Source organism: Rutidosis leptorrhynchoides, chromosome 3, assembly GCF_046630445.1.
Source record: "Rutidosis leptorrhynchoides isolate AG116_Rl617_1_P2 chromosome 3, CSIRO_AGI_Rlap_v1, whole genome shotgun sequence".
Lineage (NCBI taxonomy): Eukaryota > Viridiplantae > Streptophyta > Magnoliopsida > Asterales > Asteraceae > Rutidosis > Rutidosis leptorrhynchoides.
In genome coordinates, this window is record NC_092335.1 from 99,150,843 (window position 1) to 99,222,931 (window position 72,089).

The following is a 72,089-nucleotide window of genomic DNA, read 5'->3' on the forward strand; positions in this document are numbered from 1 at the left end:
CACAGCTAAAACTTCAAACCGATCAGAAAAAAAGAAGATATTAACATACTTTGGCGAACGTTGATTCAAAACTCCGGCCTGAATGCTCATCAAAAAGATTGTGCAGATGTAGAGGAACACCAAACTCCCCACGTCCCTCATGCTAAACTTTGAAGAGACGGAGTGCACTTCTGGTGCTCTGATAATGCTAAAAACGAACATATATTTCATAGCATTATTCCTCAAGAAAGACAAGCTTTTAGTTGCAATTGTTCTATTTACAAGAGATATTCGTTTAAATAATAAAAGGTGAAGACAAAAGACAGATTCGACGAATTGAAGACGCAAACGACCAAAAAGCTCAAAAGTACAAAAGACAATCAAAAAGGTTCCAATTATTGATAAGAAACGTCTCGAAATCACAAGAGTACAAGATTCAAAACGCAAAGTACAAGATATTAAATTGTACGCGAGGACGTTCGAAAATCCGGAACCGGGACTAGAGTCAACTCTTAACGCTCGACGCAACGGACTAAAAATTACAAGTTAACTATGTATATAAATATAATATAATATATAATTAATTATATTAATTATATATATATTATATATATATAATAAAAACCGTCGGCAGCAAGAAACTCCAAGGGTGTGAGCTGTAAATACCTCTCCGCGACTCGCGGAGTTTTAAGGGCATTTTGCCGCGAGTCGCGGAGCCCCAAAAATCAAGTCTGGCTATAAAGCCAACCGAATTCTGATCAAATTTAATCATCTTTTTTCTTCCTCTTCATACGTAAATATATTTATATTTATAATTTATATTTTAATTTTAATTATAATTCTAATAATAAGGGTATGTTAGCGAATGTTGTAAGAGTTTAAGTCGAAATTCTGTCCGTGTAACGCTACGCTATTTTTAATCATTGTAAGTTATGTTCAACCTTTTTATATTAATGTCTCGTAGCTAAGTTATTATTATGCTTATTTAAAACGAAGTAATCATGATGTTGGGCTAATTACTAAAATTGGGTAATTGGGCTTTGTACCATAATTGGGGTTTGGACAAAAGAACGACACTTGTGGAAATTAGACTATGGGCTAATAATGGGCTTTATATTTGTTTAACTAAATGAAAGTTTGTTAATGTTAATATAAAGATTTACAATTGGGCGTCCCTATAAATTACCATATACACTCGATCGGACACGATGGGCGGGGTATTTATATGTACGAATAATCGTTCATTTAACCGGACACGGGAATGGATTAATAGCCACTAGAATAATTAAAACAGGGGTGAAATTACATTCAAGGGTAATTGGTGTAATTGTTAACAAAGTAGTAAAACCTTGGTTTACACGCAGTCGATAACCTGGTGTATTCATTAAACAAAGTATTAAAACCTTGTTACAATTCGAATCCCCAATTAGTTGGAATATTTAACTTCGGGTATAATAATAATTTGACAAGGACACTTGCAATTTATATTTATGACTGATGGACTGTTATGGACAAAAACCAGACGGACATATTGAATAATCCAGGACAAAGGACAATTAACCCATGGGCATAAAACTAAAATCAACACGTCAAACATCATGATTACGGAAGTTTAAATAAGCATAATTCTTTTATTTCATATTTAATTTCCTTTATTTTATATTTAATTGCACTTTTAATTATCGCAATTTTATTATTCGCAATTTCATTATCATTATTTACTTTACGCTTTAATTTAAGTCTTGTATTTATTTTATATTTTACATTAGGTTTTAACTGCGACTAAAGTTTTAAAATCGACAAACCGGTCATTAAACGGTAAAAACCCCCCTTTATAACAATAATATTACTTATATATATATTTGTATTTTTATAAAAGTAAACTAATATAGCGTTGAGCTTTGTTCAAAGATTTCCCTGTGGAACGAACCGGACTTACTAAAAACTACACTACTGTACGATTAGGTACACTGCCTATAAGTGTTGTAGCAAGGTTTAAGTATATCCATTCTATAAATAAATAAATATCTTGTGTAAAATTGTATCGTATTTAATAGTTTTTCCTAGTAAAATAATAACTATTTTATATACACCTCGTTCGACATCAAGTATATTTTTGGCGCCGCTGCCGGGGAAAACTCTTAAACGCCGGAAGCGCAACGCTAATAAAAAAAAAAAGATTTTTAGTTACTTTTATTAAAAGTCGTTTTTGTAAAAATACGTTTTAAATATTCGAAAATATAAAAAGAAAAAAAAACAAAAATATTAGTATTTTTAAGATTTTGTTAAATATTTAAGTTTTATAAAGTTTCTTTATTTCTATTTTAGTTTATAAAAATATAAGTTTTATTTTAAAATCTTTTAATTATTTAAAAAAAACAGAAAACAGAAAATAAAAAAAATAAAAAAAATAAAAAGAAAAACGCGTAAAAAGATAAATCTGTCAGCTCAAATTCTGATCCCCGCGACTCGCGGGGTTTTCTTCTTTAATTGCCGCGACTCGCGGAGGGTTTCTGACAGGCGACAAGGAAGCCCTAATCGAGCATTAATTACGGGATATTATTAATAATTAATATTATTATTATTATTTTTAGTTTTAGTTTTATTTTTACTTTTTATTTATTTATGTATTTAGTATTAATTAAGTTTTTATTAAATTGTAAAATTAGTAGTTTTATAAAATAATTAATATAAAAATAATATTTTTTATAAAAATTGTACTTTTTACAACTTTTTATATATTTTTATATTTTGTCCCTTTTTAATCGTTGTAACGTAATATTTGTATTTTTTAGCTCATATTTAATTTTAAACTTAGTTTTTGCTATAGTTATTTTTACTCCTAGATTTTTAGGCTTTGCCGTAGAATTCCTTAAGTGCTTTTTCTTTAGACTAAGATTTAGGTGCTTTAGAATTTTGCGACGCCTTTTTAAGTTTTAGTTTCTTTTTAAGTTATTTCCATTTGGGATTTAGTTTTTCCTGTAAGCTTTAATATTTTTAGACCTTTTACTATGTACCAATTATCATTCCAATTAGTAATTTCAATTTGCGATTATAATTTTAAGTTAGTTGTAGTAATAAGGTTAAATTAGTTAAGTATTTTTAAGTTTTGATAAGTTTCTTTTATTTTTCCGTCACCTTTTATTTTTCAACCATTTTTTCTTTTTCGACCTTTTTCGACGAACTCTTTTTCTCTCTTATTTCTCGCCATTCTAGTTTTTAGGACTTAGAATTTTTTCTACTTCTTATCTAAATTTCTTAAAATTACGAAAATTTATTTTGAGTAGTTAAATTGATAGACATCAAAATTTTCTGGTTCGTAGTAATAGTTGGATTTGTACGTGGACCGGGTTATTGGAGCCAAACAGTCCTCAATTATATTGAGACCAAACGAATCCTGCCCCTCTGCTGCATCTTTTGGCTATTCGAAACGTGGGCAAAATCAGAAAAGTCTATTGATTGGATAACTTATTATAATTTTTCTTTCCTTTTAAAAACTAATAGGATATTCTGTGAATGCACCGAGCAAGACGTTCATCACCTTTTGTACGTTCACCACCTGTAACTCGATCAAGACATCGTTTAACAAATATAACCGCCGTTGATTTTTCTTTAGAATCGTCATCCAGTCGACCAAGTACTTCAGTTCAAATTACCGATAATCCATTTTTTGAACCCAACCTCACAATTGAGAATCCAGAAAATATTCAGGAACGGTTCATAGATCCTGAACCATTAAACTTTCCTCCGGAACCACCAATCATTCAAACAGAGATTGTTGAGGAACGAACCATTAAATCTGAAGCATCTAGTGATACCGATTCAACAAATTCAATTATGGAGAATCTGGAACCTTTAAGTATGGAAGACCGAATGAGAGCTAAACGCACTGGCCAAGGTCACGCAATTACTCATCCAGACATTAATGCGCCAGATTATGAAATCAAAGGACAAATTCTACACATGGTGACTAATCAATGCCAGTTTAGTGGTGCGCCGAAGGAAGATCCAAATGAACATCTACGTACCTTTAATAGGATCTGCACACTATTTAAAATACGAGAAGTGGAGGATGAACAGATATATCTCATGTTATTTCCCTGGACTTTGAAGGGAGAAGCCAAAGATTGGTTGGAATCGTTACCTGAAGGGGCGATTGATACATGGGATGTTTTAATTGACAAATTTCTTAAACAATTCTTTCCTGCATCTAAAGCCGTAAGACTTCAAGCAGAAATTGTTACGTTCACACAGAAGCCAAATGAAACTCTATATGAGGCGTGGACAAGATATGGAAAATTGTTAAGAGGATGTCCGCAACATGGTTTAGACACCTGTCAAATAGTACAAATATTCTACCAAGGATGCGACATCACTACAAGAAAAGACATAGATATAGCAGCTGGTGGTTCTATTATGAAGAAAACCGAAACTGATGCTTACAAAATTATTGATAACACTGCTTCCCACTCACATGAGTGGCACCAAGAAAAAGATATCATTAGATCATCTAAAGCAGCTAGAGCCGATTCTAGCCATGACTTAGATTCCATTTCAGCAAAGATAGATGCTTTCGAGAGACGAATGGAAAAGATGACTAAGGATATTCACTCAATACGAATTAGTTGTGAGCAGTGTGGAGGACCACATTTGACAAAAGATTGTCTAAGTATTGAATTAACAATGGAACAAAGAGAGAATATTTCATACATAAACCAAAGGCCTGGAAATAATTATCAGAATAATTATCAACCGCCAAGACCGATTTACAATCAAAACCAGAATTATAACCGAAATATTCCATACAACAACCAACAAGGTCCTAGCAATCAACAAGTATCCAATAATACTTACAATCAGCAAAGACCTAATTTTCAAAACAAACCACCACAATAAACCGATGATAAAAAGCCGAATTTAGAAGATATGATGACGAAGCTAGTTGAAACTCAAACGCAGTTTTTCACATCTCAAAAACAAACCAATGAACAAAATGCTCAAGCATTTAGAAATCAACAAGCTTCTATTCAAAATCTGGAACAAGAAGTAAGTAACCTAGCAAGGTTAATAGGTGAAAGAAAACCGGGAAGTCTACCTAGTGATACAAATGCTAACCCCCGGAATGAAACAGCTAAAGCTATTACCACAAGAAGTGGTACAACACTTAAACCACCTGAAATACCTGTAACTTCTGATAAAACTATTCCTACTCCACAAGAACCACAACCTGATAAAGAAAAGGAAAAAGAACCGGTAGTTGAAAAGGTTAATGAAGATAACACAGTTAAGGATAAACCTTATGTTAAACCATACCAACCACCACTTCCTTATCCGAGTAAAATGAAGAAAGAGAAACTTGAAGCCGAGCAATCCAAATTCTTGGATATGTTTAAACAGATAAATGTAAATCTTCCTTTCATTGATGTGATTTCAGGAATGCCAAGATATGCTAAATTCTTGAAAGATCTAATCACGAATAGAAAGAAAATGGAAGAACTCTCGGCTGTTACTATGAATGCTAATTGTTCAGCAGTGCTGTTGAATAAGATACCAGAAAAACTATCTGATCCAGGAAGTTTCACAATTCCATGTTTTCTGGGTAGTCTTAGTTCAATAGAAGCATTGGCAGACTTAGGTGCTAGTATAAATCTAATGCCGTATTCACTATACGCTAAACTAGACCTTGGAGAATTGAAACCAACCAGAATAAGCATACAACTAGCCGATAGATCAATAAAATATCCTAGAGGGATAATGGAGAACATGCTAGTTAAAGTTGGTACTTTAGTATTTCCAGTAGATTTTGTTGTTTTGGACATGGAAGAAGATTCTCAAGTTCCTCTCATATTAGGAAGACCATTCTTAAACACGGCTAAAGCAATGATAGACGTGTTCGGTAAGAAACTGACCCTAAGTATAGAGGATGAGAGTGTTACCTTTTCAGTTGATAGAGCAATGCAACAACCACAATCTGCAGATGATACATGTTATTATATTCAAACTATAGATGCACATGCAGAATTATTAGAAGAATTTCCAGAATTACAAGGAACAGGAGAATGTTCTTTAGGAGAAGGTAATGAACCAATCGATGAAGCTGAAATGTTAGCTACACTTATAGCTAATGGATATGAACCAACAACAGAAGAAATTAAAATGCTAAAAGAAGAAGACAGATATCGATATAAATCATCGATAGAAGAACCTCCGAAATTAGAGTTAAAGCCACTTCCAAACCATTTGGAATACGCTTATTTACATGGTGAATCTGAATTACCTGTAATAATATCGTCTTCTCTTACTGAAAATGAGAAATCACAACTCATTTCTGTGTTGAAAGCTCATAAACCAGCCATTGCATGGAAGATTCATGATATTAAAGGAATAAGTCCTTCGTATTGCACACATAAAATCCTTATGGAAGAAGGTCATAAAACGTATGTGCAACGCCAACGAAGACTAAATCCTAATATGCAAGATGTAGTTAAGAAAGAGATTATTAAACTGCTAGATGCAGGTTTAATATATCCAATTTCTGATAGTCCATGGGTAAGCCCAGTTCAATGCGTGCCTAAGAAGGGTGGCATGACTGTCATCACAAATGAGAAAAATGAGCTTATTCCTACTAGGACTGTAACAGGATGGCGTGTATGTATTGATTATAGAAAATTAAATGACGCCACCAGAAAAGATCACTTTCCCTTACCTTTCATAGATCAAATGTTGGAAAGATTAGCCGGAAATAGTTACTATTGTTTTCTAGATGGATTTTCCGGATATTTTCAAATTCCAATAGCACCCGAAGATCAAGAGAAAACCACATTCACGTGCCCTTATGGTACTTTTGCTTACAAACGCATGCCATTTGGACTTTGCAACGCCCCTGCAACCTTTCAAAGGTGTATGATGGCGATTTTTCATGACATGATAGAAGAATGCATGGAAGTATTCATGGATGACTTTTCAGTCTTCGGTGATACATTTAAATCATGTCTAGTTAATCTGGAACGAATGCTAATTAGATGCGAAAAATCAAATCTAGTACTTAATTGGGAGAAATGCCATTTCATGGTTAAAGAAGGCATCGTTCTTGGACATAAAATTTCAAAAGAAGGAATTGAAGTGGATAGAGCTAAAGTAGATGTAATTGCTAAACTTCCACATCCCACAAATGTAAGAGGAGTTAGGAGTTTTCTAGGGCATGCCGGTTTTTACCGACGTTTCATAAAAGATTTTTCTAAAATTGCCACTCCTATGAATAAACTCCTAGAAAAGGATGCGCCATTCATCTTTTCAGATGAATGTATCAAATCTTTTAATATTCTTAAAGAAAAACTCACTAATGCGCCGATCATGATAACACCAAATTGGAATCTACCATTTGAACTAATGTGCGATGCAAGTGATTTTGCAATGGGAGCCGTTTTAGGACAAAGGATTGAAAAACGATTTCAACCTATATATTATGCTAGTAAGACATTACAAGGAGCACAAACGAACTATACAACTACTGAAAAAGAACTCCTTGCTATTGTCTTTGCTTTTGACAAATTTCGATCATATCTCGTTCTAGCAAAAACGGTGGTCTATACCGACCATTCTGCTCTTAGATACCTATTTTCAAAACAAGATGCTAAACCAAGATTAATCCGTTGGATCTTACTCTTACAAGAGTTTGATATTAAAATCCGAGATAAAAGAGGAGCAGAAAATCTCGCCGCTGATCATCTTTCTCGTCTTGAAAATCCCGAATTAGAAGTTCTGAATGAATCGGCCATACAAGACAACTTTCCTGATGAATATCTATTGAAGATAGATTATAAAGAAATCCCATGGTTTGCAGACTATGCAAACTACTTAGTTTGTGGATTCCTTGAAAAAGGATTATCGTACCAAAGACGAAAGAAATTCTTCAGTGATATAAAACACTATTTCTGGGAAGATCCACATCTGTTTAAAAGTTGTCCCGATGGAATAATACGCCGATGCGTATTTGGAGATGAAGCTAGTAAAATTTTAAACCATTGTCACACAGGACCAACAGGAGGGCATTATGGGCCTCAACTAACAGCAAGAAAAGTTTATGAAGCTGGATTCTATTGGCCTACAATTTACAAAGACGCACACCTTCTTTGCAAATCCTGTGATGCATGTCAAAGGACCGGAAAAATAAGTCAACGTGATGAAATGCCACAAAATGTCATCCAAGTATGTGAAGTATTTGACATTTGGGGTATTGACTTTATGGGTCCATTTCCAAAATCTCATAATAATCTATATATACTCGTAGCCATTGATTATGTATCTAAATGGGCGGAAGCACAAGCTCTCCCAACTAACGATGCACGAGTTGTAGTCAACTTTTTAAAACGTCTTTTTGCAAGGTTTGGAACACCGAAAGCTTTAATAAGTGATCGGGGTACTCATTTCTGTAATAATCAACTTGAGAAAGTTCTTAAAAGATATGGAGTAACTCATAAAATCTCCACCGCATATCATCCACAAACAAGTGGACAAGTTGAAAATACCAACCGAGCTTTAAAACGTATTCTAGAGAAAATCGTAGGATCAAATCCGAAGGAATGGTCCATTAAATTGGAGGATGCACTCTGGGCTTTTAGAACAGCCTACAAAACTCCAATTGGAACCACACCTTTTAGACTTGTGTATGGAAAAGCATGTCATCTTCCAGTAGAAATTGAACACAAAGCATTTTGGGCTTTGAAAACATGTAATCTTGATTTACATGAAGCCGGACGTCTACGATTAAGTCAACTAAACGAATTAGAAGAATTAAGACATGAAGCATACGAAAATTCGTTAATCTATAAAGAAAGAACGAAGAAATGGCATGATAAAAGAATCAGAAGTTCAAAAGAATTTAAAGAAGGAGACAGAGTTCTTCTTTTCAATTCACGATTCAAGCTATTTCCTGGAAAATTGAAATCAAGATGGTCTGGACCATTCATAGTCAAAAGAGTTTTCCCATACGGAACGATAGAATTAATAAATTCAAATGGGATTGAATTTAAAGTTAATGGTCACAGAGTTAAACATTACATACAGGGTCCGATGGAAGTCGACAACGAAGTTAATCACAATTTCGACACCACAGCTAACTAAGTGTGGGGAGAATCAAGTCTTTAAAGGATAATATGTATTTCTGTTAGAGTTAGATTGTCTGTTTTCGTGTAGTTTTCGAAAATGGAACCCGAATGGTCTTTCCCTAGCAGACCCTAAAGAACTAGTCTTCTCCCCCCATTCTGAATTTTTATTTTTTTAGGTTTTTACGAAATGAAGACTGCCTGTGAATTAAACCATGGTCTAATGCTACACGCTTTGATCACTAAAAGAAATAATGACATACTACCGAGTGAATTAGTATCAGTAATCAGAGAAAGAATGGACGGAGTTAGAAAAGGATCCAGATGCGAAGATAATAAGTTACAATTTGGTAAAGGAAAATCAAAATCCGCAGCGAAAAGAAGAGCACGACACCTAGAAAGATGTCACAAATGCGGAAAATGGTCACATGGAGGTAAATGTTCAAATAATCAAACCTATTCAAATACCGAATTTGTTACTTTATGCAGAGACGGACCGTTCATATGTTTAGAAGAAAAGACAATGAATGCTCGAGGTTACGCCTATGCAGCCATGGAAAACCAATTAAACCGACTATCTTATGAATATAATAGATCATATAACTAAGAAATCTATTTCACAGGTATGTCTGTACAGTTTTTATTTTTATTTTTATTTTTAACCTTTTGATAATAAACGCTAATTTGTTCGCTAAAAAGTATTAAATTGGTATTAAATAAAATTAGGTTTGGCGACCGAAATTATTGATATCATTCAAAAATTTATTACATCACTGCGAAATTTAACGTTTATTCTTAAGGTATAAATATCTTTAATCAATCAACCCAAAATATTTCAAAAATTCGTCATGAGTTAAATTAGGTCTTGGAACCGAAATTACTTTACCGAAAAGAGGGGCGCATATTTTTGATAATATTTGATTGATTAAAGTGGGATAAAAAGACAAAAAGATTTTTAATTTATTTTTTTACCATGTTTTTAAAATTAATATTTAAATCTTAAATTAATATTGTAAACTTTGTAAAAACAATATATTTAAAATTGTAAATATTTGAAAAATTAATATAAGTTTGGTATGAATTTATAAATTTTTAAATTAAGTTTGGTGTGAATTTTTAAAATATTAATTTTTAATTTTATGCATTTTAAATTTTGAGTTTGGTGTGAATTTTTAATATTAATTTTGAATTTTATATTTATGTTGTGTGAATTTAAAAACAAAAATTTACTTTATCTCATTAAGTTAAGAATATGATTTTTAAAATTCGTCGTAAGTTGAAGACTAGGTCTTTGAACCGAAATTGCTTTACCCGAGGAAGGGACGAGAACTTTTATTATCATTATTTTTAATCTTATTGATTTAAAGTATGCCAAAAACATAAAAAAACCCAAAAATCTTAGCTTTTAAAACAATCGCTACAAAAAGACAAATTTTAAAATTTTGTCGAGGGACGGACTAGGACATCGATCCGAAACGACCTCGTCCTAAATAACAAGGGAAACAAAATTTTAAAATTAATTTCTTAATTGTTTTATAAGTTAAAGATTATAAAAAAAAAAAAAAAAAAAAAAAAAAAAGGGTAAACTCCGCGAATCGCGGAGGGACCAAAACCCAGAAAAAAATAAAAACAGCTGAAACGATCAGTACACTCAACAACACAAAAACAACCCAAAAAATACTTCGAAAAACCCACGAAAACCACCGAAAATCACCCCAAAAAATCTCAATTTTTAACCGTTAATCACCAAATTTTTTGCTAAAATCATGTTGAGAAGGATGATATCTAAGAACTACTCAAGAAAAACGGTAAATTTCTACACCTAAACACCATTTAATTCGAATTTTAGTGTTCTTGAGCTATTTTTCCCCAATTTGATTTTGATGCTTTCTAGTGTAATTAGACTTAAATTGTTTATGTATTATGCTTGTATAACCTAGATTGATGCTGTTTAACATGATTAGAAGCCTTAAACTTCAAATTTTGAATAATCTAGGGTTTGTGTTCTTGAGCAATTTGGGGCTTTTTGATATAAACAGGTTATGGCCGATTTTTGTCATGAATTGTTGCTAAATTGAGTAGTATAACATGTCTAGGTAGTTAAATGATCCAAACTTTGAGCCTAAACATGATTTTGAGAATTAAAGTGGACTTTTTCAAGTCCAAAATTCATGAACTTGATTTTTGAAAGATAATGCCATTTGAGACTTGTTTGATTGCTAGTAATGATTATTTTGACATGTTATTTAAGTTGAATGCTTATGAACTTGGCGAAAATTTTCGTATATGCTTATTTGAAAAAGTGTAGATTTGATAAAAATGTGAAAATAAGCTTAAGTTTGATATAAATTGATAATGTCATTGTAATTATTTTGATTGATGATTTTGCTGACACTAATGCATATTTGGATGCACAAAATTTGTGTTTGATGTGTTTTGCAGAATGAAAGGGGTGAATCTTCATCCCAAACCCGCCATGCTCCTGCTGAGAACTTGGAACAACAGGAGGTAGATAACTACTACAAGCAGGATGTACCTCATCCAGTCATGACCTTTTCAGATATGCACTTGGAACAGTTGCACCCGAACCTGAGATTTGACAGACTTTGGATAGATTATCCAAAATATCAACGGGGTTTGCATACTCTTCACTCTAAGGTTGTTGAGGTACCGAGGGTCATAGAATGGGGACCCTTGGAAGCTGTAGAATTGGCCGGGCCAATTAGGGAATTACTGGTACAGAGGTATGGTAATTCTTCTTTTAATGACTGGATATGTTTATTCACCATACGCAGACCTGTATATAAAGTATGGTGTGAAGAGTTGTTATGTAGTATAGAGTTGAATGATCGGGTAGCTAGTTTAACCGATCGTTCTTTTATTAGATTTTTGTTAGGCGGTTCGATGCGCCACATGTCTTTACTGGACATGGCTCAGGCTTTACGTATATATACGCCTGAGGAGTTAGCGTCTGCCGATTGTAGAGGATTGATACTAAACGGTAGAAAGATAGATGAGAATTTTGATACACACGGTGTGTGGAGTCAAATGACAAGCCATCACCGTTTCAAAGGGGGAAACTACTCTTATTTGGATATAGATAGAGCCGAATTAAGAGTAATACATAGGTTTTTAGCTAATTCGATTACACAAAGGGGTAAAAACAAAGAAAAGGTAAATGAACAAGATTTGTTTTACCATATGTGTATTCGAGACCCACACAGCGCTGTAAGTATACCATATTGTGTGGGTTATTATTTATCAGCTATGGTTCGGGGGATGCGTCCACATAGCATAATAGGAGGTGGTATTTTTATTACTTTGATTGGTGAATATCTCGGTGTGGATATAAGTCGGGGGGGATTATTAGTAGAAGAGCCGGAACCCCGCGACACTATAGGTTTAAATGTATACCATGGTGCGAAAGTTTTGAAGCGGCGAAATAACGCCGCAGTACGATACAATGGTAGACATCCACAGGTAGAGAGAAACCAGGAACAAGGTAATGTAGGAGGGGGGAATGAGATGCAAGAAATGCATAGGTTTATAGCTTCTCAGGAATACGAAAATGCTAGACAGAGAGCATTTGAAGATTGGCAAGTTCATCAGAACCAGATCATAGCGCATTGCCAACATATAGGTAGAAACTATATTCCTACACCGAAACCCGTCTTCCCTCCTTGGTCGATAGAGATGCAGCCACCATATCCTACGTATGACCCTGCCGAAGCATTCTATAGCACTTATGGTTATGCGTGGAACCCCTATTGGTACCAATATCATCCTTAGTTTACTTATTTTTTATTTTATTTTGTAATTTGTAATTATTGATATGTTTAATACTTTTGTTAATATTGTAATCATTTTTATAATCATCTAACTTTTATTCTTAGATTTTAATAATTTTTGAATGTGGGGTAATAAACCAAACTTCAAAAATATGTATATATGTTTGCAGTTTATCTTATGTACACAACAGGGTAAAACAACGCATTTTCAAAGACTGGCATTAAGTTCAGCAAAAGCAACTAATTTTGACGACAAGATGCAAAATATATGTGAAATAACAACAAGACGGAATGAACAAATGATGTGCACCATTTATCATTCAGCAAACAAACGCCAATATATTTGGAAACTTTGGTAAAAATTTAATCATTTTCACACAAATCACCCTCAATAATTTAAATTGTTACTGATTTCTTGCAAATGAGGGCATTGCAAGATCTTAAGTGTGGGAAGGGGTTAAATTCTTTCGGATTTTAAAATTTTTTACTTTATACACTTGGTTACCATTAAAAATACTAGTAAAGCAGTAGTTGTATTAGAATCTAGTGCTCTCTGATAAAAAAGAACAGCCCTAGTCTTATATACTGACTACCCAATTCTAGTAAAATTTTTCAAAATTTTCAATTAAATGAATTAAAATCATGTTTATACATATTTATGAACGATAAAACTAGGTTTTAACACCGAAATTATTGTTACCTCGGAAAGGACATAAATTGAGAAACAAACTAAAATGTTAAAATTCATTTAAAATGGAATAGAGGACGATAAAAAGGAAAATAAAAGCCAAGTGTGGGAAAATTTACCAAATTATTTTAAACATATGTCACATATATCTGTAACAAATAACTGAAAATACTTTTGCTTTGGACTAAACTAAACTGTTTTACCCAATGAAAGAAAAGAAGAGATGGATCTACACGATGAATCAATTCCATCATTAAAAGGAAGTAAAGTCTTCCGAAAAAGACACGCGCTTCTTGATTTAGGTCATGAAGTTGTCGTCCAGACCAGCTGTAGGTTGACGAAAAATCTAGAAAAGTCATCACTAAAATTAGCAGGAAATCCACGGACCTCAGCATAAAACAGGGTCGCCAAGTGGTCAGATTTATCCTAACCATGAGAAGGATTTATCTCGTACAATGGGGGGGCACCGTGCAAATTAGCTTGATAAGACTAATGAATCAGATCCCCAGAAAGGATAATCTCCTTAAAGATCAAAAATCAGCTTTTAAGCCTGATATTACTCAATCCTTGAGATTGACCTTAAAGATTGAGAATTACAAACTCATGGAATTCAATGATATCTAAACTCGAGCTTAAACGAGAAAATATTTTGATCAAAATTACAAACCGATTTGTTTTCTGAAAACCCTATTTTCAATGCGTTCATTACCATTGAACGTAAAATCCTAGGAATTCACCTGGAATTCATTAGGTCACCTGAACTAAATCGGGTATCAACCGTAAGAACGGTGGTTGCATAGCATGGTCAAAGACAGGACCTTGTGCCAGACCGAAAAATTATAAGGGTGAGCTTTACTATTGCTCCTACCAAGGATAGTAATTGCGTCCGACACGTTATAGACCATAATCAAAAGCATGTCACGGGACATTGCCTTAACAGTTGCTTGTTCAACGCTTTCCTTTACAACCGGACGGTAGTTTACCGAAAGGTAATATACGGAACAAGTAAACTGGACGTGTTGCTTTCCAAATACAAGGTTAGCAAGTGGGTGACACAAAACCGCAAGTTTTGAGCTAAAATTTTCAAATCTGAAACCCACCAAACCCACAAATATTTTGCAAACACCGGTAAAGGGTTATTCCGGAAAACTTATCTAGGGTAAAAACTAGATTTAATTTTCAAAAGATCAAATGTTTTCATAAAGATCCAATTTCCTTAATGGATCTAAATTTTTATAGTCATGTGGAACTGTAAACCATATCGTTACTACCATTGTTTATACCGCCGTATAGAAATCACTGATGTACAAAGTGTGAAGAATAAAGAAGTGATTCTAGTATTTCAAGACGATATTGCTTGAGGACAAGCAACGCTCAAGTGTGGGAATATTTGATAATGCTAAAAACGAACATATATTTCATAGCATTATTCCTCAAGAAAGACAAGCTTTTAGTTGCAATTGTTCTATTTACAAGAGATATTCGTTTAAATAATAAAAGGTGAAGACAAAAGACAGATTCGACGAATTGAAGACGCAAACGACCAAAAAGCTCAAAAGTACAAAAGACAATCAAAAAGGTTCCAATTATTGATAAGAAACGTCTCGAAATCACAAGAGTACAAGATTCAAAACGCAAAGTACAAGATATTAAATTGTACGCGAGGACGTTCGAAAATCCGGAACCGGGACTAGAGTCAACTCTTAACGCTCGACGCAACGGACTAAAAATTACAAGTTAACTATGTATATAAATATAATATAATATATAATTAATTATATTAATTATATATATATTATATATATATAATAAAAACCGTCGGCAGCAAGAAACTCCAAGGGTGTGAGCTGTAAATACCTCTCCGCGACTCGCGGAGTTTTAAGGGCATTTTGCCGCGAGTCGCGGAGCCCCAAAAATCAAGTCTGGCTATAAAGCCAACCGAATTCTGATCAAATTTAATCATCTTTTTTCTTCCTCTTCATACGTAAATATATTTATATTTATAATTTATATTTTAATTTTAATTATAATTCTAATAATAAGGGTATGTTAGCGAATGTTGTAAGAGTTTAAGTCGAAATTCTGTCCGTGTAACGCTACGCTATTTTTAATCATTGTAAGTTATGTTCAACCTTTTTATATTAATGTCTCGTAGCTAAGTTATTATTATGCTTATTTAAAACGAAGTAATCATGATGTTGGGCTAATTACTAAAATTGGGTAATTGGGCTTTGTACCATAATTGGGGTTTGGACAAAAGAACGACACTTGTGGAAATTAGACTATGGGCTAATAATGGGCTTTATATTTGTTTAACTAAATGAAAGTTTGTTAATGTTAATATAAAGATTTACAATTGGGCGTCCCTATAAATTACCATATACACTCGATCGGACACGATGGGCGAGGTATTTATATGTACGAATAATCGTTCATTTAACCGGACACGGGAATGGATTAATAGCCACTAGAATAATTAAAACAGGGGTGAAATTACATTCAAGGGTAATTGGTGTAATTGTTAACAAAGTAGTAAAACCTTGGTTTACACGCAGTCGATAACCTGGTGTATTCATTAAACAAAGTATTAAAACCTTGTTACAATTCGAATCCCCAATTAGTTGGAATATTTAACTTCGGGTATAATAATAATTTGACAAGGACACTTGCAATTTATATTTATGACTGATGGACTGTTATGGACAAAAACCAGACGGACATATTGAATAATCCAGGACAAAGGACAATTAACCCATGGGCATAAAACTAAAATCAACACGTCAAACATCATGATTACGGAAGTTTAAATAAGCATAATTCTTTTATTTCATATTTAATTTCCTTTATTTTATATTTAATTGCACTTTTAATTATCGCAATTTTATTATTCGCAATTTCATTATCATTATTTACTTTACGCTTTAATTTAAGTCTTGTATTTATTTTATATTTTACATTAGGTTTTAACTGCGACTAAAGTTTTAAAATCGACAAACCGGTCATTAAACGGTAAAAACCCCCCTTTATAACAATAATATTACTTATATATATATTTGTATTTTTATAAAAGTAAACTAATATAGCGTTGAGCTTTGTTCAAAGATTTCCCTGTGGAACGAACCGGACTTACTAAAAATTACACTACTGTACGATTAGGTACACTGCCTATAAGTGTTGTAGCAAGGTTTAAGTATATCCATTCTATAAATAAATAAATATCTTGTGTAAAATTGTATCGTATTTAATAGTTTTTCCTAGTAAAATAATAACTATTTTATATACACCTCGTTCGACATCATGCTCTTACGGAGTAACCTACGAATTGTTAAGTAGTTACTTAATGTAATTCTAAAAGATACCTAAAATTGGTTTGATTTCTATTGAATTAAGCTAGTGTTGGCGCTACTCGAAGAAACTCGATTTGAATTGTGTTAAGTTGAGCTCGTGCTAGAGCTAGTTTCTTAAGACATCCAATTTGATTTGTGTTGAAGGAAACTTAATTTGATTTGTGTTGAGCTTAGCTCACTTTTTCAGGTAGCCTAGATATAAAAAATTTATCCGTTTTTATTATTTTTGTTTTCCCTTGAGTCTATGATTTAGAATCTAACAACCTTATCTATTAGAGCCGATTAAAAAGAAAATAAAAATGATTGTAATTGTAGTATATGTTACTATATTAAATTATTAACTGCTAATTGAAGGGACATTATACGTTAAATCAAGCATAAGTATAGCATGAGGTTGAAAGTTGTAATTATAATACTAAACACAGCACAAATTGTACATAAATAACATGAAGGAAGAGCCATTCTCTATATACCAATCTCATTCCACAATATACCCGTTTCTTCAAAAGAATAGTAATCTATATGTTTTCCACAGGAACAATTACTTATTGGTACAAAACCTTTCTGAAAACAACAGGAAAATACGCTTATACTTCAAGACGATCAAGTATCTCCTATGTAGCCCGTAGGTAGGAGCAAGGTTGTAAAAGACGCGAGACGGGGTGGAGACGGTAGGGACCTTGGAGCGTAGCAACGGTCAGGACGGGGTCGGATATTGACCAACGTTGACTTTTTATATATATTTCAAGCATAAATAAACATGTAAAATTTAAAGCAAAATATCAATCTATGTTTAATTTGAAATATTTGTCTATAATTTTAAATAATGTTTCCGCTTAAAATATATATCAAAAGTCAAAGTTGGTCAAAATCCGTCTCGATCATTTTTAAGGTTTTTGACCGTTGTTGACCGTTATTTAATCGTTGACCCTTTTTTTACCCGTTTTAAAATCCGTCTCAAAGGTACACAAGTAAATTCGTTACGACGACCGTCTCGATCATTTTTTACAACACTAGGTAGGAGGCCATCGAGCAGACTTCTGAAAAAGCTAGTCATAAATTAAAGCTTTAACCTAAACCTTATACATTTACCTAGTAGCAATGTTGGAGAACTCGGATCTCGGAAAGATCTCGTTTGGACATTTTTAAAGAGATTTCGGCATCTCAGAAAAATTTCGGGGAGATCTCGGATATTGACTTACATTGACTTTTTAGTATTTTTAATATAAATTTATATATATATATATATAAATATATGTATATTTATATATATTATTACGAGATATTACATATAAAACCCGAGAAATGAGTGAGAAAATCCGAGAAATTACGAGATTTGACAAGAAAATTAGAGAAATCGTAGCTTTGACCAAGTTTGACCCTGTTGATCGGCAAATCTCGGAAAATCTCGTCTCCGTTATCTTCTGAAAACGAGATCTCGGAGAAAAATAAGGAGATTTACAACACTGTCTGGTGGTAGAGCCATTAACGAATGATTTAATTAAAAATTACACGCTTGCACGAAATGAGAGGCCATTTTTATCATTCGAAATAAAATAATCACATATTCTTTTGAAACTTTATCGAACGATACTAATACACCACCACTCTCAGATTGAAGTGATAATGTCATGTTTATTAACCTCCTAAAAATTTATAGTCTTTATAATTAATTTCTACCAACTCGTTATACTTCCAACGAAGTTCCATGTTCTTCATGATGACACCAAACACTCTTTGGCAACCTAACAAAACTTCTTCACTTTTTAGTGAAAAAAACTGTTAAACTAAAATGGTGGACAGACGAGTTGGATAACTAGAAAAAACATGGTTTTATGGTATGCAGGGTTGATCAAAAACACTTGGCGTGTCTTGTCCGTTTTTAAGATTGAATAAGTTGTATAATTTTTTGAATAGTAATGTAAGAGATTTCGGTGTTCAAATCATTAAAATACAATCGGGTTTGGCCTTTTGAACTCATCGATATGTATCATTTTTTTAAAGTTTGACTTATTGGGAAGTAAATGGGTTGATACCAACTCCAACTTGTTTGGCGAAATGAAGATAATTATTACCTAATACCTATTACTTACGAGAAAAAAAGATGTCATTCTTAAACCTAGCTTTCGAAACATAAATCTTTTCACATCAGTAATTCTGGAGTTGGACGATTAAAGGGATTAAGAAATGCCTCCCCTCCATAGAAGGCTTGTTCATCTTCATTATTTTTATTGGTCAGCCTTAGAGAGATCGACACTGTTATTTATAATGAGAAATTACATTAAAGAAGAGATGTTAACATTTTAAGCCAATGTAACAAAACTTCTAATCTAAAGAGGGGGAATAAATCTTGCGAAACTGCAAAAGAAATGCACACTGCTTAGAGACGGTAACCTGAAACTTGCACCAACTTACATATTCAAGTTGCAATCAAGATGAATACGTTATTCGAGCATGTTATGAGAAATCAAAGCCATAGTAGGATTTTGCAAATTTAATAGTCTCGCTCATGAGGGTCCCTTCATATTTCTCTTTCACGTGGAAAAGCTCGAAAGCAATGCAAATTTTAACCTTCGGGTCCCTCAAGCATAAAGATGTTGCATGCAACTCTTAACAAATAGTTATGCGTATTATGATCCAAACAAAAAATAGCATTGGCACAGATGATTAATCATCATAAAAGTCATAGAGAACAGCTCAAACGCATGAGATATTGCAACTATGTTTGTTGCAACATATATTTAAGCCAAAATCATATGCATCTAGATTCAAACAAAAATGTTAATAAAATATTTAAGTTAGCAACATTTAATCTTTTCAACCTTATAGCAACTTCTTGAATGCAATCAAGATCCCAGCTACACCTAGAGGGCTACAACAACAACCACTGCAATGCAAACGTTCTTGTTTTACAATTGGGACATCAACTTTTAGTTATCCTTTTCTAACTCTTTCAGGCCTTCACACGCCCCTTTTCAATCTTGGTCCAGAGCCATCTAACCGGGATGTACTAATTGAGTTCTTTGTCGGAGTCTTCGATTGCTTCAGCGGAGTCTAATTCCGGGAGCTCTTACATTTATATCCACTTGTTAAAATACCATCAACTCACCATTTATCTCTAGATTTTGTTCTTGAAGTATTGCCACTTGAGGTTCAAATGATTAAACTACTTTTACAAATGTCATCTGATTATCTTTTTATAATTTTTTTTTTTTTTTACTAAATTCAGATTACGTTCTAAAAGTTCATGTAATCAAAATATCAATTTATTTTTATTCCATTTTACTATACAAAAATAAAGGAAAACAAAACAAAAAACTATAAACAACATTGGAATACAAATATTACTAATGATGGTAGTAGTGTTCAAAAAAATAATTATCAATAATAACATAAAATGTCAATAAATATTCTAATCTTACGCTGTGTACTTGTGATTTTCTTGATCGACATTTTGTTCGTTTAATGAGTTCGAAGTTTGTTTTATATGTTATTTGTTATTAAGTTCGTTTTTGTTTTCAGGTCCTTGAGCAAATTTCTTCGAAACACACGGTTTCAATATTTACTAACTCGAAAAAAACGAACATAATAACCGATAACGTATAAAACAAACTTCGAATGCAGTAAACGAAAATAAAATCAATCCAAAAAATCACAACCATACAGCGCAATTAGAAATTAATTGACATTTAAAGTCATTGTTGATAATTATTCTTTTGAATACTACTTATTGGTAATTTTTGAATTTCGATTTTGTTATTTTTTCTTTTGTTTTTCGATACTTTTGTGTAGTTAAATGAAAGAAAATTGATGAGATATCTTGATTATGCAAACTTCGATAATGTGATCTGACTTCGGTAAAACAAAAACAAATGTTAGAAGATGATCAAGCGACACTTGTGAAAGTAGTTCAATCATTATAACCATAAGTAACAACACTTCGGTAGCAAAACCCAGGGGTTAAATGTTGATTTGATGGTAATTCAACAAGTAAAAAGTAAATGTAAGAACTCACGGAATTAGACTCCACGTAAGAAATCAATGACTCTGACAAAGAACTGGATTTGTAAATCCTGGTTCGATGGCTCTGGAACAACATTGAGAAGAGATGTATGAAGGCTCGAAAGAGTTAGAAAAAAGGAACCAAAAGTTGAGATCCCAGTTGAAAATCAAGAACTCTTACATTGAAGTGAGGAGTAACTGGGACCTTAATTGCATTCAAGAATTCGCTATAAAGAGAGAAATACTACAATGTTGTTCGCCAATTTAATACAATAATTAAAGAACATCTAAAATGGAATCGTGTGACCAACGAGTCTTTGGAATACCAACTACCTCCGAACACACTTTTATCATGAAGCTAACTAGCTAAGTGAACGATTTACCTTTGTTATGAGCATGAGTAGGAGTAGAGTTGGTATTAGTAACTTGTGGGGACATCAGAAGCTATAAGTTACGTTGTTATAGTAATTGTCAGGGGCGGAGAATAGTGTAAACTGGGCGGGGCACCCGCCCCAGCTGGATTTAAAAAAAAAAAAATACACTAAAAAAAGGATTACTAAAAATAAGGGTTTATTTAGTGTTTGGCCCATCTTTAAATGAAAATTTTACTAAAATTTTTCATCCGCCCCATCCGTGGTAGGGTTCAAGTTCCGCCATTGTTAATTGTATAATAAGAGACTGGCAAATAACGAATAGAGAGACATGTAGGTGCGCACATGCTCACACACACATGTGTGTGCAAACAGTTTGAGAGAGCAAACCTGATAGCCAATGCACACTGGCAACTCCTTTTCCATTTTGTGTCCATCACCGCTGTGAAATTTTACATCTGAATAAATACAGTAACCAACATAACCATATCTAAAATCGGCGAGGATCCTACCCTTAGCTTCCATATCAGATTTTCCAACATCGTAGCAAGGTACTGCTTATTAAAATTAAAAATAAGGATCCCCTATTTATAATTTTAAAACAGTTATACAGGGATATTCATATATCCATTAACAACTAGATCATCATATCCATTATATGTAATATAGATGTCATTAGAGCAATCAAAACACGTCAAAGTTCAACAAATACCACGAGTAATTACGAATTGCATATGTGATAAAAAAATATTATCATGATATATATAGTTCTTTGTAGTCATTATATCATATCGGGTCATGGGACGCCATTATCATTGTATTGTTTTTTGTTAATTACATCTAAAATCGTATAGGACACCACTAAAATTAACTATCCTCAAGAAAGAATACCTTAATGCCTTACGGCCTTCTCCACCTTCTGCCCTGGGGAAGATTAGAGGTCACAATGGAAAGCCATGAAAGATAAAATGGGCCAAATCGCCTGGCGTCGAACTTCAGCCCCTCCGAGTTGGCAACGGGGCAGAATGCAGCCGCCTCCATCCATCGGCATACCCTGGCCCGTTAGGGTAGACCGGCTGACACAACCGAATTGGTTGAGGAAAAGGAAAGCCCCATACATATATATATATATATATATATATATATATATATATATAAGATTTACGGATTTATAAAGGTAAACATCTAATAATTGTGAATGGTACTTTAAAAAAATAGAAACTCGTTGGTTTCATCATAGATTCGCCACTGTTTGTTATGGAAAGGAAAAAGGAAAACTAAAATCTGCTAACAAGAAACCTTTGAAGAAGGAAACCATAAAAACATAGATCCGCTAACAAGAAACATCAAAGTATCAATATGAATACACCCGCAAATTAGATCACGTCCTATATATAATATTCTATGCAACTATTTACTCTGCAAGCTACCAGTCTTGACTGTCTAGAAATCCATGCCACAAGACCAGAAGGTGTAATCCAATTTATTTTTCTTCTTCATTTCCTCTTTCACTCTTTTCAACATCTTTTGCAATTAAATAGCAATTTTCCGTTTAACGTTTTATGATTTTAGTTGAATTAAAAAGGGATTATTCAGATTAGTAAGCTAAGTGAGCGATGATTGTTAGGTCAGTTTAAAAGTTACTTGGGCACAGAATACTCAAGATATACAGTACTTTTCGCGTCTTATGCTTCAAAGCAAAAAAAAAAAAAAAAAAAAAAAATAGATGATTTCAAGTATGTGACTTAAAATCAGAAAACTTTCTATTTTCCTAAAAGCATATGGATACAAGTATCCAAAGCATATGATCACAAACGACACCGTTATGTAAACAAAAACTTAATGATAATAAGAAATAGAAATTACAGCAGCAGATAATGAAAAATAAAGGAAACATAAGATAGAACAATAATACTAATTCATAGAATAATCACGTAAAATTGATATCTACCAGCCCTAATCAGAGAAGATGCTCCATTGCTATTTTCCTGGCCAAGTTTACACCCGCTCTCAAAAATACGTAATAACTTTGAATCTCCAACCCTAACTGACTAACACTATTATTCTATTGGGCTTGGCCTTACTATTGGGGTTGTTCTTGGTGTATTTTCTATCACATACCAAGTCCAACACAATAATCCTACTCCATATCTTCATTTGACGTCCTAATATTTTTCTGCTCGAATCGACATCAATTAACGTAAAACCTAATCTGTTTGACGTTCTTTTTTTAACGTCAACATTTTATAAACAAACTACCCTCACTGAGAGGGGAGCAAAAAACCATTACAAGACTTTAACAGTCAATAAGTCCAACCAATAATAACTTTGCCTCTATTACTAATTACTAATCCAATTAAAAAGAAAATAAACGATTAACATCAAATACTCATGTTTGTGTTTGACGTCCTATTAGCCAACCGAGTCGTTTTTCTTTACTTTTTCGTGTTCAAAAATAATAATATGTACAATGTATAAAATTAATAATTAAATATTTGCTAGATGTTACATATTGATCATATAGTTTATTTACAAATCTTTGAAGTATTACTAACATTATAATCGTAAGAATATTTATTTTGCATATATTCATTTCCTTTTTCAACTCGAGAATACATATATCTTATTTTATATTACATTTATTTCCAAAAAATTTCTCTCTTTCCCTTTCCATTTCATTCTTTTCCGCTTAAGAAAACTCGAAAACACAGCGTAAATGTAAATTTCAGCTAATAACATAATTTGGCTACTTACAAAATGAATTCTACAAAAACCAATAACAAATATTAAGAATTAACACATAACATGAATTCAAACAATATGTGCAAATATCCATAGAAGTCTCGGGGGAGGATCTATTAAGGGGTAATCGGGGTCAGTTAGCACCCAATTCTGACATAGTCAGGGGATGATCTATTAAGGATCTATGAAAGTTGAATGCTAAATAATTCAACATTCAACGCGTTTGTTTCTGACCCTTGAATAACAGATGGTGTTGAATGGATCAGCATTCAGTGTTGAACCATATAGAATTGGAATTCTCTCTTAACTATTAAGCACCTAATTTTGTTGAATGTTCTCTTTAATTTATATTAGTAACACTTATTAAACAACTATATTGTACGTAATTTTTATTAATGTCAAAGGTTAATAAGGTAATTTTACATTATTCATATTATTCGTTAAAAGTAATTACCAAACAGGTTATTATAATTCAGAAGCAACTTCATTCAGAACCTTTAAATCATTCAGATTATGAACCATTCGGCGTTAAATCATTCAATTTTACCGACACAACCTTAGTGTTGGCATATCTTCTTGTAAATTAATGGAACAATCTTTTTTGTTTTTCATTGTAGTGCCTCAGTCATGGGACATGTGATGTCAGAGACGCTGCATTTCTAGCCTTGTCGGTAATAGCGCTTATAAGGTATACTTTCCATTTTCTTTTGCTTGAAAAGATTATGATTATATTTAACGGTTGTCTTCGAATCACATTAATTATGTCTTTTTGTCCTTTTTCTTTTTGTTTTCAAGTTGGATGGCATGACGAGGCCATTGACGAAATCGTTGGAGAAACTTGACGATGTTAGGCAAAATAGGTTATCGAAAATGATTGGTGTTTTTGTAGGTGGTGCTTTCTTAGAGATGGCCCTTGAAGAGAGTTAAAGTATATTAACTAGGATCTCTGTGTTCGGCATGCTAAAAAATATGTAACGAAGACGTGTGTTACGAAATTTAAAGATGATACTAAACTAGTTTCGTTATACGTTTGCTTTTCTAAGTGTTGGAATTAAAAGAATGTTGATCCAAATATTGAAAATTATAATGTGTTACGTATTTTGATCAAATCTATATAACTAGTCATTCATAAATCGCAAGGCCAATTCGTGAATAGCAGTATTTTTTTATGAGAAATCTAAGCTATTATATGAGCACCTTTTTAAAAAATAATTGTTCGCAGCCAAATTATTACAGTTCGTTTAGAAAAATATCATTTTAGTTAATATTTGGATCAATGTTGGATTGACCAGATTGAAGATAACTCCATGGTTGATGGTTTTTACAATTATTGTCTCTCTTCCAAATTGGTTCCTGATTCAATCCGTGCGGTTCTCCTTGGCGGTCATAGGCTAATTTTTGGATCGGATATGGAGAACGGAGTGGAGGTGGCTGGTGTGGTTAGTGCTCACTTTTCGGATGTATATGCTAAACATATTGATTTTATCCAAGAGACCTTGGTCGCTCATAAAAGTAACATGTTATATCCCGTTGGTGTTTCGAACGAGGACGAGGTTAATGGATGAGTAATCTTGAACCCAATCGTGGGGTATTGATATATTCACCATCTTTTTTACCATACCACCGTAATATTAGATTAAAAGATTGCACAGTATAACATATTACTGCATAATTTATGGTATATGTAGTAAAAAAGATGGTAAATATATCACAATCCCACCTCATTCGTAGGAGCATCAACAATCCCCAAATTCTTCGCCAAAGACTATTTGTTTGCACATTATCCCAAGGCTTGACATAAATATCTTCGCAGGATTTGCCGACACACGAACATATACTATCAATACCCTTTAAATTCAAGAGTGGATTATCCTTACTAACAAACAAAGCAACCTCAATCGGATTCACAACTCCACAATTTGGGGTGGTGATATATTCGCCATATTTTTTTACTACATTCACCATAAATTATGCATTAAAATGTTGTATCGCATAACCCTTTAATGCAAATTTGTGATTTATGATGGATGTAGTAAAAAAGATCGTGGATATATTATGATGATCCTTCCAAATTCCTTTGGACGAACACATCATTCATTGATTTCATAGTGAGGTTTTGACCTCTATATGATACGATTTGTAAACATTGCATTCTTTTGAAAAGGCACACCATAAATGAATATATAAATCCAAGGTTTTCGAAGTCTGATGATTTCTACGTATAGACAATCACCGTATATAATGTTTTACAATACTACATCCGTTGATAATGCAGTCAAAATAAGATACATGGTGATGATTTTGTGAATGCAAAGTTTTCTTGAATAAAGCATGTATGACTCCATGCACATAGCTTGTATAACGTATAAGCAAACAGCGGAAGACTTCTAGGAACCTGAGAATAAACATGCTTAAAAGTGTCAACACAAAGGTTGGTGAGTTCATAGTTTTAATGTTTCACATAATCTGTATATAAGGTGAATCACAAGTTTTCAATTGTTTCATCCAGAAACGTTTATCAAAATATTCTACGAAATTTAGCACCCTGGTAACTAAACTTTAACGTCTATATAATAAGTACCCTTTGTATAATCATCTTAATAATACACGCAAACCAACGTATACGCTTCTCAAATAGCATACGTCTGTTAAAAGGCTAGTGCTCTAGCTCGGACGGAGATATCAAGCCCTATGGATCCATATACTACTACTCGCGCCCACCAGTTCTTATAACCGGCAGTTACTAGTTACCAAAGCTAAGGGATTTTCGGTTCAAACTCGGTGTAGAATTTAGTATGTACTTGTATCCATTGCGTTTAAAATAAAGTGCATGTATTCTCAGCCCAAAAATATAGATTGCAAAAGCAATTAAAAAGGGAGCAAATGAAACTCACCTTAGCAGCACATAAGGTCATTCATCGAAATGTGATCGAAACTCGGAATGCAAAATAACTGTAGATCTCAACCTAGAGAACATATGTTGGTCAATACATGTCTAACAAGCTAGGTCAGGTCATAGTGTATCACAATCCTAATGCTCGAGACCAACATGCAGAAGTTAACAAAAGTCAATTCAAAAGTCAACCTGACCCAATATGATCTTTAAATCTATACATGTTTATTAGCATATTATAAGTCTTGATAATTGAACGAATTTATAGTTTATCAAACTCAAAATATTATTTATTTCAGGAGCTATATTATATTTGAATTATCATGGCAATCGAACATGATTTATTATTTCACATAGTTTTCCAATACTTGTAAAATCAGATTATAGTGTTTATAAAGCTTTAAAACATGATAAGACAGTCAACTTTGACAATTGTTTATCAAAACGAGACGTGCTTTATTTAGAAATTTATTTACTCGTTTAGTAATATTTAAAAATCTAATTTATCAATCTTATAAATAAATTGTTTAAATATCAAATGCAGATTCGAAAGCAACTTCAATTAATATTAATCATAATTCAGTTGACCATATCTTCTAATCCGTTCATCGAAATCACGCGATTTCTAAATGAAAAATTATTAATTTTTCGACAGCTTTCCAACGACATGCATATCATATACCTTTTATCAATAACATATGTATCAAATTCATGATTCATCATAAACTATCTAACGACAAAATTAAAGCATACAAGCATGCATAAACATATATACTCGAGCACTAGACATGGATACACTATTAATATATAAAAGATAAGATATGAATGCTCACGTATCAATATTGTGATTCAATATTGTAGGAAAGTACGTAGACACAACGGAGATGATAAACACTAGGTTGACCTTTGACTCATGATCATAACCCCCAAGCAATACCCATAACCTCCATAGCTATAACCCATAATTTTCTTAGCTCTATCCCGCTCGAAAAGCTTGTTTTGAAAATAACTTGCTCATGACCTCGTCGTAGTATTTTATGTATAATAATACTAATAATAATACTCCTAATTATAAGATTAATAATAATAATAATAATAATAATAATTAATAATAATAATAATAATAATAATAATAATAATAATAATAATAATAATATAAATATATATAAAGTGAGCAGAGAGATGTGAGGATATGTGTGTGTGTGTGCGTCGAGCAAATTGGCCAATTTATAGAATGTTTCTGAATCCTGACTGCCATGCGATCGCATTGGTTTTATGCCTATTTCTCATGCGATCGCATGGCCCCAAAATTCAGCTCACAATTTGTTGTTGTTTTGTTTGTCGACATATTTTTATAATATATATAATTTATATTAATTAATTGTAAATTATATTATATTCACGTGCATAGTTGACTTTTAATTTTTGGTCCGATGACTTGTACGTTTACGCTCGACTAATGTCTCAGTTCCGGTTTCTCGAATGCATTTTCGTATGCTTAGAAAACTTGTACTTTACGTTTCGTGATTCGTACCTTTGTCAAAATATAATCTTAAATTATCAATAAACTATATTACTTAAAGTATAACTTATACATTTTAGTAATTTGGTCATTTGCTTCTATAAATCAACTCCTCGTTGTTTATTAAAATATATTTAATAATATCGAAACATTTTATATCTAATTCAATTCTATGCATTATCACATTGTAAAATACATATTTTCGTTTAGAAAAATATAAATTTGTATATAATATTTATTTATCAAACGGAACAATAAATGGGTGTTACTATTGTTTACAAAAATAATTTCGAACCTTAATATATATATATATATATATATATATATATATATATATATATGTGTGTGTGTGTGTGTGTATATATATATATATACAATATATATATATATATATATATATATATATATATATATATATATATATATATATATATATATATATATATATATATAATACTTTTTATATACACGTTGCAAGTTATTTATATATCAAATACAGTCAAAAAGGAAATATTTCTTAAATCAAGGTGGACCTCTCAACAAAGACTTATCACAATACTTACGGAATTTATAATTGTTGAAATATCTGCTAATCCAATCGTTGGTATTATCTTCTAATTCCGTAGATGAATATATTAAGCATATATTGAGACAAATACGTTTAATCTAAAATATTATACATTTAATACTTTGTTAACGTTTTCAAGTTATAATATATATATACATATATATATTCATATCAATTTATATATTCGTTCGTGAATCGTCGAGCATAGTCAAAAGGGTAATTGAATGTATGAACATAGTTCCAAAATTTTCGAGACTCAACATTACAAACTTTGATTATCGTGTCAGAATCATATAAAGATTAAGTTTAAATTTGGTCAAAAATTTCCGGGTTGTCACATATATCAATACTCATAAAAACAAGAAGACGATTGTGACTGATGAGGATGCGTTTGTGCTACGGGATGAAGACAAAGTTGTTACGATCAAGGATGTGGCCAATGAGGTTCATGGAGATTCGTCGACTGAGAGTTCATTCAGTTCCTCTTTGTAGGGTTTAATGGATTAGAGATAAAGGATGTTTCTTGCTCCAACCCTAAAGTTTTTGTGTATTCCTCTTTTTTGAGAAAATCGATACGTTTCGAGCAAGTGAAAGGAAAATTAACAAGGCTCGGGTCAAAAAGTAAGAAAGTCTCATAAGCGGTAGACGAATTAGTCGTTAGTTGATCTATAGGTGATTGTTTATGTAACACCCGCATTTTGGGCCTAGATGAAATGACCATTGTACCCTGGAGAATGGCGTAATTAGTGATTTTTATAATTATATGTTTATAATTATTTGGTTGTTTAGTTGAGATCAGTTTGTGACAAGGGTCACAGAATAGGTTCGTTTATTTAATTTGGACTCCGTTAGGGCAGTCAAATTAAGTACGAAAGATATCAGATGTCACGACCCGGAAAATTTCGACTAATTTTAAACCAAACTCTCGATACGATATTGTATTCTTGACATGATAAGAGAAATCTGTTAGGTTGAGTCTCAAAAATTTTGAACTGTTTCATATACTCAATTGACCTTTGACTATCCCGACGATTCACGGACAACTATTTGTAAATAGATACATATATATTTTATATGTATGAAGATGTATATATTTGAAATATAATTTAAAATAGTACATGCTTTAATTAATTATGTAAAATAAAATAAAAATATTATATTATGAATATTATTATTTAAAACATATCTATATATATAAATAAAGTATATTAAATTTATATTTTGTGATTTCGAATTTATTTAATAAACGTCAGTAAAACTCGGTTGACATTTCGATAGTGTTCATATAGATCTAAAACGAGTTTATGAAGATTTAAAATAAAAGTTGTACTATAAATCGATCACGAAGATTTTAGGTTTGATAAAAATATTTTTACCTTTTTAATTTAAATTTTAGTACTCCGTACATATTATTCGGAACAGAAAATAAATAATTTTCTAACCTTTTTGATCGGGTTTCAAACAGGTAATGAGTGAAATAATTAAATATGTCTAATCTAAAAATTTGAGGTTTTTCCGAGGACTTTTATTCCGCCACTAATTATCATCGGAGCACGATATAATCTCCTTATTGAGACTGTCGGTATGAGAAGACAAACTGAAAGATGGCTTCACTGTATATTAGATTCCATCCCTTATTAGTATTAGTATATTATTATTAATTATTTTAATATTATATTTGTAAAAGTTATTTATATATATGTATATTACACATACAGAGATATATTGAACTCGGTATTACTTCAATCTCTTTTACCTCATCAGACCACCAGCTGCCACCACCTTCACAACCACCCTCTGCCGCCACTCATCACCACAAGTCACCACCTCTTTCTTCTCTCTCTATTACTCTCTCTCTTAAAGATATTCGAAACCACCAACGCCCTCACACGTCTAGTGTTAACAACCTTTTACGATTAAGCCATCACCACTTGTTTCTCGTGGAAACACCACGAACCACTAGAGTCACCATCACCGGACCACCCCCATCTATCACCACCCAACCCCGGTCACCTTTTATAACCACACCCATTGTAACTGTTTCGGTTTCAGCCCGTACACCTTCCTCTTTCTTTTCTCTCTCTCTACTTTCTTTCTTCCTTCATAAACCCACACACACGTGCACCAATCTTGTTCAACCTACTGCTCAAACGGCTTATGTTTGTTGCTGCAAGTTAGTTTTCAATACAAGTAACCTACGTTTTATATTTTTTTTTCTGTTCTTTGTCAATCGACACCATCACCATCTACCATGGTGATAACCGGCATCACCATCGAGCTTATTTTCCTGAAACTGTGAACATAAGTGATGAATGATGATGAAGAATTATAGATGACGATGAACAGTGGATTGATGATGATAAAATGATAACGATATAGTGAAGAAGCATATTGATGATGGTGAGGACATAAAGATGACAATGATAAAGATTATGATGATGATGTAGGTGAAAGTAATAATGCATTAAAGAGGATATTTATATTGATAATTTCGTTGCTAACCTTCCACTTTTTATACTGTAAAAATCACAACTATATAACCATGATTGGGCTTTAAAAAAATTCGGGCTTATAAAACTACTAGTTGGGCCGTAATTGGTTCTTGGGCCGAAACTTGTTTCCTGGTGGACTAGTATGAATACGAAGAAGGAAGGGAACCCGTTAATTCGGGATATAATTAATTCAGTTGATTTTAAAGTAGAAAAGTAGAGATGGCAGCGTGGTTGGTGGTGTTGTCACTGAGCGGGAGGTCACGAGTTCAAGTCTGGGATGGAGTGTATTTCTTTTTGAGGGTCTATTTCTTTAGGTAGTGAATTATTATTATCATTATTATCATTATTATTATTAATAGATTAGAATAAAAAATTTTATTATTATTATTATAACCATTAATATTATTGTTATTAACATAAGTATTATAATTAATATTATCATTAACATTAATAGTAGCATTATAAGTAAAATTTATCAATTTCATTTTTTGTTATTAGTATTATCATTATTAATAAAGTTATTATTATTATTATTATTATCAGTAAATTAATATTTTCAAGACTATCATTTTAATAAATAAATATTTTGTACATTAATATATTTAATATTACATAAAAATTTATGTTTTAACTAATACAATATTATAAGTTAAATGAATTATATATCAAATAAGTATTATAGCATATTATAAGTATTAATAAAATATATATATAAATATTAATCTTAATACATAACAAATAAATATAAAGTTATTTGATTACAGTTAAATGTGTTAATATACATTAATGATATAGGTTCGTGAATCTGAGGCCATCCTTGCATTGTTCAGTTCAGTCGTATGCATATTTTTACTACAAAATATCGTATTGTGAGTTTTATTTGCTCCCTTTTTAATTGCTTTTGCAATGTATATTTTTGGGCTGAGAATACATGCGCTACTTTTATAAATGTTTACAAAATAGACACAAGTACTTAAAAATATATTCTACGTTGAGTTGTACCACTGGCATATTTTCCCTGTAGCTTGGTAACTACTATTTACATGGGTATTGTAAACGCGAATCCTGTTGATAGATCTATCGGGCCTGACAACCCCAACCGGACTGGACGACCAGTATTCAACGGTTGCACAGTACTTCGTTTCGGTGACTACACTTGGTACGGTGTAGTGAGATTTCATAATAAAGGGAATATGCGACGTTGATTAAATGTTAAGTATGGTTACCAAGTGCTCAACCACTTAGAATATCTTTATTAAAATATTTATGATTATGAAATCTTGTGGTCTATTAACATATTGAAATGATTGTTATGATAAACCTATGAACTCACCAACCTTATGGTTGACACTTTTAAGCATGTTTATTCTCAGGTGCGAATTAAGTCTTCCGCTGTGCATTTGCTCAATTTAAGGACATTACTTGGAGTGGATCATCGCAATGGGACCAAATGTTGATGACTTCGTCCAGGTGGATAAGGACGGGTCATTACATCAGATAACTGGTAAATACCCGTGTTTTATGTGGTATGGTTTTATAACCCAATATAAATAGCTTGAATCTGGATTATTCCATCATTTTCCCCAAATTAGAAATATTACTCCCGTACCTAACTCCTTCACTCTTGAAATCCTAATTGATCTAAACTTGAAATTGGATTAAGAGACTTTAGAAACTGATTTCTAGCATCATTGTGAGCATCATCTCAGGTTTGTCTTGTTGAATCCATGCTTTGATTGTTAGAAATTGGGTTTTTGTGTTCTTGAATAAAAAGTGTGAATATGAGCTTGAATCTTCATGAAATATGTTTATTATGCTTAATTGATGTTAGAAATAGGTTGTATATATGTTTAGTAACTTTCTTGTGCTTAAAATTTGGTTAAAAACACTTAGAAATCGAGTTTTTGGGGAAAAAATCACAAAATCGGCGAAACTGGTTCGAAACCCAGTTTGCTACAGTACCCCGAGTTGCTACAGTGTCACTATTTGTTACAGTGTCACTATTTTCTACAGTGTCACTATTTTCTACAGTGCCGAGTTGCTACAGTGCCGCGTTGCTACAGTGCCCGAGTTGCTACATTGTCACTATTTGCTACAGTGTCGCTATTTGTTACAGTACCTTTTATGAAATTGAAACTGGCGTAACTTTCAAAACGTAACTCCATTTTTGATGAATAAACTATCGTTATAATCATAATAAAGAATACTTTTCAATGGTGAACTTTTAAGAAACTAGATCAAACTGTTTTTGGGTCGGAAAAGGAGTTTTAGTGTGTATGTCGTGTTTTGCACGCACCTGTATGCCATTATTGAATGGAGTCATGATGTAGACTCATAAAATTATGAATATATGGTGTTATGACCTAGTTTATAGTATTATTTGATTATACTATTGATTGAGATATGTATATTGACTTCGTTGTGTTGTTCTCAGGTGATAAGAACAAGGAAGAAGCTCAGAAGTAAGATAACTGAGCTGTAGCTGGTAATCGGTGAGTGGGATTATCTCCGGGTGTAGTATAGAGTAGAAAGTTATGCTACTATGTTATACTGTTATAGTTGCTATGCTTAGTAGATATGTTGTAATAATGATCATCGTAGAGTTGCCATGCTAGTCGTAGGAACAGTTGTTCGTAGTGGTAGTTGCTTAACAGTTATGTGCACAAGTTGTAGTTGCCTGTTGGAACCTATTGTTGTTAGGTTCAGCTCAGAGAGGTCAACCTTGTTGTGGTTGGGTCCAGTTGGCTACTGTTTGTTGAGTATAGTGCTGAATGACGCATCACCTGCGTGTGGATTTACTATACTGGGGATTCAGTAGTAAGGACTTTCGGTAGACGCTAGACTGATCAGCTAGTGGTCGTGTGCTCGTACAAGCTGCCGAGTCTCTAGTTGGAGCATAGTTGCTAGTTGATAGTTGCCAGATGATTAGTTGTTAGTTGACGGTTTCCTGTTATGGATTGTTGTAGTTGCTATAGTTGTACAAGTTGGTACTGTATGCTAGATCTGTTAGATGATTCCATTCACTTAGCCTCGTGCTAACCCCCCTCACCTCCTCCCTTGCAGGTTTTGGATATTAGTACTGGTAGGGACGGGCGTTGGGTTGACGATATCTTTGACAAGACGAACTCTGATGTATTAACTTTTATAAATATGTAACTAGTTATTTAACGTAACACCGGTGGTTTGTAATAAGTAACTAGTTAATGATTTGTGATAATCATGTTTGTAATTAACTAAGGGTATTTATATGAATTAAGACTTCCGCTGTGATCTAAAAAAAAAATCAGGGTGTTACAACTTGGTATCAGAGCATAGGTTTGGCCGTATGTACATTGTGTTGAATGTCATGTTCCCAAACCTTGTGTTGTGTCAAACATATCTGAGGGGACGGGTTAAGTGAATGTAGGGATTACATGCATTAGTTGATAGGTACAAACATGTTTTTCACTAAGCGTTGGTGTGAGTTGTTGTGGTAGTGCAGATATTGCAGATAATGCAGGAAACGCAACTGGTCCATCAGCCCCCGGAACATTCAGAGCCCCAGATGAAGACGGATATGTGTCAGAAGAGGATCCGCAGGAACAAATTTTAGATTTGCAAAGTAAGTTAAAGGAAGCACGTGATCGAATAAGGGAATTAGAACAACGTCAGGTAACCGTGAATCCAAGTGGTAGTGTACCGAATCAGACGATTAGTGGGTATCCGGTGCAGTCAAATAATTATCAGCAAATTGGAAGTGCTTTCCAACAACAGCAATGGTTACCACCTCAATATCAGTTTCCTCAACAGTATCAGATGTCACCTCAGTTTAGTCAACAGTTCCCAAATCAGATGTGGGGTCCGTATCAGACGCCGATGTTTCAACAACTAAAGAAATGTACCTTCAAACAGTTTCTGAATTGTAATCCACCAGAGTACTCAGGAAGTTCTAACCCAACGGTAACACTTAACTGGTTAAGAGAGATAGAAAAGGTTTTTGAGGCATGTCAGTGTGAACCAGAATTGCAGGTTATTTATGTTAGTCGTATGCTGAATAATAGGGCAATGGTTTGATGGGATACGGTTATTTCTAGTATACCAAAGAGCAAGTGAACATGATTACTTGGGAACAATTTTATAGTAAAGTTTGTGAGCAGTATTGTTCGTCCTATGACCTTAATCGAATTAAGACGGAATTTCTGGCAATGAAAATGACACCTCAGATGATGATAGATGAGGTGATTGAGCAGTATATGGATAAATTAAGGTTTGTGCAACAGTGGGTTCCAGATGAGCAGTCCAGAATTCAGCACTTTGTTAACATAATTTTACCAGAGTACAGAACAATGGTTAGGATGGCGACGACGTTATCGCAAGCATTTGTTATGGCCAAGATGGTAGAGGATGACGTCAGAGCAGCAAGGAATAGAATAGTAGGTTATGAGATGTCACAACAAGATCAGGCGCTGAGTCATTCGGACTCTAGGTCAAAGAAGTCTGTTAAGTTGAAACATAAGAGTGGGTCAGAACAGAGTGGGTCAGCATCAAGTCAGAATTCTTGGTGTTATAGTTGCAGATCATCTCATAGTGGTCCTTGTTCAGATTCAACCAAAAGATGTTTGAGATGTGGTATTGTGGGACACGAGATTCGAATGTGTTCGTTCCAAGAGGATGTATGTTGGAGATGTCATCAAGTGGGGCATAGGTCAGCTCAGTGTCTGTATGTAAGAGGATCAAGTTCTGGGGCGGGGCCAGGAGCGCAGTCGGGATCAGTAGGTGGATCTTCTGGTTCTCCAGTTGGGCAGAAAAGAAAGAATCCACCTACGGAAACAGCAAGAGCTTATCAGATGGTTGCAGATGCAGATGTTGAATATGATGTGAATACAGGTATGCTTCAAAATCCTCGTATTATTTAGTTATATATATGTATATGATTGGGTGTATATATATGTGTGGTAGATTGGTAGATCTTGATAGTAGTGTAAGATTTATTTTGTTGCATTATGTTGTTTATGTTTTGGTTGCGACCCTTCTGTGCCATGTGGGGTAAGGGTGACCCTTAGGTTGACTTTTTGGGATTGAGAACCGTGACTTGGATAGAGATGCGTTGAGTATGTTTGTGTAGTGGACTTTTGGACGACATGAAGTTGTTGGATAGTGGCATGAGTATGATTGTTATGACGGTATTTCCTAAGCTTGTTGGATGTATGATCTGGTTGATAGATTATATTTGGATGATTGATAGACAAGGTTTGAGTAACTATGATTGGACAGATGTTGTGATTGATTAGTCATAAAGTAGTTAAATTAATTACCGATGCTTATTGAGGAAATTGATTGGACATAAGTTAGTGAATGAGACAAGTAGAATTTTTCCGTTACGAGCAACTCAGAATGAAGGTATGATTTAGGATAATATGCTTGTGTCTGGCCAACAGAAGTATATTGCGATAAATCATACAGAATTTCTGGGAAGCTGAAGGAAAATTAGGCGGCCTGTGCTATATTGGATTGTGATGTGACTGGATATGAGACGAATAACCTGTGAAGTTCTGTTGACATAAGAGACAATTTCGTGAATATAGGTACAGATTTTAACATGATGACTAATTCTATTGCCTAAGCTTGGGATAATTGGGAAAAAGTGGACTGTATAAAGAGTTGAATTGGATGACAGATCTTGAAATTTGTGATACAGAATGGGGGTAGAAACATGAATTTGACTCTTATTATTTGACTTGATCGTGTAATTTGTGAGTTTAAGTGGATTAACGGACGTTGATCGATGAAGATTGTGACAAATTATTTTGTATCAGGAGTGTATTGACGTCAAGAATCTCATTTCCCTATGCAATTGTGGTGGATAATGTCGGTATCGGGGATAAGATCGATAAAGTTAACCATGTGTTTTGGCGGTTCGAGTAACAATTTTTGGGCTTGTTGACCATAGTTGACCCGATTCCGAGGACGGAATCTCTTTTAAGGAGGGTAGATTTGTAACACCCGCATTTTGGGCCTAGATGAAATGACCATTGTACCCTGGGGAATGGCGTAATTAGTGATTTTTATAATTATATGTTTATAATTATTTGGTTGTTTAGTTGAGACCAGTTTGTGACAAGGGTCACAGAATAGGTTCGTTTGTTTAATTTGGACTCCGTTAGGGCAGTCAAATTAAGTACGAAAGATATCAGATAACTGGTAAATACCCGTGTGTTATGGGGTATGGTTTTATAATCCAATATAAATAGCTTGAATCTGGATTATTCCATCATTTTCCCCAAATTAGAAATATTACTCCCGTACCTAACTCCTTCACTCTTGAAATCCTAATTGATCTAAACTTGAAATTGGATTAAGAGACTTTAGAAACTGATTTCTAGCATCATTGTGAGCATCATCTCAGGTTTTTCTTGTTGAATCCATGCTTTGATTGTTAGAAATTGGGTTTTTGTGTTCTTGAATAAAAAGTGTGATTATGAGCTTGAATCTTCATGAAATATGTTTATTATGCTTAATTGATGTTAGAAATAGGTTGTATATATGTTTAGTAACTTTCTTGTGCTTAAAATTTGGTCAAAAACACTTAGAAATCGAGTTTTTGGGGAAAAAAATCACAAAATCAGCGAAATTGGTTCGAAACCCAGTTTGCTACAGTACCCGAGTTGCTACAGTACCCCGAGTTGCTACAGTACCCGAGTTGCTACAGTGCCGCATTGCTACAGTACCCAGTTTCTACAGTGCTGCGTTGCTACAGTACCCGAATTGCTACAGTGTCACTATTGCTACAATGTCGCTATTTGCTACAGTGCCTTTTATGAAATTAAAACGGGCGTAACTTTCAAAACGTAACTCCGTTTTTTATGAATAAACTATCGTTAGAATTGTAATAAAGAATACTTTTCAATGGTGAACTTTTAAGAAACTAGATCAAACTGTTTTTGGATCGGAAAAGGAGTTTTAGTGTGTATGTCGTGTTCTGCACGCACCTGTATGCCATTATTGAATGGAGTCATGATGTAGACTCATAAAATTATGAATATATGGTGTTATGACCTAGTTTATAGTATGATTTGATTATACTATTGATTGAGATATGTATATTGACTTCGTTGTGTTGTTCTCAGGTGATAAGAACAAGGAAGAAGCTCAGAAGTAAGATAACTGAGCTGTAGCTGGTAATCGGTGAGTGGGATTATCTCCGGGTGTAGTATAGAGTAGCAAGTTGTGCTACTATGTTATACTGTTATAGTTGCTATGCTTAGTAGATATGTTGTAATAATGATCATCGTAGAGTTGCCATGCTAGTCGTAGGAACAGTTGTTCGTAGTGGTAGTTACTTAACAGTTGTGTGCACAAGTTGTAGTTGCCTGTTGGAACCTATTGTTGTTAGGTTCAGCTCAGAGAGGTCAACCTTGTTGTGGTTGGGTCCAGTTGGCTACTGTTTGTTGAGTATAGTGCTGAATGACGCATCACCTGCGTGTGGATTTACTATACTGGGGATTCAGTAGTAAGGACTTTCGGTAGACGCTAGACTGATCAGCTAGTGGTCGTGTGCTCGTACAAGTCGTCGAGTCTCTAGTTGGAGCATAGTTGCTAGTTGATAGTTGCCAGATGATTAGTTGTTAGTTGACGGTTTCCTGTTATGGATTGTTGTAGTTGCTGTAGTTGTACAAGTTGGTACTGTATGCTAGATCTGTTAGATGATTCCATTCACTTAGCCTCGTGCTAACCCCCCTCACCTCCTCCCTTGCAGGTTTTGGATATTAGTACTGGTAGGGACGGGCGTCGGGTTGACGATATCTTTGACAAGACGAACTCTGATGGCTTAACTTTTATAAATATGTAACTAGTTGTTTAACGTAACACCGGTGGTTTGTAATAAGTAACTAGCTAATGATTTGTGATAATCAAGTTTGTAATTAACTAAGGGTATTTATATGAATTAAGACTTCCGCTGTGATCTAAAAAAAAAAATCAGGGTGTTACAGTTTAGGTTTGGACTCTTTTTTGTATGTTATGGTCTTATACTCTTATGGTGTTTCTTGTTTCCTTAATTGTTGGGCAAATGGCCCGAAAGGGTAACCTATGTTGTCAAATTTGACAATCAAGGTAACCCCCAATTTCACTAAGCCCAAAAAGGACTCTATTTTAATTTTTGCTCATTAAAAGGACTGCGTGTTGAAAAATTTTAAAATTGAGGTAATTTTCGTTAAAATTTTTTAAAATTGAGGTAAGCTGCGTCAAATTCATTAACGGTCGTTAGTCAAAAATACAAAATTGGTCCCTAAAGTTCGAGAAAAAATTGCACCATAGGTCCTTGTACTCAAATTGGTTCATGTACAAAATTGGTCCCTCTACTCAAATTGGTCCATGTACAGTGACCAATATCCATCTTCATGAATTCGTCAATAATTCAATTCAATTTTTATGAAGCTTGAAATCTATTGTAACTTGCTCTACAAGCAGCGATTCACACATTTCATGAACAATCTTCAACCACAACTGCTTCAAACTTCAATTAGAATTAATGAGTAGTGGCGATTTAAATATGAACTTCCAAAAGTCAAACTCAAAGTTTAAGTGTTTTCAGATCATGATTCCTTCACAAAAGTTACTTGTAATCACTCCAGGAACACTCGAAAATCATTATATCAACCGGAAATCACCTGTAATTTTCGAATTTTAAAAATCAAAAACGGGTTGACTTTTATCTTCAAACTTTGACCTCAGAATTCGAATTCGATACTTTGAATTAAGAGATATAACTTTGCATAAACGATCAATAGATGAGAATGAAGAACTCTGCACTTTTACATTCCTAAATTTCGTTCCGAAATGATCCAGAGGCCAAATTGTGCACGTTTTCGGTTAAATGATGAACACGAGATCAATCTCCATAAATTTGTTGTTGTTCAAGCAATTTGATGAATCACGAAGCTTAGGTTTCTGATATAGATCACAAATGTAAACTCAATTCGTTGTGAGAATCATCAAATAATTAATTCATATTATGAAACTCGAGGTGCAGGTGTGCACATCTGGGCATTTTATCCCCACTGTGCTGGTGCATTTAATAAATATTTTATTATGTGAGGTTCATGTAAATACCTCATAGTATTTGTGTTCCACGTAAATAGCATATTTTTGTACATAATGGGTTCTGTTCTTCCTTTGGTAGTTGTCCATATGTACCCGTGAGTATGTGTTCTTTGTTTGTATTCTTGAATTTTTTTCAATAAAGTTGCCTTTTCTAAAGAAAAAAAAGATGATGAACTCGCTCTGATCTGTGACTTTAGAGTGGTGGTGGTGGTAGTGGTGGTGGTGGGAATGAAGATATTATTGAAGATGATGAAGAGGATTATGAGTGAAATTTTTAAGAAACTTCAGGGACCAATTTTGTATTTTTAACTAACAATCGTTAATAAATTTGACGAAAATTACCTCAATTTTAAAATTTTTCAACACGCAGTCCTTTTAATGAGCAAAAATTGAAATAGAGTCCTTTTTGGGCTTAGTGAAATTGAGGGTTACCTTGATTGTCAAATTTGACAACATAGGTTACCCTTTCGGGCCATTTGCCCTTAATTGTTTAGTTTGTTACTTGCCTTTGGTTTGTACTTTTTGTTTTGTCAGTTGTTCTTTCCTTTTTAGTGGATGATCGTTTTTAAATAGACTCAGTTATTTTTATCGCTTTATGTATTTTTAGTTGTGAGGCTCTTCGGTGTAACGACCCGACTTTTTCGACTTATATTTTTGTGCTCTATACTTTCACGAATCTGCGTATACGTGCGTACTGAGCTAGTTTATGCTCTGGGATCTTTATTCACGATTAATTACTCTCGTTAATATCTTACAACGTGCTATTAAGTATGTAATCACTTAACTTGATCCTCGAATGCTTTTATGACCATTAGTGTCACTTGACGTTTAGAACGAGCTATGTACTTTGTACACGTTAAACTTTGGTCATAATTGGGATATTATGACTACATAATACTAATTGTTATTTTCTAATGACAATTACTTGGGTTTAGGGTTGCTTAATTACGCTTAGTAATTTACTTATGCTCACTAGTTAGTCTTGTTGAACTTTCTACCTTGTTGGACTTTAGCCCATCTACTCTAGCTAATGGACCATTTAATTAGCCCAATTTTAATAAGTTAATGACCTGCTAATATGAAAGACAAATGCCCATTAATAAGAGCCAACATACTAGCATTTTTGTTCACCATTACCATACATGTTGCATGGGATCCTAACAACTAGCACCACCTTTAGACCACCACTAACCAAAAAGCAAAAAGTTGTCCCCTTGTCCCTCATCTAAGGCCTACGGTTTTAGGGCACCCACCACCACCTCCACCACTATAAATACAAGCCTTATTTCACCTATTTCACACTTAATCTCATTCACATTTTACACACACTCTCTAATTCTCTCTCTAGTCTTTCTCACTCTAAAAAGTGTAAGTTTCAAATTTTCTTCTTCTTCTTCTTCTCTTCTCATTTTCGACATCATCATCATCATTAAAGGATCAAGCTTTTTAGCTTCTTGATCTTGTTATATCTTGAAGATTCAAACTTTGATTTGAATCCTTCAAGAACATAAAAGATTCAAGCTTTCTAGCTTTGAATCTTCATTATTTTGTTGAATCTAAGTTTTCTAACTTATGATCCCTTTATTTTGTTAAAAAGATCAAAACTTGTGTTTATGATCTTCATGTAACTTGAAGATTTAGCCTTTTGCTTTAAGGATCTTCGAGAACATTAAAGATCCGAGATTTCTAGCTTAGAGTTTCATTATTTTGTTTAGATCTAAGCTTTTTAAGTTTATGATCTCATTACTTTTACTAGATCTTAGCTTTCTAGCTTATGGTCTCATTAATCTTGTAAAAATTCAAGCTTTCTAGCTTAGGGTTTCTTAATACTTGAGATCTAAGTTATTATTATAGATCTCACTTACTTGGAACCTTTTTATGATTTTTATGGTGATAAAAATCAAGTCTTCATCATCTCATATGATGAAGATGCATAAACTTGTGTCAAAAGGACAAAGGTTGAAGCTTTATTGTGTTTATGCAATAAAGAGACAACCTTGATGTTCAAAACTTGTAGAATGTTAGCTTTTACTCTTAGTTGTGTGTTGATGGTTGAAACTTGGTCTAAGTGATGCTAAAACATCAAAGAGTTGTACACTTGAAGCTTAGACGCATCAAGGATGAGAACCGTGATAAGCATCAAACATCAAGAAACCCACCGGAGTACTTGTTTGCTGTTTTTCGGGGTCTGATCAGACTCCTAGGGCTTCTGGAAAATTGGTTTTCAGATATTTCGGTTCGAGTAGATGATTTTTCGTTTAGGACTCGCCTAAATCCGATATACGGTTTAGGATTTATAGCCTTCCGAAAGTCATTACGCCTTTGTAACGACGTGCTGAAAATTCTGACCTACTCGCGCTTGAACCGTCGCCACGGTCAAACGACATCGAGTTAGGATCTGAAAATTGGAAAGCGGTTAGAGGACTCACATAAGGAGCCTTGGCAACTGACCACACATCTTTTTGATTTGTATAGAGGTTGTAACAGTTGTCCGAAGTCAGCCTATTGTTTCGATCTCTATTCTTGTTGAAAACTTACTTTAGCTTTTACGAATGATGATGATGATGATACTTAAGACTTAATTTATTCACTCTTAAACTTTTGGGGACAATATACTGACTTAGTGACCTTTGACTTAGGTTGACGACCTTTCGGACCGACTTACTACCTGCATACTTTTCATATCGACTTTTATCGCACTTTCACTGTGAGTTATAGCTTCCCTTTTTACTTTACTATTTTCGGGACTGAGAATACATGCGCTTTTTATGTTTTTACATACTAGACACGAGTACTTAAACTTTATATATGTGTGGGTGATATAACGGCACAAAGATTCCCCTTAGCACGGTAACGTTTAATCATTGGTTTTTGAACCGGTGAACGCGAATATTAGATATGGATCCATAGGGTTTGACATCCCCACTCGGGCTAGTCGCGCTAGCATTTAACGGGTGTTTGATACTTCGAGAACATACGCACTCGCCAAGTGTACTTTTAGGGGGTATTATTATTACGTTAAGTTAGTTACCGGGTGCCCACGGATAAGCATATACTTTATCATACTGATTTGAAATACCGATTTGAAATGCTGGTTGAAGCACTGAAATCTCGTGGTCTACATTACATTACTGATTACAAATAAACTATAGCTCACCAACATTCGTGTTGACATTTTTAAGCATGTATTTCTCAGGTGCTTAGACGTTGTTGCTTTCGCTGTTAGACTCACTGTTAGACTTGTTGTTATAGTCTTGGTGTTATAGACTTACTGTTACAGACTCGCTGTGTTAGACTTGCTGTTATAGTCTTGGTGTTATAGACTTGCTGTTACAGACTCGCTGTGTTAGACTTCCGCTGCATTGTTTAGAAATGTCTCAATCATGGAACTTTTATTTTGCATTCGCAACTTATGTTATTTTGAATAATGGCTTTGTAACGATCTTTGTGTCACGTTATCTTTTGTAAAACGTTATCTTTTCATGAATGCAAAACTTGTTTTAAAACAGCATGTAGTATTATACCGTGTAATGGACCTGTTGTTGACGATTCGTACATGATGGTTTTGTACGGGGCGTCACATTCGGTATTTTTCATTGTATCGCTTTCTTTCATTTTTAAATGAAAGACCCGATTAGTTATATAGTTCCTATTTTTCCTCGGGAAAAAAAAAATCATTTTAAATTTTAATCTATAGTTTCTATTAAAATCCTATAATGATAATGTCATTATTAGACTAATTCTTTTGTTAAAAAAAATCAAAAAACAAAACAAAAAAATCTAAGCATGGTGGGTGATGTCATTAATCTAAATAATTTTGAATTAAAATTAAATCTTATTAATTAGTTATTATTATTAAATCTTATTATTAATAATTATAAATAATATTAAATCTTATTAGTTAATTATTATTATTAAATCTTAAAATTAAATTTTATTAATTAATTATTATTATTATTAAATCTTATTAATAATTATTTTAAATATTAAAATTAAATAATTTTGAATTATTTTAATTAATTATTTTAAATTGAGTACTAGAAGGTATAAAAGCTAGGTAAAAAGGAAACCAAATCTAAATTTATATTTTAATTTACACTTTTAAAATAAAATGACAACTAATATTTCACTTATGATTGGATGTGGATTGTTTAATATGCATTTTAGGTGTTCGATGAAATGTTCAGCTGACGAGCTTCTTAGTCGGATTCTGTGGTTTCACGGGTCATTAAACTAAATGATTTTAGCATTTACGTCCACTTAAAACCTAAAACACATCATTAAACTATTTCGTTTAAACAAACATGTGATTCCACGGGTCATTTCACTAATTATATACCTAAATTACATGTCGCTTGAGACTGGGCTTTTTATTTCGTTTAGCCCATTAGGCCCAAAAGCACTACCATAAAAACTTGCTATTCATTCACACATTATGCGGAGTATTTACAATACAACAATGTCGACGGAAGATGAGAAGATATTGAAGGAAGCAAAGAAGTTAGCATTGGAAGAGCGATTATCACATACGAATTGGAAAGTTCGTAATGATGCCAACATTGATCTTGCCGCTTTATGTGACTCAATCGCCGATCCTAAAGATCCACGTATTCGTGAATTTGTTTAGGGTTTTTATTTACTTCTTTCTTTACGGTTATTTCAATCTAAATTCGTTAGGTTTTAACTTCGATTTGTGTAATGTATGTTGATTATTTTGTGATTATTATACTCTATTGTTTAATGTTTGTTTATTAATCAGGACATTTGTTTAAGAAGTCGGTTGCTGATTCAAATGCGGTTGTACAAGATAAGGCTCTTGATGCCCTAATTGCTTACTTAAAAGCCGCTGATGCTGATGCTGGAAGGTTATGTCTGTCCTGTAATTTTTAATAAATATATATGTATACGTTTGTGTGTGTGTGTGTTATGTGTTGTGTTATGTGTGTTTATGCATGTATGTGTTTGTGTATATATGCATGTGCATCTGCATGTATTGATTGCTATCTTAATGTATGAAATTGTATTGATAGTTCACTTCAGATGTTATTTTTTCGCTTGTATATGATTCTAGTGCTACAATTAGCTATGGTTTCGCATGGTTGTAAAATTTTTCGAATTCACTTGGACAACTGTCGCAACTGGATCTAAACTTCATTTTGCAAATAACGTTCTTATTTATTTAAAATTTGCAATGTTGTGTATGCTGGGTTTTTAATGATGCTGAAATAACAATGTAGACATTGAAACCGAGTAAGTACTACTTACTTGGGAGCAATATATATGTTGTTTATGTTAGAATACAGAACCAAAAAGGGACCATTTCCTGAAATGGAAGTTTGACTTTAGATCAAAAGTAAAGTTAACTTCATCATTTCCATAAGTAAAAGGCAACATAAATCTGAGCACAAAGCATGAGGCAACGGTCACAAGCATATTTCCTATTTTGATAAAGGGGTTCCAAAATGAGATTTGGAGCCTAACCTCTAATAGAAATAGCTGTTGTATTTTTTGTGTATAAAAACACTTATCAAATGTAAACTGAATCACAATCCAATATATTCAAAATGTAGTCCTCAAAGTTTAAAGTCTTCTTTTAGTTCATAATCAATTCAATGAAAATGAATTCAGTTTACTTTCAATTAATATTTCCGCTTATCAATTTTAACAGTTTATATCAAAATGCACGATGATTAAAGATGTTACCAATTTATGTAGGTATGCGAAGGAGGTTTGCGATTCAGTTGTGGAAAATTGTCTTACGGGTTGTCCAAAGATGGTGGAGAAGGCACAAATTGTGTTTATGCTTTGGTTGGAGTTGGAGGCTGTGGATGTATTTTTGGTACGACGTTTGATGTAGAAATTAGTTTTGCTAATTGTTTCTTGATAATTTATAAGTTTGGCTTAGTAGCAAGGTGGTTTCCATGTTTAAATGTGTTTGATATTATAACTAAAATTAGAGAGCAAAACACATTATTGTTTTTTATTTTCAATGAAACTTTGTGGGTTAGTACCTACATGGCTACACCCTTGTATTTGTATATTTTCATGAATACTCCAACTCTATTTACGTACTCAAAATCCCTTTTTTATATGTTGTCGTTTTTCTTATTTAATTGTTTGTTGATAGGATGCCATGGAGAAAGCAATCAAGAATAAAGTCTCTGTTGTTCCTGCCATAGATGTCATGCGTCAAGCTTTAAGGTTTGCATCTGAGTTTCAATGCTTGTAAAGTCTAATCTTTAAATTGATTATTTTATATGCCACTTATTTAATTATTTATTTCAATAACAGTGAATTTGGTTCAAAGATTGTGCCGCCAAATAGAATTTTGAAGATAGTTTCGCAACGTATTGACAGTCAAGATCAAAATGTCGAGGCTTCAACGAAACAGCTAGCATTTGAGATTTTTCGTTGGATTAGTGGAGGCCCTGAGAATTCCATATTGCGTGAGGAAATGAGGGATACAACGGTATGGCTTATCACTTTTACTTTAACTTATAAGCAAAAAAAACAGTAATAGGTAAGCATTATTAATATACTTGTTTTACTATATGCATGTATATAAAAGGATGAAGAGTTGAAGGCTGAGTATGCCTATCTCCTGGAAACCGCTAAGCCTACTCGCAAAATAAGGTTTGTGACATCTTCACATCATGCTAGTCTTAGTTGGCAATAGCTTTTGAGGAATGAGTAACTAGATATATATTTATGTAATTAGTGAATATAATAGTTTTGATTATATTTTCCAATTCTTGCCAGATCTGATCAAGATGCCGAGGCTAATTACTTTCACAACGCACAAATTAATGAGTGATATGTAGACATGGATACATATATTATGGCTTTGTATTATGTGCGTTTCTTAAATCTCATGGTTCGCTTGTTGCTTTGAAGAGAGTGGAATCAGATTAGGATCTACTCTTTAAACTTTTGTGCTTGCAACATAAAGACTGTTGATCATAAAAGATTAATGTGTTACACATATATTTATTAAAATTATCGTTCAAAATCTGACTGGTGATTGGTGGAGTTGAACCCAGGATTCAGTCAGCAAAGCATCAACAAGTTTCAAGTGTTCATGACATTTTATTCATGTATTAGTTACATTATTTTTTCAGAGTAAGATAGTACAAAAAGTAAAAAAATTCGAATAACTGAAGACATCATTTACATGGATTTATAACCAAAATCAAATCGTAACTGAAGACATCGATTACATGGATATTTAACCAAAATCAAATCTAATACGCTCAAAAGACTCCAGATACGTGGCAAAATGGTGTGTTTGGGTAACTCTCAAAATGGGAAATCTATTTTTAAAGGTGATGAGGTTGACTCAACACAACTTTTATCTGAAGAAGTTGTGTTACAATTTTTCACTTTTTTTTAGGCACTCTCATTCATGTAACAATTAGAAATTCTTCTTCCTAACTAAATAAACTAAAAGCGTTATGATTGGCAAATTGTGTCATTTACTCTCTCCAATTTCGCTTAAGTTCCTTAACTATCTCATTAACAAAGATAAACCTGACTAAAAGAAACAAAAAGTTCTTGCAATATAGTACTGTAAATGTTAAATCAAGTATACCTTCAAAATCAAGCATGAGTATAAACATGACATTTAAATTATATTTATAATCCTAAAACCACACAAACTATACATAAATAACATAAAGGAAGAGCCATCCTGTATACAATATATACGTTCAAAAAATGATCCATGTTTTTCTACAGGAAAAATTTCAGGCCTGCTTTACTTATTGGTTCGATTTCTTTTTGAAAACGGGATAATACGCTTCTAATTCAAGACGATCTAGTATCTCCTGCGTAGCCCATAGGTAGGACGAGTGACCATCAATCAGTTCTGTAACATCAACCTGTATACACAACATTCATTTTTTGTTATTTCCCTCTAATTGTTCTTTTAAAAAAAATGGAAACAAAAATATGTAACCAAAAAAAAAAAAATTAGATTTCAGAAAAAGCTTGTCATAAATCTAAAAACTTAAAGTAAAATACTTGCAACCTTAAACGTTTGCCCAGTTTTTACTACTGAGAAATATAGTGAACTTACATTCTCGATTCCCGGAACATTCACAGATTGGATTCCAGCTAATCCCTGAGTAAGTAGACTGTAATAGAAACAATTTATAAATATTAGTAAAATCTGAGGCTCGAGTAATAAAAATAGAATTGGACGGAGAGTCATCAATGAATAATTCAATTAAAAATTTACATACCTGGCACGAAAGGCTACTCCCAACATCCAATCATTTGTGGAGTAGGCATTTATCAATCTACCAGAAACTACCTACAAAAACAAATAAATAAATCGAAGAAACATAGGACGTTTATTAACAAACTTATGATGCTACACAGTATATGGAGTACCTTTCTAACGGCCCCCCAATTTTCACCTTGTATAGCAATAGGTGCCCCAAGTAGAACCACTCTTTCTACAATTCCATCTGCAAATGCAGTTAAAAATGTGCATTAATATCTTTTGGGCTAAAAAAACACAATGACAAACCTAATTTCTGCAACCAACCACTTACCATATCCGGCTTCAGCCAGATGTTGAAGACACTTGAAGATTGCACGTGCTCCAAGTGAGAAACCGACCAATGTCACAGGCCTGAAATTTATAAGCACCCAATAATTGGCATGCTTCTTAGACAAGGGCAAGCTTTATATCCGAAACTAGTATTGGGTTGTGTTTTCTCTCAACTTTCAAATGGGTCAAATAAGAAAATACAGTGTCAAAAAGGTTAAAAGTCACCTAAAGTCTGGTTTCCATGCATATAACCTACTAAATTGTTTTACTTAAAGATTTAGATCATTGTCTTAGTAATACTGCTCCTCTAATCAAAATTTACACATTTATCATTTATATAATTTATGTAAATACTAATACAAAAAGGGACAAGAAAGTGATAGCTAAGCAGACGACCTGGTCCGACCATTCCTAAGTGCAAAGCTGTTTCTACGTTAACCATACTTTGACCCATTACCTGACCCGCCCATTTCACCACCTCTACTAGCAGTGTATGCTAAATATGGAACTGCATTTCAAAGACCTTTAATAGAAGCTGAAATGGCATAATAAACATTTATTGTACCTGTTGCCTTGCAACCCTTTGATTAATACTTCGGCAAGCAGCTTTCCAGCCTTGTCAGATCTGTCATAAACTTAAAGTTTAAAGGCGGAGATTTAAATGGAATTAATGGAATGCTACAGGTTTTAATCATGAAAACGCCTATCCAGTCAGTGAACAAACAAACTCAAGTTTCAAACTTAGAAAATAGGAGTAGAAAAATAACAAAATGAAAAACCTGTTCACAGCAATTGTCCATTTGCTATCAATAATATCAGTTAACCAAATTAAGGTTGCAGGCCAGGCAAAAGCTGTTAGAATAGAGCTTAATACAGTCATCATTGCACCTTGTTTCATCAGTGCCAATGCAAGCGCTTCATATATATCAAAAAAGAGTATATCATCAACACATCAACAATATATTAATTGTTAAAAGTTAAAGGTTAAATAATTACTTGATGAAAGCCAGTCCTGAATTGCAGTGCTTACTGCAATTAAATGTTTGGATTCCCATTGTAGTGCATATCTGATAAGTTTGTGTAATTAGAAAAAAGAACTTAAAAAACAAATAAAAAAACTAACACAACTACCAAAAATTCAATTTTTGAGTTACCTTTCCATGTTATCAGTTTGGCTTTCCCACGGCCTAATAAAATCCTGCTCTTCAAAAACAAATCCCGACACCAATATCTCGACTGCCAGCCTCTGATAATATAATCTTTATGAGAATATATCATAAAAAAATAGAAAAGAATTACACGACGCGTCCCTGTGGTTTACCCCAGATTTCATGCGGCGTCCCTAAACTTTTTTTACGCGCGGGGTCCCCGTACTTTACTCACAGAGACCCCTCTCGAAACGAGTGTGAAGTACGGGGACCCCGCACGTCAAAATAAAGTTTAGGGACCCTGCATGAAATCTGAGGTAAACCACAAAAACGTTTCATGTAATTTTTTTCCTCACAAGATAAGGAAGGAAGCGAAAAGGAACTCACGCCTTGGTTATGGTTTTCCCCAATGGGCTTGAACTCAAATTCGTCAATGCTTCCTGTCCTTCGGGCCATTTTTGTCCCAGTTAGGCCCGCTCCAGCAGCTAGTTATATCTAATTGTTAGCCAACAATGAATTTTCATAAAAAAACTAATATAATACTCTTTATATGATTATTTACTTACCTCCAAATGATGCAGCAACTGCAACAGAACCTGCAACACTACCGGCAGCGGTCGCAACAGCCGCAAATCCACCCGCTCCAATAACGGGTATAATGGTGCCCAATGTAGGTGCTAATGCACTAAATCCCGCCGCAATTGCTGGTGCAGCTAAACCTAATTAAAAAAAACAAAAATACCATGTAACGTTATACTGATGACTATATATATACAAAGAGACTAGTAAATTTAAGATTTAAGATGGACATAATTACTGAGATAGTCCCCGTGGTTTGACCCATATTGCTTAAATAGTTCCTAGGGTTTTATTTTAATCTACTTGGTCCTCGTGGTTTTCAAAATGTTGCTGAGATAGTCCTTTTGTTACTGAGTCCCTGTGGTTTCAGCAATTTGGTGAAACCACATGAACTATCTCAGTAACATAGGACTATCTCAACAACATTTTGAAAACCACGAGGACCAAGTAGATTAAAATAAAACCATAGGGACTATTTCAGCAATATGGGTGAAAACACAGGGACTATCTCAGTAATGATGCCTTTAAGATATTGTATCTATACCACCAGTAATTGCCATTAACGTTCCACCAGTTAAAGCAGCAGCTCCAATGATACCTCCACGTTTCCACTTGGCCCATGCGCTTTTTGGTGCTTGATCCTCTTCATTCGCCTCTTCTTGTTTCAAAACCGCCATTGCAGAACAAGCAACAATGATCTCGATTGCTTCCTGCAAACACAAAACCACTTTTTTGGAACATATTAAAGATCACATCATGTATGCAAAAACAAATATTTTTAGGAAACGAACCATCAATGTCCACTTGATGTTAAACCATGTTGTTAGTAACCGCAAAGCAGCACGGTGATGAGCATCATAACCTTTTCCTCGTCTCTTGGATTTACTCTTTTCATCTTCAGGTGTATTTGCTAAACAAGCTGAAAGAAGCTCATATAATACTGTAATTTTCCTTCCATAACTGAGCATCTTAACCTCTTCAATAGGTTTATCTTCAACATCAATGTTGGATGCAATCAATACTTCTTTCGTGTCAGGCGACTTGCAATCTATCTCCTGCCCATTTTTACAACTTTCATTTTTGCAATCTGTTTCCTGCTCATTTTTACAGATTTCATCTTTGCAATCTTTCTCCAGCTCACTTTTGATCTTCACATTATTCAAATCTTTCTCCAGCTCTTTTACTAAGTTTTCACTATTACAGTCCTCCTGCTCGCTTTTTAACTTCTCAAAATTGAGCTCTTTTTCCTGCACGTTCTTTAACATCTCACTATTGCCATCTTTTTCCTGCTCAACTTTTAACATTTCATCATTGCACTCTTTTTCTTGCACATTTTTTAACTGCTTATTTAAAAGCTCAATATCTAAATCTTCTTTCTGCAAATCAGATTTTAATTCATTACTGGCATACTTTTCTTGCCACTCATCTGCATATGCACGTTGCTTCTCTTTTCTAGCCTCATAATCTTCAACAGTTGTTTCTATGCTTGCAGCCATAGCATCAACAGCATTAGCCAAAGCAAGTTCATGTTCCGAATCTTCTATAGAAGCATCATCACTTTCTTCTGCCAGTAATCTTAAAAACTGCAATAACATCAATAACACTAGTCGGAAAACAAACACCTTTTATATACACATTTAAAAAGCCCCATATAAAGTAGCATACCGATCCGATATGTTGACTCGAACACATAGAACCAGCAGTTTCCTCTAAACCAGACCAGGCTGAACGATCAACATCTAAAAACCTACATTTAGCAGTACGTACAATACAAGTTACACTAGTTAATACATTACTATAAAATCAAATTAGGGCAGATTATGATCACTAATACAATCACACCTTAATTTCTACAATGAATACAGTATATATTTCTAAATCATGTATTTAGCAGTAGGTGCATGTTCAAAATAAAGCAAATTATGATCACTGATAGAGTCACACATTGAGCTCTACAGTGAAAAAGTATTAAACCTAGATACAAGTATATACATATTCTATTCTATTTTTTTAATGATTAGAGAATATTTAAAGTAAATAAACCTGAAAACGGGTCGGAGCAGACCCGATGACTTGTTAACCCAAAGCTGAGGGTCATCGGCGACAGAATCGGTACTACTTGCATTGCTGCCACGATAATCTGTGATTTCATCGTAAGAGGAACCTAACAGAAGTGTTTGGTGAATTTGAGCCTGATTTAGGGATAATCCGAATAACGCTGCGGCGGCATATCTCTGCGCCTGCGTTAACTTCGACGGCATTGCGACGGATTAAGTGTTGATTTTGCTTATTATTTGCTAGCATATGTTGGTTGGATTGATCGGAAATTTAGTCTGAATTTTCAACTGGTCGGCGTAGACTCCGTAATCGTGATCCACCGTTTTGGACTTTGAGAATTTTAACGAATTGCAAAATTAGTCCTTGGAGGTTTTATACCTGTATCTATATCTAAAGATTCAGAAGAAATGAAATGAATAGGTAACTTTATGGGTTTCACACATTCATCACAAAGGTTTACCTTTTTACAATTTGGCTACACTTTTTACCATCCTCATCTTTATAGTTTTCACAAACTTACCACACACTTCTCACTTTTTATCATTTAACCACAAAACCTCTCATCCACTATAAATCCACCACATAATTTTTACTATCTACTAACTCTTCATTGTTATCGTTATCGTTATCGTTATGGGTTTCACACATTCATCACAAAGGTTTACCTTTTTACAAATTGGCTACACTTTTTACCACCCTCATCTTTATAGTTTTCACAAACTTACCACACACTTCTCACTTTTTATCATTTAACCACAAAACCTCCCATCCACTATAAATCCACCACATAATTTTTACTATCTACTAACTCTTCATTGTTATCGCTATCGTTATCGTTATCGTTATCGTTATTGTTATCGTTATCGTTATCGTTATCGTTATTATTATTATTATTATTATTATTATTATTATTATTATTATTATTATTATTATTACTACTACAAATCAACCACTGATCGTACGTCTCACTTTATTGATTGAGCATTTGGGTCTTTTCTTTCGACAAGACAAAAACTGAAATAAAAAATGATGAATAATTACTTTCACACTTATTACAAATCAATCACATAACCATTTTGGGTCCTTCCTTGACAAAACGAAAAATAAAACAAAAAGATAATAAATAGCTACTTTCTAAATAATTAGATACGTAGTTAATGTTAATCAAAGGTGAAGAACCGGCGTAAACGCTGGGTCGACCAACTAGTAATATCTAATAGACAAAAATGATGAATAGTATAGGGGCATTTTCAACTTTTTACTTTTCTTTTTTTACTAAATTTCATTTCACCAACAAAGCCCTTCAGACTTTTTTCAAAAATTAAAATCGACCCCCTATACAGGGGGTAAAGTGTCAAATAATCATTTTTATATAAAAAAATCTTAAATAAACTCCACCCAAATATTCAACGGGTCATATCTTCTCGCTCGCAACGAGTTAAATTTTTCCGACACCATCGTTAAATTCAAAATAATTTTAGGAACACAATGTCACTAACTATACGCAAAACGGACGTTTTTTAAAATAAAAAAAGGCTAAATATTTGAGGTACTTTTCATACACGTTGATTTTGCGTTAAATTTTTAAAGTCGACAATTTCATAGCGAAACGCGTAGATGCACATATATTATTAATTTAAAATAACATTTAAATCTTTCACGGATTATACCTTTTAGTTCGATTCGAGTTACGCTTCAACGACATCATCGTTAGCCACGAAATAATTTTACAAACTAAACGCAATAAAATACATTGAAAACTGACCCCCGGCGCGAAGCGAGGGTTCGAAAACTAGTTTGAACGAATTGCAAAATTGGTCCTTTGAGGTTTTATACCTGTCAATTTTCAGACCTCCAATGTTGAAGAATGTAGTAATTGAGTACTTGTATTTTAAGCTACTGTTTATTTCGTGTATATAATATTTGTGGTATACTAATTTTTTTTTTTTTTTTTGTAAGCCTGTTAAAAAAATAGTACTCCATATATATATATATATATATATATATATATATATATATATATTGTTATTTCTCTATTTCTTGTGATATTTCTCACCGAAATTTTCCCAATTCCTATGCTAAATCAACCTCACCAAAATTTTCCAATACCAAATCAACCTCACCAAAATTTTCCCAATTCCACTACTAAATCTGCCTCTATAGTCTTTATTTTTGATTTAATTCATAAGAACTTGCATAAGTACATAATTTAGACATGTAACTATGTTTTTGTCTAACAAAAAAACACTAGTTGAGAATATAAATTCTAAAAGTATAAGTTTTCGTGTTATGTGGTGACTTTTAAAGCACTTTACAAAAACATATAAAACAAACATTAAGTATTTATTTACAAACTATTCACATAGATATTATATGTTCACACATACTCGTCTGTTTAAAACTTAAAAGAAACAAAATATGATATTTTTGACAAAATGATTTTGAGGCTTTTCGAATTTGAGCTTCTCTTGAACCCATATACATTTATTTAGTAGCACAAGAAGAATGAGACTTCTTTAAAATCCAGTAATTGTCAGACACAACCATTGAGTCATTGACCCTGAGTTTACATTGTCATTCTTCCCTTTTATGTTCACATGCGTCTCACCTTAAGTTACAAATACTCTACAGTTGTGTGATTAGATAGTGTTGTTTTGGAGTAAGTGGCGGATCTAAGAATATTAGTCACTGATATCACTAGTTAAAATAATAATAATAAAAATACTAGATGACTTGTTTCAACGGTGTTACCTAAAAAATTTACACTATCCACTGTATCACTAGTTAAAAACTCAAATTTTAATCCATTGCATCGCGTATTTCAATGGTGTCTTGTACTATTACTAGACACATACTAGGTCCGCTCTGTACGGAGTAATATTTAAACAAGTAATAGAATACATTATGTCACACACTCACATTTTTTTTTTATATAAAAAAAGGGAAGAAAAAAAAGATATACTCCGTATTTTGTTTAAGTTGGTTTAACTAACGAATTCAGTTGGTTAAAAGAAGAAGATACAAACACACTTAACAATAATTTAAGATTATTATGTTGAGTCAAAAGTCTTATCGTCCAAATTATTAATAGCTTAATTATTTTGTGCTACTGACTAATGAGCATATAAATTTTCTAAATTACATTTTTTGACCTCAGCTTTCTCATATATATATATATATATATATATATATATATATATATATATATATATATATATATATATATATATATATATATATATATATATATATATATATATATATAATAACCTCTAATTTGAATCTACTAATCAACAGAAGACATATTAGCAGTTAAGAAATGCAAACAATGCTAAACCATCTCTTATGTAAATATGTAATTGTGACTTTAGAATGTAAAACCGACCATTTGACAGTCCTACCCTACAGAACGGTCTCACAGCCAACAGAGTTTGCGACATGAGTGTCACTATTCGATATAACTGGTGTCAAAAGGGTATACCACGGAAAAAATACAAATCGATATCTCAGAAAACTACTAGGAGTTTAGTATGTCTTTGACTAGTTATGTTCCATGATGTCATGATTTCATCTTTATTGTTCAAATAATGTCTTGTGCAAGTGCCATTGAATGCAAGAATAGAAAAGGTATCAGAGCGAACAGGAGGTGTATTAAATCATAGGCAGAATAAAATTATGTAGCGACCCGATCAAAATCGTCATTGACGGCGTCACTAACTGAGGTCCCGTTACGTGGTCGTAGTCCCTATATAAGACTCGTTTGACCAAAATTATGTCGCATTCATTTGAAAGGTACAATACTTGCAAAGTTTAGCTTACCAAGCGGATCGACAACAAGTTTAAGTTTACAAAAGTTATAAAGTATGAATGAAATCACTCGCGACATAATTAGTTTAAAATCACAGTTGCTATAAATAGCGTAAACATGTAGACAAGAGTTTAAATCCAAAAGTGCTATCCCTAGCGTATGCATGCATGGTTGACTCCAATCAAGTAATCAAAGAGTGCGGAAGCATGTATCAAGTAACCAAGTATGAACCTGAGAAAACATATAGAAAACTGTCAACGAAAAACGTTGGTGAAATCATAGGTTTAAGTAAGTAATTTGAGTAAGTAAAGTAAGCCGAACCACAAGATTTGCAACATTGATAAGATAGTAGTACATTCTAAAAGTTAATATTCACGAGCACCCAATTATCAAGGCTTAACATTCCGTCCGTTGATACCCCATTAATAGTGCTAGAACAACACTGTTTCTCGAAAATATATTTCATCCGTAGACGGTAGCGAAACGTCCAAGATGAGGGTTTGTCAAACCCATATGGCCATACAACATAAGTTCACGCCTACACTTACACCCGGCAAGTGTAACTAATGATAATCGAATTGAGGATTTCGTTCTAAACTCGTATGTAGAATGTTTGTTTTCCTGTACTTGTGTTCACTTAGTTAAAAAGAAACGTTTATGTTTTCTCATCCCAAATGTAAGTTCAAAAGAGTAAAAGTGGGACTATGATCTCACCTCGAGTGCACGAGTATAAAAGTACTTCACAAAGTAAACGTATGCATGATTGTTGCTTAGCCTTGACCTAAACAAGTAAGTTGTATCAATTAACCGGTTACGACACAAGGTCGGGAGAAATGTGTTCAATTAGTCCTATGGCTCGTTACGACTCGATTATATAGCACGTGAATCACGTTGTCAAGTTTCATGCAAGAAACAAGTATAAAAGAAGATTAGAAGAATTGCATAAGTGTTTGGTTAAGTTTGACTAAAAGTCAAACTTTGGTCAAAGTCAACGAAAAAGTCAACGTGTTCGGGTCGGGTCTCGGACAATTTTTCTAAGCTTAGAATCCATATATAAGCATGTTGGCAAAGTTTCATGTCAATCGGAGTTGCGTATCATAGCTAGAATTTAACGTGGAATCGCAAAGTTGGACAGCCCCATTTTCATGCTTTAAGCCGCGCCGTGGCCAGATGAGCCGCGCCGCGGCTTAACACTAGGAAAAAATACTGGGCAGTTTTAAATGTAGGTTCGAACCAAACTTCAAACAAACATAACTTTTGACTCGTTAACATTCAAAACACGTATCTTATATCGTTGGAAAGCTCTTTTGACAAAGAACACAACTAAATACATTTAATCCAACAAAAACATCATTTACAAAAACAAAAACCTCAATAAATGATCGTTAAATGTTCAAAATCAACGTTTCAAGTTCACAAAACGCATTTTAAGCTTCAGGAATCCAATTCACACATATGATATGCCGTTTTGAAGGTATTGAAACATACATTACAACTAAACACTTACTAATAACATTTCATGTCATTCGAAACATCAAAAGTTCGTTTTAAGTTCATCAAACCCTAACCAAAAATCAAGAATTCAACAATTTTGTAAATGAAGCTTTTCTAAATCAACCTACACATCAAATTGAAGCTAATGATGCTAGTAACACATTTAATACATGAACTTTAACAATTAAACAACATTTAATCATATAAAATCAAAGATTAAGCACACCCATTTCAAATGTTCATACTAGTTACTCAAAACAACAAATCGAGCAAATAAATCATATATTCATACTAGACACGAGCCATAGACACTAACTAACACCATTTCAAGTCAAAAACACGAATTTAGAGAAATCTAGAGTTTTTAGAAAGTTACCCAAACGAGATGAAGTTGGTATCAAATTGTAGAGGATGAAGAGAGGATTCAAAATATGTAATTTGTTTTGTTGTAAGCTTCCTAGATCGAATTTGGATGATGAATTTGTGAATTTGGTGTTTGAGTTCCAATAATGGAAGTAGAGAGAAAAAGAGAAAGAGAGGTGGGAGTGAATGAGTGGTGGTAGTGGTGGGTTGACTAGTTGACCTAGTCAACTAGTTTGCCCACTAGCCAACTTTGGTCCCTCAAGTTTCAAAGCGGGTGCGGGAATTAACTAAACGAATATTTTAAAAACGCTCGAGTAAACGAGTGATGTTATAATTAAATAACGGGAATATTATGAACGTTAGTCAATGGAAACCACGAATTTAAATAACGAAAGATATTAAAAAAAAGACGGTGTTAAAATTAAATTTAACGGAAAAACGCGGGATGTTACATTATCCACACCTCAAAAGAAATTTCGTCCCGAAATTTAGTTGGAAGTAGTAGTTGTTGTTTCTTCTTCGAAACTTTTGTGTTGTAAATTCTACGAATAAGTGAAGGTACTCCCTTGGGCATTTCAACGAACTTTGACGGTCGGGATTTTACGTTGTATTGGAGTTTGGTTTCACGATTCATAGTTTCAACCGGTCCTCCTTGGAAATGAAGTTTATCGTCGTTAGTAAGCTCATCGAAAAGGAATAACAAGTTCTTGTTTCGCAAAACACGTCTTTAAGTTGATACATAGAATGTAGGGTGAACGGAGACTCAAATGAGTCAGAAATTCTAAACGGCAAGCAACGGGTCCAAAACGCTCCAAGATTTCAAAAGGATCAAAATATCACGGATTTAGCTTTATACGTTTCCCGAAACGGATTACACCTTTCCAAGGTGCGGTGATGTTATGCGAGGTGTATATAAAATAGTTATTAATTTTAGCAGAAAAAACTATTAAATACGATACAATTTTACACAAGATATTTATTTATTTATAGAATGGATATACTTAAACCTTGCTACAACACTCATAGGCAGTGTACCTAATCGTACAGTAGTGTAGTTTTTAGTAAGTCCGGTTCGTTCCACAGGGAAATCTTTAAACAAAGCTCAACGCTATATTAGTTTACTTTTATAAAAATACAAATATATATATAAGTAATATTATTATTATAAAGGGGGGTTTTTACCGTTTAATGACCGGTTTGTCGATTTTAAAACTTTAGTCGCAGTTAAAACCTAATGTAAAATATTAAATAAATAAAAGACTTAAATTAAAACTTAAAGTAAATAACAATAATGAAATTGCGAATAATAAAAGTGCGATAAACTTACGATAATTAAAAAGTACGATAATTAAAAGTGCGATTAAACAACAATAAATAAAAGTGCGATAATTAGAAGTGCAATTAAATATAAAATAAAGGAAATTAAATATGAAATAAAAGAATTATGCTTATTTAAACTTCCGTAATCATGATGTTTGACGTGTTGATTTTAGTTTTATGCCCATGGGTTAATTGTCCTTTGTCCTGGATTATTTAATATGTCCGTCTGGTTTTTGTCCATAACAGTCCATCAGTCATAAATATAAATTGCAAGTGTCCTTGTCAAATTATTATTATACCCGAAGTTAAATATTCCAATTAATTGGGGATTCGAATTGTAACAAGGTTTTAATACTTTGTTTAATGAATACACCAGGTTATCGACTGCGTGTAAACCAAGGTTTTACTACTTTGTTAACAATTACACCAATTACCCTTGAATGTAATTTCACCCCTGTTTTAATTATTCTAGTGGCTATTAATCCATTCCCGTGTCCGGTTAAATGAACGATTATTCGTACATATAAATACCCCGCTCATCGTGTCCGATCGAGTGTATATGGTAATTTATAGGGACGCCCAATTGTAAATCTTTATATTAACATTAACAAACTTTCATTTAGTTAAACAAATATAAAGCCCATTACTAGCCCATAGTCTAATTTCCACAAGTGTCGTTCTTTTGTCCAAACCCCAATTATGGTACAAAGCCCAATTACCCAATTTTAGTAATTAGCCCAACATCATGATTACTTCGTTTTAAATAAGCATAATAATAACTTAGCTACGAGACATTAATATAAAAAGGTTGAACATAACTTACAATGATTAAAAATAGCGTAGCGTTACACGGACAGAATTTCGACTTACACCCTTACAACATTCGCTAACATACCCTTATTATTAGAATTATAATTAAAATTAAAATTAAAATATAAATTATATATATATATATATATATATATATATCGTATATATTGAGAGAAGAGAGAAAATAGAATATATGAAATTTTTGATCAGAATTCGGTTTAAAACCTAGTTTTATCGTTCATAAATATGTATAAACATGATTGAGAAACAAACTAAAATGTTAAAAATTCATTTAAAATGGAATAGAGGACGATAAAAAGGAAAATAAAAGCCAAGTGTGGGAAAATTTACCAAGTTATCTTAAACATATGTCACATATATCTGTAACAAATAACTGAAAATACTTTTGCTTTGGATTAAACTAAACTGTTTTGCCCGATGAAAGAAAAGAAGAGATGGATCTACACGATGAATCAATTCCATCATTAAAAGGAAGTAAAGTCTTCCGAAAAAGAAACGCGCTTCTTGATTTAGGTCATGAAGTTGTCGTCCAGACCAGCTGTAGGTTGACGAAAAATCTAGAAAAGTCATCACTAAAATCAGCAGGAAATCCACGGACCTCAGCATTAAACAGGGTCGCCAAGTGGTCAGATTTATCCTAACCATGAGAAGGATTTATCTCGTACAATGGGGGGGCACCGTGCAAATTAGCTTGATAAGACTAATGAATCAGATCCCCAGAAAGGATAATCTCCTTAAAGATTAAAAATCAGCTTTTAAGACTGATATTACTCAATCCTAGAGATTGACCTTAAAGATTGAGAATTACAAACTCATGGAATTCGATGATATCTAAACTCGAGCTTAATCGAGAAAATATTTTGATCAAAATTATAAACCGATTTGTTTTCTGAAAACCCTATTTTCAATGCGTTCATTACCATTGAACGTAAAATCCTAGGAATTCACCTGGAATTCATTAGGTCACCTGAACTAAATCGGGTGTCAACCGTAAGAACGGTGGTTGCATAGCATGGTCGAAGACAGGACCTTGTGCCATAACGAAAAATTATAAGGGTGAGCTTTACTATTGCTCCTACCAAGGATAGTAATTGCGTCCGACACGTTATAGACCATAACTAAAAGCATGTCAGGGGACATTGCCTTAACAGTTGCTTGTTCAACGCTTTCCTTTCAACCGGACGGTAGTTTACCGAAAGGTAATATACGAGACAAGTAAACTGGACGTGTTGCTTTCCAAATACAAGGTTAGCAAGTGGGTGACACAAAACCGCAAGTTTTGAGCTAAAATTTTCAAATCTGAAACCCACCAAACCCACAAAAATATTTTGCAAACACCGGTAAAGGGTTATTCCGGAAAACTTATCTAGGGTAAAAACTAGATTTAATTTTCAAAAGATCAAATGTTTTCATAAAGATCCAATTTCCTTAATGGATCTAAATTTTTATAGTCATGTGGGACTGTAAACCATATCGTTACTACCATTGTTTATACCACCGTATAGAAATCACTAGGGCTGTTCTTTTTTATCAGAGAGCACTAGATTCTAATACAACTACTACTTTACTAGTATTTTTAATGGTAACCAAGTGTTTAAGATAAAAATTTTAAAATCCGAAAGAATTTAACCCCTTCCCACACTTAAGATCTTGCAATGCCCTCATTTGCAAGAAATCAGTAACAATTTAAATTATTGAAGGTGATTAGTGTGAAAATGATTAAATTTTTACCAAAGTTTCCAATTATATTGGCATTTGTTTGCTGAATGATAAATGGTGCACATCATTTGTTCATTCCGTCTTGTTGTTATTTCACATATATTTTGCATCTTGTCGTCAAAATTAGTTGCTTTTGCTGAACTTAATGCCAGTCTTTGAAAATGCGTTGTTTTACCCTGTTGTGTACATAAGATAAACTGCAAACATATATACATATTTTTGAAGTTTGGTATATTACCCCACATTCAAAAATTATTAAAATCTAAGAATAAAAGTTAGATAATTATAAAAATGATTACAATATTAACAAAAATATTAAATGTATCAATAATTACAAATTACAGAATAAAAAAAAATAAAAAATAATAAGTAAACTAAGGATGATATTGGTACCAATAGGGGTTCCATGCATAACCATAAGTGCTATAGAATGCTTCGGCAGGGTCATACGTAGGATATGGTGGCTGCATCTCTATAGACCAAGGAGGGAAGACGGGTTTCGGTGTAGGAATATAGTTTCTACCTATATGTTGGCAATGAGCTATGATCTGGTTCTGATGAACTTGCCAATCTTCAAATGCTCTCTGTCTAGCATTTTCATATTCCTGAGAAGCTATAAACCTATGCATTTCTTGCATCTCATTCCCCCCTCCTACATTACCTTGCTGCTGGTTTCTCTCCACCTGTGGATGTCTACCATGGTATCGTACTGCGGCGTTATTTCGCCTCTTCAAAACTTTCGCACCATGGTATACATTTAAACCTATAGTGTCGCGGGGTTCCGGTTCTTCTACTAATAATCCCCCCGACTTATATCCACACCGAGATATTCACCAATCAAAGTAATAAAAATTCCACCTCCTATTATGCTATGTGGTCGCATCCCCCGAACCATAGCTGATAAATAATAACCCACACAATATGGTATACTTACAGCGCTCTGTGGGTCTCGAATACACATATGGTAAAACAAATCTTGTTCATTTACTTTTTCTTTGTTCTTACCCCTTTGTGTAATCGAATTAGCTAAAAACCTATGTATCACTCTTAATTCGGCTATATCTATATCCAAATAAGAGTAGTTTCCCCCTTTGAAACGGTGATGGCTTGTCATTTGACTCCACACACCGTGTGTATCAAAATTCTCATCTATCTTTCTACCGTTTAGTATCAATCCTCTACAATCGGCAGACGCCAACTCCTCAGGCGTATATATACGTAAAGCCTGAGCCATGTCCAGTAAAGACATGTGGCGCATCGAACCGCCTAACAAAAATCTAATAAAAGAACGATCGGTTAAACTAGCTACCCGATCATTCAACTCTATACTACATAACAATTCTTCACACCATACTTTATATACAGGTCTACGTATGGTGAATAAGCATATCCAGTCATTAAAAGAAGAATTACCATACCTCTGTACAAGTAATTCCCTAATTGGCCCGGCCAATTCTACAGCTTCTAAGGGTCCCCATTCTATGACCCTCGGTACCTCAACAACCTTAGAGTGAAGAGTATGCAAACCCCGTTGATATTTTGGATAATCTATCCAAAGTCTGTCAAATCTCAGGTTCGGGTGCAACTCTTCCAAATGCATATCGGAAAAGGTCATGACTGGATGAGGTACATCCTGCTTGTAGTAGTTATCCACCTCCTGTTGTTCCAAATTCTCAGCAGGAGCATTGCGGGCTTGGGATGAAGATTCACCCCTTTCATTCTGCAAAACACATCAAACACAAATTTTGTGCATCCAAATATGCATTAGTGTCAGCAAAATCATCAATCAAAATAATTACAATGACATTATCAATTTATATCAAACTTAAGCTCATTTTCACATTTTTATCAAATCTACACTTTTTCAAATAAGCATATACGAAAATGTTCGCCAAGTTCATAAGCATTCAACTCAAATAACATGTCAAAATAATCATTACTAGCAATTAAACAGGTCTCAAATGGCATTATCTTTCAAAAATCAAGTTCATGAATTTTAGACTTGAAAAAGTCCACTTTAATTCTCAAAATCATGTTTAGGCTCAAAGTTTGGATCATTTAACTACCTAGACATGTTACACTACTCAATTTAGCAACAATTCATGACAAAAATCGGCCATAACCTGTTTATATCAAAAAGTCCCAAATTGCTCAAGAACACAAACCCTAGATTCTTAAAAATTTGAAGTTTTTAGCTTCAATTCATGTTAAATAGCTTCAATCTAGGATATACATGCATAATATAACAACAATTTAGCTCTAATTACACCTAAAATTAACAAAATCAAAATATAAAATTTCTAGCTCAAGAACACAATAATTCGAATTTAAAGAGATTAGGGGTGAAATCTTTACCTTTCTCCTGAAAGGGTTGAGACTACTGAATCTAGGCATGATTGTTGTGAAGTTTTGCAAGAAATTTGGTGAAAAATGATGAAAATTTGAGAGAGAATGGGTGTAAGTTCGTGGATATGTGTGTGTATTGTGAGAAAGAAACAGATCGACTGGAATTTTGATCCTGGCCAGTTTTTATTAGCCATGCGAGTCGCATGGTATAAGCCTTTCCCCCATGCGAGTCGCATGGGGGTAATTTCCAGGAATTTTTTTTTTTTTTTTTTATAAAATCTTATACTTTTAAAACATAAAATTTAATAAAATTTTAAAAATTTTGTTTCTTTTTAAGACGAGGTCGTTTCGGGACGATGCCCTAGTCCGTCCTTCGACAAAATTTTAAAATTTGTCAATTTCAAGCAATTGTTTTAAAAGCTTAGATTTTTGGATTTTTTAATTTTTTTGGCATACTTTAAATCAATAAGATTAAAAATAATGATAATAAAAGTTCTCGTCCCTCCCTCGGGTAAAGCAATTTCGGTTCAAAGACCTAGTCTTCAACTTACGACGAATTTTAAAAATCATATTTTTAACTTAATGAGATAAAGTAAATTTTTGTTTTTAAATTCACACAACTTAAATATAAAATTCAAAATTAAAAATTAAAAATTAAAAATTCACACCAAACTTAAAATTTGAAATGCATAAAATTAAAAATTCATATTTTAAAAATTAAAAGTTCACACCAATCTTAATTTAAAAATTTATAAATTCATACTAAACTTATATTAATTTTTCAAATATTTACAATTTTAAATATATTGTTTTTACAAAGTTTACAATATTAATTTAAGATTTATATATCAATTTTAAAAATATGGTAAAAATAAAATTAAAAATCTTTTTGTCTTTTTATCCCACTTTAATCAATCAAATATTATCAAAAATATGCGCCCCTCTTTTCGGTAAAGTAATTTCGGTTCCAAGACCTAATTTAACTCATGACGAATTTTTGAAATATTTTGGGTTGATTGATTAAAGATATTTATACCTTAAGAATAAACGTTAAATTTCGCAGTGATGTAATAAATTTTTGAATGATATCAATAATTTCGGTCGCCAAACCTAATTTTATTTAATACCAATTTAATACTTTTTAGCGAACAAATTAGCGTTTATTATCAAAAGGTTAAAAATAAAAATAAAAATAAAAAACTGTACAGACATACCTGTGAAATAGATTTCTTAGTTATATGATCTATTCCATTCATAATATAGTCGGTTTAATTGGTTTTCCATGGCTACATAGGCGTAACCTCGAGCATTCAGTGTCTTTTCTTCTAAACATATGAACGGTCCGTCTCTGCATAAAGTAACAAATTCGGTATTTGAATAGGTTTGATTATTTGAACATTTACCTCCATGTGACCATTTTCCGCATTTGTGACATCGTTCTAAGTGTCGTGCTCTTCTTTTCGCTGCGGATTTTGATTTTCCTTTACCAAATTGTAACTTATTATCTTCGCATCTGGATTCTTTTCTAACTCCGTCCATTATTTCTCTGATTACTGATACTAATTCACTCGGTAGTATGTCATTATTACGTTTAGTGATCAAAGCGTGTAGCATTAGACCATGGTTTAGTTCACAGGCAGTCTTCATTTCGTAAAAACCTAAAAAAAAAAAAAAAATTCAGAATGGGGGGAGAAGACTAGTTCTTTAGGGTCTGCTAGGGAAAGACCATTCGGGTTCCATTTTCGAGAACTACACGAAAACAGACAATCTAACTCTAACAGAAATACATATTATCCTTTAAAGACTTGATTCTCCCCACACTTAGTTAGCTGTGGTATCGAAATTGTGATTAACTTCGTTGTCGACTTCCATCGGACCATGTATGTAATGTTTAACTCTGTGACCATTAACTTTAAATTCAATCCCATTTGAATTTATCAATTCTATCGTTCCGTATGGGAAAACTCTTTTGACTATGAATGGTCCAGACCATCTTGATTTCAATTTTCCAGGAAATAGCTTGAATCGTGAATTGAAAAGAAGAACTCTGTCTCCTTCTTTAAATTCTTTTGAACTTCTGATTCTTTTATCATGCCATTTCTTCGTTCTTTCTTTATAGATTAACGAATTTTCGTATGCTTCATGTCTTAATTCTTCTAATTCGTTTAGTTGACTTAATCGTAGACGTCCGGCTTCATGTAAATCAAGATTACATGTCTTCAAAGCCCAAAATGCTTTGTGTTCAATTTCTACTGGAAGATGACATGCTTTTCCATAAACAAGTCTAAAAGGTGTGGTTCCAATTGGAGTTTTGTAGGCTGTTCTAAAAGCCCAGAGTGCATCCTCCAATTTAATGGACCATTCCTTCGGATTTGATCCTACGGTTTTCTCTAGAATACGTTTTAAAGCTCGGTTGGTATTTTCAACTTGTCCACTTGTTTGTGGATGATATGCGGTGGAGATTTTATGAGTTACTCCATATCTTTTAAGAACTTTCTCAAGTTGATTATTACAGAAATGAGTACCCCGATCACTTATTAAAGCTTTCGGTGTTCCAAACCTTGCAAAAAGACGTTTTAAAAAGTTGACTACAACTCGTGCATCGTTAGTTGGGAGAGCTTGTGCTTCCGCCCATTTAGATACATAATCAATGGCTACGAGTATATATAGATTATTATTAGATTTTGGAAATGGACCCATAAAGTCAATACCCCAAATGTCAAATACTTCACATACTTGGATGACATTTTGTGGCATTTCATCACGTTGACTTATTTTTCCGGCCCTTTGACATGCATCACAGGATTTGCAAAGAAGGTGTGCGTCTTTGTAAATTGTAGGCCAATAGAATCCAGCTTCATAAACTTTTCTTGCTGTTAGTTGAGGCCCATAATGCCCTCCTGTTGGTCCTGTGTGACAATGGTTTAAAATTTTACTAGCTTCATCTCCAAATACACATCGGCGTATTATTCCATCGGGACAACTTTTAAACAGATGTGGATCTTCCCAGAAATAGTGTTTTATATCACTGAAGAATTTCTTTCGTCTTTGGTACGATAATCCTTTTTCAAGGAATCCACAAACTAAGTAGTTTGCATAGTCTGCAAACCATGGGATTTCTTTATAATCTATCTTCAATAGATATTCATCAGGAAAGTTGTCTTGTATGGCCGATTCATTTAGAACTTCTAATTCGGGATTTTCAAGACGAGAAAGATGATTAGCGGTGAGATTTTCTGCTCCTCTTTTATCTCGGATTTCAATATCAAACTCTTGTAAGAGTAAGATCCAACGAATTAATCTTGGTTTAGCATCTTGTTTTGAAAATAGGTATCTAAGAGCAGAATGGTCGGTATAGACCACCGTTTTTGCTAGAACGAGATATGACCGAAATTTGTCAAAAGCAAAGACAATAGCAAGGAGTTCTTTTTCAGTAGTTGTATAGTTCGTTTGTGCTCCTTGTAACATCTTACTAGCATAATATATAGGTTGAAATCGTTTTTCAATCCTTTGTCCTAAAACGGCTCCCATTGCAAAATCACTTGCATCGCACATTAGTTCAAATGGTAGATTCTAATTTGGTGTTATCATGATTGGTGCATTAGTGAGTTTTTCTTTAAGAATATTAAAAGATTTGATACATTCATCTGAAAAGATGAATGGCGCATCCTTTTCTAGGAGTTTATTCATAGGAGTGGCAATTTTAGAAAAATCTTTTATGAAACGTCGGTAAAAACCGGCATGCCCTAGAAAACTCCTAACTCCTCTAACATTGGTGGGATGTGGAAGTTTAGCAATTACATCTACTTTAGCTCTATCCACTTCAATTCCTTCTTTTGAAATTTTATGTCCAAGAACGATGCCTTCTTTAACCATGAAATGGCATTTCTCCCAATTAAGTACTAGATTTGATTTTTCGCATCTAATTAGCATTCGTTCCAGATTAACTAGACATGATTTAAATGTATCACCGAAGACTGAAAAGTCATCCATGAATACTTCCATGTATTCTTCTATCATGTCGTGAAAAATCGCCATCATACACCTTTGAAAGGTTGCAGGGGCGTTACAAAGTCCAAATGGCATGCGTTTGTAAGCAAACGTACCATAAGGGCACATGAATGTGGTTTTCTCTTGGTCCTCGGGTGCTATTGGAATTTGAAAATATCCGGAAAATCCATCTAGAAAACAATAGTAACTATTTCCGGCTAATCTTTCCAACATTTGATCTATGAAAGGTAAGGGAAAGTGATCTTTTCTGGTGGCGTCATTTAATTTTCTATAATCAATACATACACGCCATCCTGTTACAGTCCTAGTAGGAATAAGCTCATTTTTCTCATTTGTAATGACAGTCATGCCACCCTTCTTAGGCACGCATTGAACTGGGCTTACCCATGGACTATCAGAAATTGGATATATCAAACCTGCATCTAGCAGTTTAATAATCTCTTTCTTAACTACATCTTGCATATTAGGATTTAGTCTTCGTTGTCGTTGCACATACGTTTTATGACCTTCTTCCATAAGGACTTTATGTGTGCAATACAAAGGACTTATTCCTTTAATATCATGAATCTTCCATGCAATGGCTGGTTTATGAGCTTTCAACACAGAAATGAGTTGTGATTTCCCATTTTCAATAAGAGAAGACGATATTATTACAGGTAATTCAGATTCACCATGTAAATAAGCGTATTCCAAATGGTTTGGAAGTGGCTTTAACTCTAATTTCGGAGGTTCTTCTATCGATGATTTATATCGATATCTGTCTTCTTCTTTTAGCATTTGAATTTCTTCTGTTGTTGGTTCATATCCATTAGCTATAAGTGTAGCTAACATTTCAGCTTCATCAATTGGTTCATTACCTTCTCCTAAAGAACATTCTCCTGTCCCTTGTAATTCTGGAAATTCTTCTAATAATTCTGCATGTGCATCTATAGTTTGAATATAATAACATGTATCATCTGCAGATTGTGGTTGTTGCATTGCTCTATCAACTGAAAAGGTAACACTCTCATCCTCTATACTTAGGGTCAGTTTCTTACCGAACACGTCTATCATTGCTTTAGCCGTGTTTAAGAATGGTCTTCCTAATATGAGAGGAACTTGAGAATCTTCTTCCATGTCCAAAACAACAAAATCTACCGGAAATACTAAAGTACCAACTTTAACTAGCATGTTCTCCATTATCCCTCTAGGATATTTTATTGATCGATCGGCTAGTTGTATGCTTATTCTTGTTGGTTTCAATTCTCCAAGGTCTAGTTTAGCGTATAGTGAATACGGCATTAAATTTATACTAGCACCTAAGTCTGCCAATGCTTCTATTGAACTAAGACTACCCAGAAAACATGGAATTGTGAAACTTCCTGGATCAGATAGTTTTTCTGGTATCTTATTCAACAGCACTGCTGAACAATTAGCATTCATAGTAACAGCCGAGAGTTCTTCCATTTTCTTTCTATTTGAGATTAGATCTTTCAAGAATTTAGCATATCTAGGCATTCCTGAAATCACATCAATGAAAGGAAGATTTACATTTATCTGTTTAAACATATCCAAAAATTTGGATTGCTCGGCTTCAAGTTTTTCTTTCTTCATTTTACTCGGGTAAGGAAGTGGTGGTTGGTATGGTTTAACATAAGGTTTATCCTTAACTGTGTTATCTTTATTATCCTTTTCAACTACCGGTTCTTTTTCCTTATCTTGATCAGGTTGTGGTTCTTGTGGAGTAGGAATAGTTTTATCAGAAGTTACAGGTATTTCAGGTGGTTTAAGTGTTGTACCACTTCTTGTGGTAATAGCTTTAGCTGTTTCATTCCGGGGGTTAGCATTTGTATCACTAGGTAGACTTCCCGGTTTTCTTTCACCTATTAACCTTGCTAGGTTACTTACTTCTTGTTCCAGATTTTGAATAGAAGCTTGTTGATTTCTAAATGCTTGAGCATTTTGTTCATTGGTTTGTTTCTGAGATGTGAAAAACTGCGTTTGAGTTTCAACTAGCTTCGTCATCATATCTTCTAAATTTGGTTTTTTATCATCGGTTTGTTGTGGTGGTTTGTTTTGAAAATTAGGTCTTTGCTGATTGTAAGTATTATTGGATACTTGTTGATTGCTAGGACCTTGTTGGTTGTTGTATGGAATATTTCGGTTATAATTCTGGTTTTGATTGTAAATTGGTCTTGGCGGTTGATAATTATTCTGATAATTATTTCCAGGCCTTTGGTTTATGTATGAAATATTCTCTCTTTGTTCCATTGTTAATTCAATACTGAGACAATCTTTTGTCAAATGTGGTCCTCCACACTGCTCACAACTAATTCGTATTGAGTGAATATCCTTAGTCATCTTTTCCATTCGTCTCTCCACAGCATCTATCTTTGCGGAAATGGAATCTAAGTCATGGCTAGAATCGGCTCTAGCTGCTTTAGATGATCTAATGATATCTTTTTCTTGGTGCCACTCATGTGAGTGGGAAGCAGTGTTATCAATAATTTTGTAAGCATCAGATTCGGTTTTCTTCATAATAGAACCACCAGCTGCTATATCTATATCTTTCCTTGTAGTGATGTCGCATCCTTGGTAGAATATTTGTACTATTTGACAGGTGTCTAAACCATGTTGCGGACATCCTCTTAACAACTTTCCATATCTTGTCCACGCCTCATATAGAGTTTCATTTGGTTTCTGTGTGAACGTAACAATTTCTGCTTGAAGTCTTACGGCTTTAGATGCAGGAAAGAATTGTTTAAGAAATTTGTCAATTAAAACGTCCCATGTATCGATCGCCCCTTCAGGTAACGATTCCAACCAATCTTTGGCTTCTCCCTTTAAAGTCCAGGGAAATAACATGAGATATATCTGTTCATCCTCCACTTCTCGGATTTTAAATAGTGTGCAGATCCTATTAAAGGTACGTAGATGTTCATTTGGATCTTCCTTCGGCGCACCACTAAATTGGCATTGATTAGTCACCATGTGTAGAATTTGTCCTTTGATTTCATAATCTGGCGCATTAATGTCTGGATGAGTAATTGCGTGACCTTGGCCAGTGCGTTTAGCTCTCATTCGGTCTTCCATACTTAAGGGTTCCAGATTCTCCATAATTGAATTTGTTGAATCGGTATCACTAGAGGATTCAGATTTAATGGTTCGTTCCTCAACAATCTCTGTTTGAATGATTGGTGGTTCCGGAGGAAAGTTTAATGGTTCAGGATCTACGAACCGTTCCTGAATATTCTCCGGATTCTCAATTGTGAGGTCGGGTTCAAAAAATGGATTATCGAAAA

General features: G+C 33.5%; 1 protein-coding gene and 1 pseudogene across 1 annotated transcript; one reads left to right on the forward strand and one right to left on the reverse strand.

Annotated features, from left to right (window-relative positions):
- Window positions 1-45,036: 45,036 nt before the first annotated feature.
- On the forward strand, window positions 45,037-47,391 carry LOC139900235 (protein MOR1-like; annotated as a pseudogene).
- A 779-nt stretch (window positions 47,392-48,170) lies between these two features.
- LOC139896556 (uncharacterized) lies at window positions 48,171-53,246 on the reverse strand. Its single transcript, XM_071879204.1, has 15 exons — window positions 52,902-53,246; window positions 52,524-52,605; window positions 51,650-52,441; window positions 51,403-51,568; window positions 50,846-50,998; window positions 50,667-50,764; window positions 50,286-50,377; window positions 50,128-50,198; window positions 49,911-50,046; window positions 49,697-49,756; window positions 49,133-49,212; window positions 48,969-49,045; window positions 48,818-48,888; window positions 48,652-48,709; window positions 48,171-48,454 (listed from the first exon to the last, which is right to left on the reverse strand). Exons 1-15 carry the CDS (start codon window positions 53,117-53,119, stop codon window positions 48,335-48,337), a joined length of 2,274 nt encoding a protein of 757 aa, XP_071735305.1. The 5' UTR covers window positions 53,120-53,246; the 3' UTR covers window positions 48,171-48,334.
- Between the last annotated feature and the right edge of the window lie 18,843 nt (window positions 53,247-72,089).

What these genes read in the sequence shown, in the direction of transcription:
- LOC139896556 (XM_071879204.1), bottom strand. Translation starts at nt 53,119, where the DNA reads ATGCCGTCGAAGTTAACGCAGGCGCAGAGATATGCCGCCGCAGCGTTA. An exon ending in CGAGTCAACATATCGGATCG is followed by an intron (nt 52,442 to 52,523) that starts GTATGCTACTTT and finishes ATGTTATTGCAG; the next exon opens with TTTTTAAGATTACTGGCAGA. An exon ending in AAAGGGTTGCAAGGCAACAG is followed by an intron (nt 49,213 to 49,696) that starts GTACAATAAATG and finishes TATAAATTTCAG; the next exon opens with GCCTGTGACATTGGTCGGTT.